The sequence below is a fragment of the Euleptes europaea genome, chromosome 4 (genome assembly GCF_029931775.1).
Source record: "Euleptes europaea isolate rEulEur1 chromosome 4, rEulEur1.hap1, whole genome shotgun sequence".
NCBI lineage: Eukaryota > Metazoa > Chordata > Lepidosauria > Squamata > Sphaerodactylidae > Euleptes > Euleptes europaea.
This window is the reverse complement of record NC_079315.1, coordinates 45,805,852-45,862,906: the sequence shown is the minus strand read 5'-3', so window position 1 is coordinate 45,862,906 and position 57,055 is coordinate 45,805,852. Positions and strand designations below refer to the sequence as shown.

At 43.2% G+C, this 57,055-nt stretch overlaps 2 protein-coding genes across 2 annotated transcripts; one reads left to right on the top strand and one right to left on the bottom strand.

The window, feature by feature from the left end:
* Positions 1-3,088: 3,088 nt before the first annotated feature.
* Positions 3,089-12,148, bottom strand: AK3 (adenylate kinase 3). Its single transcript, XM_056848563.1, has 5 exons — positions 11,992-12,148; positions 8,740-8,859; positions 4,915-5,087; positions 3,541-3,659; positions 3,089-3,221 (listed from the first exon to the last, which is right to left on the bottom strand). Exons 1-5 carry the CDS (start codon positions 12,140-12,142, stop codon positions 3,098-3,100), a joined length of 687 nt encoding a protein of 228 aa, XP_056704541.1. The 5' UTR covers positions 12,143-12,148; the 3' UTR covers positions 3,089-3,097.
* A 6,828-nt stretch (positions 12,149-18,976) lies between these two features.
* Positions 18,977-52,933, top strand: RCL1 (RNA terminal phosphate cyclase like 1). The gene is made up of 9 exons (XM_056848385.1): positions 18,977-19,112; positions 24,296-24,367; positions 29,150-29,325; positions 33,555-33,629; positions 36,518-36,642; positions 39,460-39,585; positions 42,645-42,801; positions 47,958-48,061; positions 52,720-52,933. The coding sequence occupies exons 1-9, from the start codon at positions 18,977-18,979 to the stop codon at positions 52,868-52,870; spliced, it is 1,122 nt and encodes a 373-aa protein (XP_056704363.1). The 3' UTR covers positions 52,871-52,933.
* Positions 52,934-57,055: the final 4,122 nt, after the last annotated feature.

The window sequence follows — 57,055 nt, the reverse complement described above, 5'->3', positions numbered from 1 at the left end:
GTTGCTAACAACATTGCTAATCTGGATGCCTGGGGGCGTGGGGTGGAAGCACTGGCCTTTTAACTCTGCTGCAAGGATGACATTTTTAATTTTCTGCTTTTGTCCAAAAGTTTTTTATTTTTTGATTTGACATTAATCTAACTTAATGTGCAAGTGGCAACAGTTGTCCACACCTGAATGTGAAAACAGCATTTTCTAGAGGTGTTGTTGCGGGAAAGCTAGCTTTCCTAGAACAAAGGAATGGTTTAACACACATCTGCCCATTCAGAAGAGAAATCAGGATTCGTTGGTTACTTTTGTACCCAAAGAATTATGATTGTGATGATTTTTTAAAGTTGAGTTTTTAAGGGAACTCAAGTGCCAAACCCAGACAAAATCTTTTCCTTTAATCAAATTGTATTGAGTGAGAAAATTAAGGCTTGTCTCAGCAGGGTCTTTAGTTGGCATTTAAAAATGAAAACATCTCCAGGACCCAAAGAATCAATTTGTCAGCTCCTGGTCCCACGATGTTTTCCATAAACACCAAGCTCTGTCATCTTTACATGAAAATCACTCTCGTGATTCCAACAGAAAGTTTTCACCACCTCCCAACCTTCTGCTCCTTGGGCAATCGCCCAGTTGTGCTGTAGCTTTCGCTGCCTCTGCTTCATCATCCTTGATGTAGAGGCAGGTTGAAAACATGAAAGGGCTGTTGCTATTTAGTGCCAGTGCATTTTAGCCCTTGCAGGGGCATGGGTGGAATCAAACCCAGAATCAGGGAGATATGCTTGTTTGCTTCTGTTCCTTACTTCATCAGGTAGAAATGGCAACCCAATGGGAAACCTGCCATCAGGTTTCAGAGGAGTTACATAAACACATGGGGTAGAACTGCATGTGCAACTGAGCCTTTATCTGTAGTCTTCCTGGTGCCAGGGAGTCAAGCTTAAAAAACTTGACAGTGGCTTGCCTGTTTAGCAGTAGGACCAGCTGTAGAAGAAGCTGTTACTGAGAATCAGGTTGTACATGATTTTCTCGGTATTTACATAATTACTTTATATTTTGGTCTATGTAGAAAATAGTCTTTTAGCATTCCAGCTAAACAAACAGAACCTAGTTGGTGGGGAGGCCATGACCTATAGCTTATAAGTAAAAGACAATGTTGCTAGATAAACTGGCCTTTCTTCTGTATTCTGAATATGTTAGGCTCCGCGTATGAAGCAAAATCCATGCCTTGGAATTTCAGTCCAGTCCACTTTCTAAAGATGTAGCAGTTTCTTTTGATGTCCCAAGAAGAGGAGATAAGACATTCACTTAGATGGGAAAACATTTTTGCTTCTAGGAATCAGACACTGAGGTGCTAAAATTTCCTTCTAGGAAGGTTCACCAGGCCTCCATGCTGGCTATCCAGGCTACTGCCTCAGCTGCCATCATAGTGAGGGCCTCTATAGTTTGGATCAGAACATTTTCTCAGTTGATGACCAGGGAAAATAGATGCCTTAACCTTTTCTGCCAGATCGGTAGCAGCCAATGCTGCCATTAGGAGGGCACTCTAAGAGCCTTGCCGTCCACTTTCAGGTCCAAGTCCATCCTCATGGCTTATCCACTAACCGACGGAAATCTCTTTGGGGACAAGTTGGATAGGATGCTGGCAGATAACAAAGATGAACACATGATGCCCACACACACCAAAAAGGAGGGCAAGGGCTACTCCTCACAGTCTTTTAGATCCTTCCATACAGTGCCATGCTTTAGACAAACAAGACTGGAGACGTCCTTCATGGAACTCCTCCAGGGGGTTCTTTCACAGATCGGGCAGATTCAATCATCCATCTCAGTCCTTTCTTCCCAACAAAGGCGACAAGCTCGGTAAGCAGTGACGCCAGGCCACTGGAGGTGGGAGAAAGACTCCAACACTTCTTTCCATAATGGACTCTATCCCAATTGGACACCTAGGTGCTAAGCATCATCCAGTCAGGATGTCACATCGAATTTCACTGCCTCCCTCCAGACAGGCTTGTACAATCTCCACCTTCCTTCAAGCTGGAAAAACATGCCAGGACACTAGAGGCCATCAATTATTTAGTGCACATTCGGGCCATAGAACCAGTGCCCAGATCCGAAAGGTCCACCAGAGTGTATTCGATATTCTTTACAATCCCCAAAAAGAATGGGGACTGGCAAGTAATACTAGACCTAAAACACATAAACCATCACGTCCAATCATTTTGCATGGAGAGGTTCATCATGGAGGCTCTGTGACCAGGTGCCCAAATGACCACCATAGACCTATCTCCATATGCCCATACTCCTGACGCATCGAAGGTTCCTGAGATTCGAGTACATGGGCAACCATTATCAGTTCATAGCCCTACCCTTCAGCCTGGAATCTGCACTGAGGGTTTTCTCAAAAGCCTTGGTGACCCTGGTGGCCTTCCTGAGGAAGGAAGGAAAACAGGTCTCTGAAAACCCGGGGAAATGCAGGGGGAGAGTGAGGAAACCTCTGAGGGTCAGAAACTGCATGCAAAATCAAAAAGATCCAAAGTTGTTGGAGGGGTGACCGCGAGGGAAACAGCCATGCATAAAGGGCCATTCTCTCAAGAGGATATTTTAGTCTTTCCTGCAAGCCACTGGAGCCAACAGCATATTGGAGTACATGAAAAAGGCTGCCTTAAAGTTCCTATTGTCCATCTCATTTGCAGCCACATATATTATATAAAACAATATCTTCAATACTGTATGGAACTGAAAGTCTGATTTCATACACATTTATATAAAATGTGCAACCTTTTCACACCAGCCTCCCTTTCTAGCAATGTCCAGATACATTTACTACCTACTATTTAATTTTAAAAATCAGTTTATTAAATTAGTTTTACAAAAATCAACAATACCTAATATGAAAGTACCACTTTAAAATTGATATCAGAAATACTAGACGATAGCACAGTTGAAATGTGGCATTTTTACAGATATAACTTTGCTATTGATTAGTGTGGCACATGACTTCATAATGCAATCCATCTAATCTCCATGATTTAAGCCCTCATGAGATTTGTTTTTCCCAGAAGCACAGCTATCTGTTAATACTTCCACTTAATGGTGCTGGGATAAGTCTGCTTCAGCTGGGTGTGGCATCTTCCTTCTGGCTGACATCAGGCAGCTTGGTTTGAAGAAAATGATGAACATGGGGCCAAATTTTGTTGGTCTCTGTTCCAGAGAATGATTCTAACACTCCTTTCCTTCTGTAAAAAAAAAAAAGAGAGAGAGATACATTAAAAGTTTGACTTACTCATGGTGTCTGTTCTTTCAGAATGTCTCCCTCCCCTATTATATCTAGAAACAAAACTGCCTGGGCTACTGTGAGGATTTCAGAAGCAGAGAACTTTGTACTCACACATGTCAATACCACTTTTCTCCCCGAAGTGGATTATATACATTTCCAAGGCAGCTGATTTAAACAATACCATTTAAATAAACAACCCCTTGCCCCCGCCTCCCACACGTTCATCCTGGATAGGTTCTGATTTTCCAGTTCCTTATCTAATAAAATAAGGATCTTACTTGTAATACTCCAAGACAGGTTTGGTTTCTGCCTCGTAAGATTTAAGTCTCTTCATAACAGTTTCTGGTTTGTCATCATCACGTTGAACAAGAGGCTCTCCGGTAATATCATCACTGCCCTAGTTATAATAAAGGACAAGCACAACCATAAAGCCATTTCACACAGGCTGGTTCTGGGAAAAGTATTGATCAATCTGACTTCTCACAGATACGAAGGACATCTTGATTTCAATACAGTTGAAAGTTTTTTCTGTCTGTCACGTTCCTTCTATGTGTCTTAGTAGCTGTCTTGTGTGTATATAAAGTGCCTTCAAGTCGCAGCCAACTTATGGCGACCCCTATTTGGGGTTTTCGTGGCAAGAGACTAACAGAGGTGGTTTGCCAGTGCCTTCCTCTGCACAGCAACCCTGGTATTCCTTGGTGGTCTCCCATCCAAATACTAACCAGGGCTGACCCTGCTTAGCTTCTGAGATCTGACGAGATCAGGCTAGCCTGGGCCATCTAGGTCAGGGCAGTAGCTGTCTTACGAGGCACTAATCTTGATGTGCACTTTGCCATGATTATATTTGTATAAACATTTTGCTTATCATCTCTCAGTATGCAAATAGGTTACAGGTAGAAAGATGGCAATACTAACCTTAGGCAGGAGTCATTTCTCTGTTTTGTTCTGTATTTTATTTTAAAAATATGTAATAATAAGCCATTCACTGACATGTTTTTAAAGGTGTAATCCTTCTCTCATGCCTGAACATTATACATTAGGCATTTGTTGCTGTCAGCTTTGATAGTGCCAATGAACCTTCTGGGAAGGGGAAATTGAATTTAGTCTCCCCACCCTCCTATTTGGCAACCAATACTGTCAAAGCACAGGTTTCCCTTGCTGGATCTGGATAAGGTATTTCTCCCTCAGATAAATACCCCTATAAGCACCTAGCACCACTAAGGTGGTACAGGGAGAAGATGTGTGTGTTTTTATTTACTGTAAACTTAGCGCCTAAGAGCATTAAACTAATGTAGAAGTAACATCTGGATTCTACACAGTCAGCAGCTTAGAGCAGTCACATAAAGGCACATACTCATAAAAACAATGTAGATGTCTAAAGCAAAGGTGTGATGCAGCCTTTTGTTTCCAAACAGTGCAAAGCACAAATAAGCTTAGCAGCTTTCCCACTACTAGCAAGGATGAGTCTGTTCCAGTTTTGATCAATACTAGCTATCAGCAGAACTCTAAACCTAAGATCTGCAATTGTGGCACAATTGCATTCATAACAATCAGCAGGAATTGTCAGTAGATACAGGGCAGTCCAAATGTTCAGTACATTGAGTAAAGGTGACATCTAAGTGCAGCCATGCAGAAAAATGCAGATCACTTACGGGCACTTTGGGAGGATTGAACTCCAGGTTGTAGACCCTGCCACTTGCAGGATGGATCCATCGTGCCGTCAGACGTTGCTGGATTGTCTCAAAAGGCACATCTAAGTCAATCACAGTATTGACTGAAAACATTTTTTCCAGAGCTTCAGCCTGTGGAACAGTCCTTGGAAAACCTTTGAAATGATAAATGTCACTGTAGAAGTCTAGTAGCCTAGAAGTGAGCTCTTGAAGAAATAAAGGCCTGATGCAAACCAGTAGGGTTGCAAACTAATGATAGAGATTAGTTCCCCTAGAGAAAATGGCTGCTTTGGAGGGTGGACTCTAGGCATTTTACCCTACTAAGCTCCCTTCTCTCCTCAAACGCTCCACCCCTAAAATCTTCCAAGAATTTCCCAACCTGGAGTTGGCAACCCTAAAAACCAGTCATACCGTTGCAGTTCTTTGTAGTACAAAGCATGGCTCATTTACTTGAGTCAGCTGGATATATCTGCATGCAGTGAGGATCACATGCATTTATTTCAAGGCCACTGATGGGACAATGTCCTGGCCTTGCCCCAGGATGGCAGTCTTGGCAATGTCCCCTCTCTGTAATTCTGCTACCTATTCCCAACCTACAAATTAAGGAAGACAACATACCAAGCTTAATAATAATCAATTATTCTTCAGGTAGACAACAAACAGACCCAATTTCAGAGACAACCTGGTCAGAAAATCCAGAGTAAACCTTCAGGATATATTAAAATGACATGTATGTGCTAAGGGAGATGTTCTGGATTATTTTCCTATGGCTACATCTCACTGAAGACAATACAGCGATCAAACTAACCTGGGTGCAAATAAAATAAGTTATTCATTTAATATAATTATGGAGCAACTGGAAAAGTATTTAACAGTTCTTAACTGCTACTGTGAAGAAGCATTTTTCTTTGTTCTTTTCTTTTTTCTTTGTCCTAGAAATGATGTTTTTATAGCTTGTTTATTCTCTTTTCTCAGTTTATTCTCTCCGATTCCCTAATGCAAATGGGGGAGGGGGCTTCTCAATGTTTTATACAAACATTTTAAAATGTTCCAAAGAAAGCTAGAGTCCCTTGGAAGCTTCTCAGAGGCTCCTCAGTAAAATAACAACCAACAACAAAAAAGCTTGCCCTCCACTCCTGATCTTCCCCAGAAATGCACAGCTGCAGAGGTTTTGGGATCCATTCCAGTTCACACAGTGGGACTGATAAGAGCCTCATGCTGGAAAGATTCCAGAATCTTTTGCAATGTGCAGGGTTTCTGTGCCAGATATGCTTAGGTTTTCTGGCAGAGTAGTTGGCATGAAAATGATCCCCTGAAGATAGAAAGTTTGAAGCTACTGTTTCAAACCGATGAGAAGGATGAGCACGCAGGAAAAAGGGGGTAGAGCAGAGGCACAGTGCAGGCACCACCTCCCCCTTCACACAATAGAAGCAAATGCATTCATTTACTATATGAGAAAAAGGCAGGACTGAGATTGGCCCGACAGCTTGTCACACAGAGACCCCAGTCTCAGGTTAGCTCCTCATTCTCTCTAATTGCCTTCTTTATCTCATCAAACCCTGTGAGGTCCTGAAGTTGTTTAATTTAAGCCTATCTTGGTATATTCACTGTGCCTTCCTATCCCTAAGGAGAAGAGCTAAAAGGTTTTCAAGTGCCTGAGCCTCCATACAAAAACTCTCACCATGAACTGTGGAATCATAGCTACAAGCTTAGACCAAGCATGTGTGTACTATTAGCCACACTTTATTAAAGAGGTTCAGGGAATCAGCAGATTAGGCCATGGAACCGTGATATCCATTCTGCCTGATACAGAACAGGTGGCGATATTAAAAACTGTGTCCTCAATCTCAGACTAAAAATCTCACATCAGTTCAGAAAATTGTTCAGGTTCATATTATCATTAACTTCCAGAAGGCACTCGAAAGCGAGGAGAAGTCTCACATAGGGTTGTGCAAAAAAAAAACATTTTCGGTAAATTTCAGGTTTGAGTTTATTGGGCCCGATTTTTTTCGGTAAACCCGGAATAAGCCAAATACCCATTCCAGTAAAGGGCTTTTCCAGCTTTATTTCCAGGTTTACTGAAAAAATTCGGCTCCATTCTAGTCTATGGGGATTTTTTTTGACACTCCTGTGGGAGCACTTTAGGAGGTAGAGTCACCAAATCTGCAGTGTAGCTGCAAGGGACTCTCCTTAAACGGACACTGAAGTTTGGTGAATGTTGGGACAGGGGGTCCAATTTTATAGGCCTGCAAAAGGGCCACCCCCATCCTCCAGGCATTTGCGAGCTGAGCTGTCCATCCGTTTTCAGGTTCAGAAATTCAACATTGCCAAGAACTGGTGGAAAGAGCTGATTGGCAGGCTGGCGCCTCAAAGTCTGGGGGCTCCCTCCATATCTGCAGTGCATAGTATGATGTCCATGCAAATGTCCAGCTTAAATCCAAGAAAAAACACGGGAAACATTTATGTTGGTGGCAAATGACATCCTGTGAACAGTCCTTTATTATAGTCATAGAATCATAGAATTGGAAGGGACCACCAGAGTCATCTAGTCCAACCCCCTGCACAATGCAGGAAATTCACAACTACCTCCCACACACACACCCAGTGACCCCTACTCCATGCCCAGAAGAAGGCCAAGATGCCCTCCCTCTCATGAACTGCCTAAGGTCATAGAGTCAGCATTGCTGACAGATGGCCATCTAGCCTCTGCTTAAAAACCTCCAGGGAAGGAGAACTTACCACCTCCCAAGAAAGCCTGTTCCACTGAGGAACCATTCTAACTGTTAGAAATTCTTCCTAATGTCTAGGCGAGACTCTTTTGATTTAATTTCAACCCGTTGGTTCTGGTCCGACCTTCTGGGGCAACAGAAAACAACTCGGCACCATCCTCTACATGACAGCCTTTCAAGTACTTGAAGATAGTTATCACATCCCCTCTCACTCTTCTCCTCTTCAGACTAAACATACCCATCTCCTTCAACCTTTCCTCATAGGACTTGGTCTCCAGACCCCTAACCATCTTTGTTGCCCTCCTCTGGACACATTCCAGCTTGTGTACATCCTTCTTAACTTGTGGTGGCCAAAACTGAACACAATACTCCAGGTGAGGTCTAACCAGAGCAGAGTGATACCATCACTTTGCATGATCTGGAGACTACTTCTGTTGATGCAGCCCAAGATCACATTTGCCTTTTTAGCTACCGCATCACACTGCTGACTCATGTTCAGTGTTTGGTCTACTAAGACCCCAAGATCCTTTTCGCACACACTACAGCTAAGACAAGTCTCCCCCATCCTATAATTATGCATTTGATTTTTTCTACCTAAATGCAGAACTTTACATTTATCTGTGTTGAAATGCAATTTATTGGTTTTAGCCCAATTCTCCAGCCTGTCAAGATCATCCTGTATCCTGGCTCTGTCTTCTACTGTATTTGCTACCCCTCCCAATTTAGTATCATCAGCAAAATTTGTCAACAAGAATATTATGGGGAACTTTATCAAAAGCCTTACTGAAATCTAGATGAACTATGTCTACAGCTTTTCCCTGATCTAGCAAGGTAGTAACTTTCTCAGAAAAGGAGATAAGTCTGACATGACTTGTTCTTGAGAAACCCGTGCTGGCTCTTTGTAATCAGATCCATCCTAAAAATAATCAAAAATCTGATTTTGGGTTTATTTTTGGTTCGGGTATATCGATATGCACAACCCTAGTCTCACAGAATGTTCCTCTGCGTGTCCCCAGTGCTTAATGTATTATCCAAGGGCAAATTTCAGTTTTTCAATGGGTTGTACCACGACTCTTACCATCTAGCAGCAAGTGGTGCTGCTCTACTGTTTTCAGCTCACTTAGCATCAGCTGGGTGATAATATCATCGGGAATAAGCCGTCCCTGATCAATGTAGGTCTTAGCAATGATACCAATTTCTGTGGAAACCAGAAAACAAACAAATGTCCTTAGAATCCAGCAGCTTGCCTGCCCCCATAATAGTTTTGAATTTTCTGCTTTTTATTCAATATTTCTGCCTTCCTGTGGTGAGAGACCAGGGACAAACTGTCTCTTCTTCGAGGATGTGGGAGTTTTGTTATGTGACTAGGCCAGATGCCCACTGTGGCTAATGTATGCTATGTTCTGCAGGGAATCAGTTGCCACGCAATGGAGTACAGGCCCCAAATAATATTTTCTTGCAAAACAAAAGCTGCATACGGTAATATTCCACAGGCAACTAATTCTTCTTTATATGGTCAGTCTTTAGGGAAAGATTTTATATTACATGTCAATAATTAAGTCTCGTTGGCATTTACAAACTGTTAACCCATACCTTAGCCAGAAGGTGGGGAAATTCTGAGCTCTCAATACGGGCATTGAGTGGAACACCCTCATCTAACACCCTTAAGCAAACTACACACTCCACAATAATAACTCTTCTCTTTTTTTCCCATTGTCTTACCTCCCTACTCCCTCCCTGGATATGATCCTCCTTTAATTTCAGTGGTAAATTTGAGGGCAGTTGCATTAATACAGGTTTATATCCACCAGCAGCAATGAAGCAGGCTCTCAACTCATGTCAATGTAAGTGAATGTTTAACTTGCATGAACTTGTGACTGCTGCATTGTATATTTAAACTAGCAAAACACCCCTGATTCTGTTTGAGAGGCAAACAAGGTAAAAGGGGAAGAAAAATGAAGGTAACAAAGATGACACTGCATCTTTTGGTGCAAGTTACAAAGTGACTGATATGGACATTGTATTTACTGATCTATACAGATACATCAAATATATATGTAACAGATAACAGAGTAGTAAAATTTCAGTACTACACACAAAGCACTTCAGATATTTTTTATTTGTGCATTTCATTCCCACACCAATCATTCTGTTAATTCCAGTAGGATAGCTATGTTAAGACTTTAAGATGCCAATGGACTTCTGCTTTGTTTTTCTACAAAAGGCTAACATTTATTCCAATATGAGCTTTTGTGAGTCAGAGCTCATTTCATTCTGTTACACTTGCAGATTCACCCATCCCAGGGTGAGAAAAAATAGCATCCACTACCATTAAAACATTCTCAATATTATTTTTGATGCTGCAGGGAATTAAAGAAGTGACAAGCTAGGGACCTGCAACGGAACACAATTAACAGGAAATCTTCACCCTCAAAATCTCCCCCTCCAGGATTCTCAGGGTTTATGGACTTAAGCAGGGTCATTTCTCCCTCTTCTTCCCACCTATGCTGTTTCCTTTAACCAAGCTCTGCTGCTTTCACTATTCTACCCATTTGGGAATACTTGCAAACCTCACCCAACTGTGTTTTATTTTCGCTGTTTTTTTTAAATAATTTTCTCTTTGGGTAATTTATACATCACATTTTTCTGCAAACAGGGAATCCCACTCCCCCAAGTATGCAACAACCCCTATTTTGTCTGTGATGTTATCCACAAGTGGCCTAGCCAGTTTACTTTCTGTGACATTCCCAGCAATGGGAACCAGGATATAAGCCAGTACAAAGGTCCCAGTGTCATTAGACAAACTTGTATTTCCAAGACAGATTATGAAGCTGCGTTCACTGCCTAAGACAGGTCTGTATTTCCCAGAGCACTGAGGCCAGGAAAGTGAGGCTCTGTAGGTTAAGCCTAATACTTTCTCTTGGAATTAGCCATTGGGTGTCAGATTCAAATCTCACAGCTTGCCATATTGAAGAGGCTCTGGGTTTTCTATAATTAAGAATGGATTGCTCTGCCAGTGTCTGCTGGCTATAAATGTGAAATGATCCTTAAGCAGCAGCTGTATTCTGATTGGCACATGCAGGGAACAACCACAGCTATTGTCTTCATGCCTTGCTGTGTGAAAGCTTCTACAGGATTGGTGGTTTGGTTGCTATTCGAAAGAGAAAGGAAAATGACCATTTATTTAACTGTCTATGCTATTATTCTGCCACCTGGCCCTCCAAGTAACTTGCAATAAATGTAATTGTTAACATATCTTTGAAACTGTTTAGATATATATACAACAATGCTAGCAAGAGCTTACCAGACAGATTCATTTTGATCAACAACAAGAAACAGTTGAACACACACGAAGCTGTCTTATACTGAATCACCATCACTCCATCAAGTTCAGTATTGACTACTCAGACTGGCAGCAGCTCTCCAGGGTCTCAAATAGAGGTCTTTCACATCATATTACCTGTTCCTTTTTAACTGGAGATGCCAGGGATTGAGACCGGGGCATTCTGCATCCAAAGCAGAGGCTTTTCACAGAGCCACACCCTGTCCCCAGTTATCAGAAGTGTCAGCAGAACTTAAAAACCTAAATGCCTCAAGGGTTTGACCAGCAGGGCACCTCTTTGATTATTGGCACACTTCCAAAGCTAGATGCACATGTCAAGTCAGTGTGAAAAGTCAAATCCTAGACTGTGAAAAGTCAAATCCAAAATGTTGGGTAATGCTGCTATATATGTCCATGCACACACTTCCCTCTCTAATCATTTTACTTCTACTCGACTTTCCTCGGCAAAGGACAGCATTTTGAAGCATGAGAATACACGACTGACTCTGTGTTCCAAAAACGCCACACCATTCCACATCTAGCACCACCATCCCGAGTTGGCCACCATCTGAGAGTGTGTTTCAGTCCGCCAAAAGAAAGCGGCAAATGTGCAACAGCCGTACAGCAGAGCTGGCAGACCATCAGGACCCCAAATCACAGAGTGGCGACCCATTTTCAGTTTCCCCAAAGGGTTCCCGCAAGGATGTGTTCTGGCATCACTGTGATGCTGTCAGCGAAAAACTGCTATCTGCTGGATTTCTGCTTCTTGCCTACCTGCTAAAGGCCCAAGAATGGTAGGGTGGGGTGGGGGAGGTTGAGGTGGCCAGCCTCGCTTCTGGGGGTGCCTTCCCAGGTGGCTCTTCCAGACTTCCCGCCTGCCCCGCCGCTGGCTCCAGATGTTCGCAGCTGCTGGAAGGTCGGGGTTGGCTGAGCAGCGCGACGCAGGTTCACCCCCGACCGCTCCCAGCAGCCCCCCCCCCGCCTGACCCCCAAGCTCTCTCCCCTTACCCGTCCTCTTGTTCATGTGCTCCCGGAGCAGATCGCCGCTGGACAGATGTTTCAGGGCAAAGTGTTTGACGGCGCGGGAGGAGACGGTGCCTTTCCCGGAGCCGGGGGCCCCCACGATGACGGCCCGCAGCAGCAGGGGCCGCACCCCCATGCTGGAAACGTTGGGCGGGGGCGGCGAGGCCCAAGAGACCGCCTCAGCAGCAGCTCGGACCACCCCGCAGAAAACGCAGCCAGCCGCAGCTCCCTTGAACAGATCGGACAGCCAACAAAGCCCGCAGCAGCGCAGGAAGCGGAGGCCGAGCGCCGACGCTCCTCCCCCGGCCTTTGCCCAGCCCAGCCGGCAGCTTTCCTTTGGGCTCTGGCCGCCCTTGGCCAGACTTGCCTTGACCCCGAAGGCTCTCGGCGGTCTTTCCCCCCCCCCCCCTTGCTGTTCTTTCTTTCCTAAAAGGGCTCGCCGACAAGCCTCTCGACTGCGGCTTCATCGGGAATGGAGATTCCCCGCCTGCGCCCCCAGGTCGTGCGCTCGGGACCCACGAATGACACCTGGGGACCCCCTCCACGTGGTCTGCCTGCCTATACATATTATCTGACAACTCCTCGTCTCTGTAGAGCTTTTCGCTTGGCTAGACTGAATGCTAACCCTTCTAGGGTAATGCAGGGCAGAATTCTGAATATACCATACTCAGACAGGATCTGCCCTTGCTCTTCTGGCTCTATTGACACATTAGCCCATGCCCTTTTGGAATGCCGCTTTTACGAGGAACTTCGATCGCACTATATTTCCCCCCTTTTAATATACAAATCCAATGCCTCTGTGACTGACATAATGCCTTTTTTACTAAGCGACAGGGACCCCAAGGCTACATTGTCAGTGGCAAGATTTGTTTCAGTCCTTATATCCCTCCAACACTAGATATATGCTGCTCAAGATCAATTGATCACGGAGCTTCTAAGGGATAAAAGGAAAGGAAAGGGCACCTGGGGACGCCAACCTTCGGGGCCTGGCGATCTCCGGAATGACAACCCAGCTCCGGAGAACAGAGATCAGTTCCCCTGGAGAAAATGGCAACCGCAGGCTTCAGGGCGTTATACCCTTCTGAAGTCCCTCCCTTCTCCAACCCCTGCCTTTCCCAGGCTCTACTCCCACACCTCCAAGAATTTCCCAACTTGTATCTGGCAACCCTTGGGATCAGGGCCGTAGGGGAGAGGGTTAGGTTTTTTTTTAAAGTCTTCCACCCCATATTAATAAATGTACACCTTAACCACACATACATATATTAATACAGCTTTAAAAAAACACATACACACCGTTACCTTTGTATCAATATGTTTCCCCAAGGAAAACAGCTGGGAAATTAGGGGGCTTATACCCCCTTCCCCACTTTCACTTCCTGATTTGCTTCACCCCTCCTACTGCAGAAGATCCTGAATCTCCTGGAGCCTAGTCCAGTTTGCACCAAGATCCTCTTCGCTCTTACTAAGTCAAATTCAAATTCAATACCTTTATTGTCATAATCATAACAAATTCTACTTAAAATTTACCAGTCAGAAGACCACGGACTCTTACTAAGTTTTAGTTTGATCTTTGAAGATGCCAGAGAGACCAGTCACAAACCTACCACCTCCACAGCATTGCCAGGTAGGACCACTCCAGGAAAGTGGTAGGTCTGGGCAAGGGGCAAACAAAACGAAAGGCTAATGTGTGAGTCCACACACATCAGGGTACTGCTGCCACCAGCCCCTTTGTCTACCAAGACAGCCAGAGACTGTAGGGACCAAGCCTCTAGCACTTCCTAGGCCTAAACCAGAAACCAAACCTATAAGGCTTCACACCCACAAGGAGAGTTCCAAAACAAGTGACTTTGGTAGCTGTAGCCAACTTGAGCTACAGCACTGGATTCAGACTGAAGCCTGCTGAATTCAAGAATACACTATAATTAAAGTGATTTATTAAAAGGATGTGCAGGAATATACAAACAGAACAGCAAAGATCAATTAAAACACGGATCCTTGAACATAGGTCCAGAATACGCGCAGGCATAACATCAGCCCCTGTAGTGGAACTTTTCCTTCAGTTTCGGCATAGTGAGAATGAAAAGTTATTAAGACAAAAAGAAGCTTATTTTATTCACCTGTTGAACTCTATGGCTCCTTTTGGATTAAACTTGGAACATGATTTATCATGCTTCCTTTAATACCGGACAGGTCCCTTTAAGATAACACGGAAGAATGTTTCTGAAACAGCTGACACATACTTGAGTTTTTCTTTCCTCCCTCCCTCCCACTCTTTCCTTTTTTTCACACACCAGTTTGCTATTTCGCAACTAGTAAATCATACTATTGTATTCCCACACTGAGCTTCTTTACCCTTCTTGGGACCGACACCTGAATGTTACCCGTGGTGGGACATATATCATAACCTACAATTTGAAAATGAAAGCTTGGTACAAAATTTTGCAAGATGCCTTCTGTAAGTAATTTTATTGGATTATTTATTGAAATATTTATTGGAATATTTATTGACAGATAATATGATTGTAATTTGAATTTTTAAACCATTTATATGAATAGAAGGACTGAAGAAGAATTGTTAAATTGCCAAGAATTTGAAACAGCCGTATCCTCCATTACTGTTGGCATTCATTGGACTACATGAGATTAGCTTGTGGAAGAAGAATGTGTACCTTGTTTGGGCATTTAAAAATATGAATATTTATGAATGACTTCTTGTAGGTCTTTTTGTGTATATAATGTCTCATAAGGTATGTAATTGCACGTAGCTATTTATAAATCTATTTGCACTTTGTTTATGTAGTGTTTCGCTCCTGTACTAGCTTCTAAATCCTTGGATAATTGTACAGTGGTGTCTATTTTCTCCTCCACCTGGAAGTTGGCAACCCTACTAGACTCCACCCTCAAATCTTCAGGAATTTCCCAACCCAGAGGTGGCAATCATCACTGTGGAGGCATAGGCCTAAGGGGACTGGTGTCAGGGCCTATGACAGAAGAATATTAATGTTCCTTAATCTCTGCTGAAGTTTCTCCATGGGCCTTAATTGCTAGGGATTGGTTTCCCAATGGCATAGTACTACAACGCGGGGTCATCTGCTGAAGCTGAAGGGTAAGAGATGCAAGACAGACAAAAGGAAGTGTTCCTTTACACAACACATAGTTAAATTGTGGAACTCCCTGCCCCAGTATGTGGTGATGGCCGCCAACTTGAAAGGCTTTCAGAGGGAAGCGGACATGTTCATGGAGCACAAGGCTATCCATGGCTACTAGTTAAAATGAATACTCGTCATGATGCATACCTATTCTCTCCAGTATCAGAGGAGCATGCCCATTATATTAGGAGTTGTGGAACACAGGCAGGATAATGCTGCTGCAGTCATCTTGTTTGTGGGCTTCCTAGAAGCACCTGGTTGGCCACTGTGTGAACAGACTGCTGGACTTGATGGGCCTTGGTCTGATCCAGCATGGCTTTTCTTATGTTCTTATGAGTATGGCTGAAGCACTTGGGGGTAAACAATCTCTGGCTCTTCTTCTTTTGCTTGCCCTGTCTCTCTGGGGATCTTATGTGAAGTAGCAGATTTGTTGCCCTGTAGAAACATTTCCTTTCCTCCACTTGTGCTTTACATGTGTATTTGTAAATAAACCAAATACTTTTAAAAAACACAGTAAGTCTCCAGTGCTCTCTTGTCCAAAACAAACCAGCCTGGGTAAGTGCTGCCCCTGGAACGTCTTGCTGCCTGGTTAAATGGGCTCCCAGAAGAGGTGCAGGGGAGCCTCCTTGGAGATCTTCAGGAGGTGCTGCAAGGCCAGCCTGTTTGCCAGGGCTTCTGAGGGGGTTTGAAAGACAGGCATCTTTTCAGATGGGAGAGAGGGAGAGATTTGGATTTGTTATTTTACTTATGGTTTTAACTGACATTTTAATGTTGTTTATTTGTTACGGCCAATGGCCAGCATAACATTACAAAACAATACAGGTGTGTACCGTGTGTGTGTGTGTATATATATAAAATCGGGGGACATTGTCAAAGGCTTCTTTAAGGTCTATAAAGGCCGCAAAAAGACTACCCTTCATCACACGCACATATTTTTCAATAAGGTAGTCCTGACATTTTAATAACTATTATAGAAAGCCACCTTGAACATCAAGGAAAGGCAGGGTATAACTGTTTTAATAAATAATAAAATGTATTAATAAATAATAAAAATAATAATCAATTTGCATGTATTAATGTAAATTAATACAAACATAAATGCAAATTTTGTCCTCTGTCTTCCTCTTTGTCCTTTTTTTAAAGTAATGTGTAGATGACTACCCTCATCACGAAGTAGATTGAGACCTACTTTATATTGTACACATATGGTACAGGTGCCATTGAAAAAAAATGTTTGCAGACGGTTCTAAAAGGTTTTAAGCAGGTGCCACAACATATGTAAGTGACTCAACACATGGACCAGCCTCTCACTGCATGGACATTTCTGTCTCTAAGATTTTGAAACGCATGTGTGAAGACTTGCCACACCATCCAAATGACCAGAGACTGTCCAAGATATTTTAAATGTCTTGTTTTGGTGCAAAATGTCCAATGCCAACCTCCATGATAGCAAATAAATAATTAAGTTTGTTGCCCTTTAATGGTGGTGTGGCAAGTATCTTGTGCCACCTTTCTTAATAGTATGGCTGGCCCTGCTGCTTACACAGTACTACTGCATTTGAATATTGCATCAGATGAAATTGTGGGTGCGGTGCTAGCCTGGTGATGTTTACACAATAACAGCTAGGTAAAGTCCCTGCCACATTGATGTGATTTTTAAAAAATTAATAACAGTGCCGTCTACTTAGTTCTCAGTTGTTGCTTCAGCAACAAGACTGTAAAAAAGAAGTGGGACAGTAGGAAATAGCAAAAAAAAAAAAAAAGATTACTGGGTCTGAAGGATAATGGACTCACAATTAGACCTGATCACATTTAGGGACAATGTCTTATGCCTCAAATTCTACTTTGCTAATGTTTCAACAACCTCCCCACCCTTAAGCTGGAAAAGGAGCCAAAGGAGATCCAGAATAGTCACTGAGTGCTGTTAGTGTACTGGGCCTTTGCCCATGGGTGGCTGCCAACAGGACATGGGTACATACAAACATGTGGGCAGGTTTAGTATTCCAAACTTCAAAGTGAAAGCTGCTGTTCTTTAATTGAACTATAGACATGAGGGAGCCATCCCAAATGAATGAGGTGAATTTATGTGGGGGCATATTTTTTGTTGATTGTGATTATGGTGTCTTAATGCCCCTGAGATCCAGTGTGCTGTAGTGACTGGAACAATGAACTTGGACTAACAACACCTGCTCAGGCCATGAAAGTCACTGGATGGACTTTGAGCAATAATTTTTCTTAGCCAACGCCACCCCCCCAAACTACACCATTCATAGCTGTCAAGTTCTGATATGCCACCAGGAAGGTCAGAGGTGTGCTTGCAAATTCCCCACTGGAAACTAAGTTCCCTTCCACATGGAACCTGATCTTGACTGTGACCAATGAGGAGAGGTATTTATGTCCCCTTCTCCATTTTCCTTACCTGAAACAACTGTGGAGGTGCTATTTGCCCCACCAGTACATGGGGAGCCCCAATGGGGCAAATGATTTTAAAGTGAATGCACGTTGGCTCTTTCCTAGAAACAAATGTACACATATTCATGCAGGATGCTTGTGTTCACTGTAACTTGTATACAGGGCTACTGAGTCAGTGGTCTATGAGGGTCAGTAGTGTCTACTCTGACTGGCAGCAGTTCTCCAGGGTCTCAGGTAGAGATCTTTCACATCACTTGCTCCTTTTAATTGCCAGGGATTGAAGCTGGGACCACCTGAATGCAAAGCAGTTGCTTTATCACATTCCATCCCTGAAAACGACTATCATTAACTTCATGTGCTGAAGTATGTTGTCTTAAACTGAGTCAGACTATTAGGTCTATCAAGATCCATTTTGTCTACCCTGACTGGTGGCGGCTTCCCAGAAGCCTTTTTTTATCATCTACTACAGCTCCATTTACAAGTTACAGTGAACGCACATACAATCTTTGCAGTAGTAGAAAAGGGCGAGAGTCCAGTAGCACCTTAGAGACTAACAAAAATATTTTCTGGCAGGGGATGAGCTTTCGTGAGTCACAGCTCACTTCTTCAGATACAGCTTAGAATGTGAATCCATCTGTCTTTAAGTCGAGGAGGGTGAATCCAGACAAGCAGTAGTATGTCAATGTTAACAGTATGTCAATGTGAATAGCAGGCGTGATGGGATTAGGGGTGGTCTGCAGAAGAGTCTGTGATGTCCAGGGGAGAGATGGGTGTGGGGAAATCAGCCATGATTGCAAGGTCTTTATTCAGCCCAGCTAAATGCATTGTCTTTAGTTCGAATATCAACTGTAATTCAGCAGTTTCTCTTTGCAGTGGTAGACTTTTTTTTTTTATATGAGCGCAGAGTAATTCCCATGCCATAGCTCAACACACGCACAGCTTGGACGTGTGACTGAATCCCCCACGTTTATCCAAGTACTGGTGCCCTGTTTCCTTTGCGAAGCGGTGGCGTGTTGGTGCTCTCTTACAAACAGATGAAGACACGGGCATTCCCTGCAACGTGCGGAGAGCTCGAGGGATCCTTTGAGCCGACGGCGTCAGGACTGAACCCGGGACCGTCCCCCAGATGCTCTGCCCCTGAGCCCTGCCGGCACCTCCCGTGCAGATCATTTCGCGTCCCTGTTAAGATCGTCCGCGTCCAGCCCCGCGCGCTGGGGCAAGCGGCCGCTCTCCCTCTCAAGCCCCGCCCCTCTCCCCTTTGACCCCGCCGATGTCTCGGGGTTCCATCTTCCGGTTCCAAACCACGTGGACGCGCGCTGGGCGCTGCGGGGCCACGGCGCTGCGATCATAACAACCAGGCGGTGCTCGTGGCCACCTCCGCCGCAGCTCCCCCACCCCACCCCCCCAGCATGGCGAGCCCGGCTCACTCCCTCAGCTACGTCGGGTGCAACTTTTTGCGGCAAAGGCTGGTGCTTTCCACGCTGAGCGGGCGGCCAGTGAAGATCCGCAAGATCCGGGCCAAGGAGGACAACCCCGGCCTCAGAGGTTGGCAAGCTTTGGGCTGGGGGGCACGTCCTGGGAGGGGGGGAGTGGCGGTGGAGACTGGCTGTCGGAGGCTTGCCTATTGAAAGGGATAATTCACCGTAAGTAGCCGTGTCCGTCTGTCTGCAGTGGTCAAAAAGGGCCAGAGTCCAGTAGCACCTTAAAGACTAACAAAAATATTTTCTGGTAGGGTAGGAGCTGCGGCTCACGAAAGCTCCTACCCTGCCAGAAAATATTCTTGTTAGTCTTTAAGGTGCTACTGGACTCTGGCCCTTTTCGACTATTGAAAGGGAGGGAGGGAGGGAGGCGGGTGGGACGGGTCCCCACGGAGCAGCAGCCAGCCTGGAATTGACGTCGAGAGGACCGAGCATTTGGGCGACTCGGTAGATCCGGGCTTGGATGCTTGTTTGTGTTAGGCGGGGCGAGAGCGTTGCTACGCAGCCTTCCCCTTGGGTCACGCAGGAAGCACCTTCTTTCGGCGAGGTAGCAATCCGTGGGATGGGATCTCAGCGTTTCCTTGCCGCTGCACAATGCCTGTTTACCCGTCGGTCTGATTGGATACCAACTGGCTCTTATTTCCTGTTTTTTAAAAGGTGGCTTTGCCGGTATTTTTCTGGTCGGTCGCTGTATCAGCAGGCCGTAGTTGGGTAGGCAACCCTGTCAGCGGATGCGTTTTAGATAAGCCTTTTCTGAGTCGGAGGAATGGATTCGTTACTTAAGGGAGGATGCAAAAAGTGAACAAAACAGACAAGGGATGTAAAATCCTCAGTGGGTAACCGTGTTAGTCTGTCTGCAGTAGTAGAAAAGGGCCAGAGTCCAGTAGCACCTTAAAGAGTAACAGGAATATTTTCTGGCAGGGTAGGAGCTTTCGTGAGCCACAGCTCCCTTCTTCAGAAGGGATATAAAAGTTATTTTTAAAAGTAACTGAGCCCCCCATAATGTTTCATATCAGGGTGTTGCCCTGTATAGAGTTACAACATAGAATTTAATGGGGCTTTTCCACAGCAAATGCAGTGTTGATTTTTCATGGTTTACAGCCCAATCCTTCATGTGTTTACTTGGAAGTTAGAGCCACTTAAATCAGTGGCACTTGCTCCCAGCTATGGTATTGCAACCCTAATAACATATTACAGTTGCTCCCCAATTTGTTTTGTTTAATGTAATGCTCAGCACCTTGACCCTGAGGCTTTATAAGCCTTGTTCTAAGGTGTTCTTCAGGATATTAACTACATAAGCATCTTCTTATATTACAGTATTTGCTGAAGAGTATTTTTTCACTGAGCTTCTTTCCAACTGTCTGACATGTGTCCTCCTCGGGCCAGAATTATAAGCTGATTCCACATGCACTTAGTTGGCTGAGCTGCAGTCCTGCTCACCAATGCAGAATGCTTTGTCATGACCTAGAGCAGGGGTGGGGAACCTTTTTTCTGCCAAGGGCCATTTGGATATTTATAACATCATTCACGGGCCATACGAAATTATCAACTTAAAAATTAGCCTGCTGTATTTGGTCAAACATTTAGCCAAGAGGCACGACCGGAGATGGCTCCGAGTGTTTGCCAAGTAGAGCAACTCACTCTTGAGCTCTGCCGTCCCCACCTGGGCCCAAGAGATTCAGGCAGGGCAGCAAACACAAGACAGAGTGAATGACAAGCCACTCGGGGCTTGTAGGCGAAGGAGCCCAGTCCAGTATCGCCCCGATCCAGCACTTTCCCGCCCTATGCGTCTTTTGCAGGACTAAGAGGGGAAACAACCAGAAGGGAGGGAGGGTACCGACCAAGCCCCAAGCAGGCAGCTGCCCAGATGACCCCCCACCCTGCACGGGCAAGTAGGCAGGCATCCAACCAGTGGTGCACTCGTCCACCTGGTGGTACAGGATGGTCTGTTGCACCAGCCGGGCATAGCCATCCAGCCGCACGCCGGCGTTGCTCCTGCTCCGCATGGTTGGGGCCGGATTCTACAGCCAGCTCCTGCTACCTCCGCCTGCAGGGATGAAATGAGGACACACTGGCTAAGAACTCACCCCCGCGCATTCTGCCCGTGCCCCCTTTAACTTCTCCATTGTCGCCACTTCCGCCCCCAGCTTTCTTGTAGTACAGAGGGAATACGTTTCTCCATGGCCCAGGTGGGAAAGGGTTAACACAGTTTATTGGGTGGTCCTAGCAGCTCCATAGTTAATGACTCTTCTGCAAGGGGAAAGGAAGGTTCCTTTTCTCGGCAAAACAAACTCACATCTGCCTTGATTAGAGGCTATTCCTGTCCGCCGGAGGGGGCAGATCGCCAGTCTTAGATCCTTCTGAGGTAGAGATCTGCCAGGACCCATGAAGGGGCAGACCAAATGATTTCACGGGCCTTATACGGCCCCCGGGCCTGACGTTCCCCACCCCTGACCTAGAGGGTAGGGTTGCCAGTAGCTGGCCTTAAGAGTTCCGTGGCAAAGAAGTATCTTCTCCAGGCATTACAGCACCAGGACCATAGAAGCTACACTGGTAACATTTCTACCTACCTCAGAGACAAGGTCTTGCCTGTCTCCGCTTGGGAGTGCGATCCTAAGCAGAGTTACGCCCTTCTAAGCCCGTGGTCTTCAGTTGACTTAGAAGGCTGTAACTGAACTTGGAGAAAAGCTGTGATATCAGCTTCATAAGTATATATTAATTGGCAATGCTACTGGTTAACTAATACTGGTTTTGGACTGGTAACTTACCTGTGAATGTATATGAAGTGCTTTACACAGAATCACTCCATTGGTCCATCTACCTCAGTACTATCTTCTATGACTGGTGGCAGCTCTCCAGGGTCATGAGCAGAGAAAAGTCTTTTCTAACAATGTAGGAATTGAAACTGGGACATTTTGTGTCTAAATCATGTGCTTGACTCCTGAGCCACAGCCCCTTTGAATTTTTGAATTTCAGAAAAACCTTTACAGACTTCAGTGGTCTCTAAGGATTTAGGAACATATACAATGGGGAGTTTGAGTTACCGAAAGGATTTATTGTTTCATGTCCAATCTCTGATCTCAGTACCAGTCCTTCATTCTGATTCCTGTGTACAGCCCTCCTCCCTGGGAGAGGGGTCAGGAAAGAGTTATTAGGTTGCTTCTACTAATACCTTATTCTTCATTCCTTTCATGTAAAGCATACTGCACATGGACTGCTTCTCTTTCATTGATTGGTAGTCCAGCAGCTGATTTGCAAAGTTACATGCTGGATCAACACCTTCTGACCTCCCACTTAATTGCTAGTTTAGCTGGAAGAAATCTGCTCCATATTGGATTCTACACATGCTGAAGAGTCCCGTGCTATATATATGTGAAATCTTTCCTCTTTTATTAGCAGCTTTTTTGGTGGTGGCCCCAGAGTTGTAGAATGGCCCGGCAAAGTACAATACTGAGGCGTTCTGGATGGGGCAGCAAGACATTATAGACATTAGAAGAACAGAGATCAGGACTGGTAATGTAGACTGAACCTGACTTACACTCTTCAAAGTCCATTTAAATCAATGGGCATGGAAGGGTGTATCTCTGTCTGGAATTGCAGTGTGGGTATGCACTTTTACTGCTCTTCAAAGCAATGTTACATAGTAATAGACCAAGGGTATAAATATTTTAAATAGCTATAGGGCACATATCCTTCTTTGCCTCTGGTCAACCTACAAAGCGAAGTGTGATTAAATGTATCCAAAAATATGCTAATAGAACATAGTAAATACTGGCTGAAAGTATTGCCCTTATTTGCATTGGGTATTCTGCATACAAGTATTAAGAAAGAACCCTGAGACACATATTTATTTAATTACTTCATTTCTATCTGACCTTTCTCTCCAATGGGGACCCAAAGTGGCTTACATCGTTCTCTCCTCCATCCTCACTTCAGCCATGTGTGGTAGTTTAGGCTGAGGGTATGTGACTGGCCCAAAGTCACACACCAAGCTTCCATAGCAGAGTAGGGATTTAACCCTGAGTCTCTCTGATCCTAATCCATCACTGTAACCCCACTGACTCTCACTACACACTGGTTAATCTGTTCAGCAAACATTCTTCTTTTCTGCTATGTCTCTTCTAACTGATGCCTAAGAAAACCTGGGATGTTTTATTTTTGCAATAGCAAGCCTTGGTATATATGGGGGGCAGCTTGGACAGAGAGAGTCACAAGGACTTGGTGAATGAGACAGATGGAGGTGAAGGCTAGGGCTGAAGAAGTGGGATGCTTTTGTTCCATAATGTATGCAGAAATTCCAGTTCAACAATTATACACTCTCTCTCTCTCTTTTTGGCAGCTCATCAGCACTCATACCTTTGAGGTGTTCAGCATCATTGATCATGGTTATTTGGTGGAGTCTTACTATCTTCTGCATATACCAAATTATGAACCTGGTGATGGAAATATCTTCCTCATGAGCAGTGGTTTGGAGTGGTGGACTCTGATCTGGAGAACCGGGTTTGATTCCCCACTCCTTCACATGAGCGGTGGAGGCTAATCTCGTGAACTGGATTTGTTTCCCCACTCTTACATACGAAGCCAGCTGGGTAACCTTGGGTCCGTCACACTCTCTCAGCCACACCCACATCACAGGGTGTCTATTGTGGGGAGGGGAAGGGAAGGTGATTGTAAGCCGGTTTGAGACTCCCTTAAGTGGTAGAGAAAGTCAGCATATAAAAATCAACTCTTCTTCTTCTGCTACTGCTTTCATTAGCTGAAGGACATGTTGATTCAACCTATTATTCATAGTTGCCTGAAAATTCAGTGGGCTTCAGCCATTCAAGATAGCCTCTTTTTTCTTTTTGGTAAAACATGCAGATCTGAACCCAGTCAAAGGCAGCATATTGGGCTGGAAGTTTCACTGAGCATCTGATGGTCTGTAATCCCTCAAAATTCAAGAGATGTTGGAGACATTGTTGGATCGAAAGGAGCCAGCGTGGTGTAGTGGTTAAAAGCGGTGGTTTGGAGCTGTGGATTCTGATCTGGAGAACCGGGTTTGATTCCCCACTCTTCCACATGAGCGTCGGAGGCTAATCTGGTGAACTGGATTTGTTCCCCCACTCCTACACATGAAGCCAGCTGGGTGACCTTTGGCTAGTCACATCTCTCTTAGAGCTCTCTCAGCATGGTATATGTTTTTGGTTTTATAAAGGTTGCCATGATTCTTGGAATGTTAAGAATCTAATACGCTTGATGTTTCTTTGACAGATTTCGAAGCGAACTTTATAAGGCTGATTGACAAAATAACCAATGGCTCTAGGATTGAAATAAACCAAACTGGTAATTACATATGTCTTTATTGTTCTATATGTTATAAAATCTCTACTTATTTTTATGTAGTACTTCATCTGTAATATAGTAAAGATCCGTTGGCTGAAATTATTCAGATGTGACAAGTAGTATCAATATTTCTTTGATTTGTATATAATCTCACAGTCACTTTCTCAGTAATTGGAAGATAATACCAACACGCTAGGGGAAAAGCGTAATTGGTGGTGGAACGTGCTGTCAAGTTGCAGCCAACCTATGGTGGCTCTGTAGGGTTTTCAAGGCAAGAGACGTTCAGAGGTGGTTTGCCATTGCTTGCCTCTGCTTAGTGACCCTGGACTTCCTTGGTGGTCTCCTGTCCAAATACTAATTAGGGCCCACCTTCCTTAACTTTTGAGATCTGGTGAGTCTGGGCTGAGGCCTGGTCAGGGCAAAGATGTAGTTAGTGTACACAAAAGAAGAACAGATAGAATGAAAGGCCAAGTGGCTTTGGCTGGGATTCAAAATCAGATATTTACAAGTGTCCCCAAAGAACATTCAGAAAAGCTCACTTTTTTTCTTTCTTAGCTTCTAATGTTGGCACTTGTGTGCTGATGACGTATGGCACCCTGCAAACTGTAATTTAGTTTTGTTTGCCATGTACCCATTCTGTTGCACAAGCCATGGTAGTAGCTGCCCAGAAGATCAATCCCCTCCCAAACATAATGAAGAGCTCGAGAGAGTTTTAGATTTGGGTAGGAGATGACAATCACCTCGAACAATCACCAGAAACCATCAAGATAATTAATTTATCCAAATAGTGGAGAAATTCATAAGTTAAAAATAGTCAGGTTGACAAATTATATTGTTCCACTGAAATTAATGGGGTAATATTAAAGAATTCTGTGCATGCACTGATAAAGCAACATTCTGAACCAGAGAAGATTTTTTTCAGGAAAGGGCATTCAATTAAATATTAAGAGCTCGACCATTTTGTGTACTGAACCGGCTAGTTATGAATTTTAGTACTGTCTTTTGTTAGAAATGAAGATACTGTCCTCCACCTGTTGAAGTAAATTAAATAAACTGGTGGTGGTTTTGATGGGGCTAAACAGCATCCACAATTATTTCATGTTGATTTATATAGTTCTTCTTTGTTTAGCGTTTGGTAGAAACTATGGCATATTGTTTTTACCAGATGCCCATTCCAAACTCAGTAAAGTGTAAACTATTATTGTAGCTTATGCAGCTAGTGGAAGAACCATTTAAATTGGAAGAAGGCTTCAAACTTTACTGAGCTGAATAAGATACACGCCTGTGTGTTTTGACTCACCCCAGTGTGCTTGAAGGTGATCTAGAAAGTAAGAATTGTGTTGTAACAAGTAACCCCTCCCCCCACCATTTCTGATCATTTATGGAAGTTGTTCAATTGGAAGTTGGAATTTTACGTCATGCAGTCGGTTTAGTTGCTATTCATGTATAAATTTGTTAGAATGTTGAGAACACGGGATGCTGACATACAAGTGAACATGGTTCTTGATGTATGTTTTGGGTTTCTAGAATATCTTTTGCTACTGAAAATAATCCCCAGCAGAAAGCGCCCAGGTGCAGGAACACCAAACTGTAACTTCTATTGCAGTGTTTTAAAACTGTATTAAGCAGCCCTAATAATGGGTGGACGAAGTGAATTTCTGCAATAAAGATCAAGTTGATGTCTGATATCACAGACTGGTTGGTAGTGAATGTCTGTCAACATGAACTGCCACTAGAAATGTGAAGACCCCCAGGTGTTGCCAGGATAACAACAACTGGACAGCCTTTCAAAGTTGTTATAATCTACTTTCTGCTTGAGGATTCCTTTTCTGTCGTTTATGACCATTAATGAAGCAAACTGTTTTTAGGAGCCAAGTTTTGCTGTTTGAATTCACTTTCCAACAAGTGCAGTAACTGCCTTTTAAAATAAACCTGAATTTTGAGATCTGCCTGGCTTTGATGGGGTGAGGTTTTTTTTTCCCTCCAAGTTTGTTTTATTCATGTGTGTGAGAAGGCTGGCATGGGCTTGTGTAGAAAGGAACATTTAATTTGATCTCACTATGTTTATTAGGAAGTAAACCTCATATCAGTGGCACTTGCTTAATTTAAGGTTGAGTGGTTAGCTCTGTATCCTGACAAGAGCTGACCCTCTCCAACCAGTCAGTCTGTCTGCCTTTTGCCTTAGGGCATGGGTGGGGAACCTTTTTTCCAGCAAGGGCCATTTGGACATTTATAACATTTTTCGTGGGCCATACAAAATTATCAACTTAAAAATTAGCCAACCAAGCCCCAAGCAGGCAGCTGCCCCAGATGACCCCCCCCCCGGCACGGGCAAGCAGGCAGGCATCCAACTAGTGGCGCACTCACCCACCTGGTAGCACAGGATGGTCTGTTGCACCAGCCGGGTGTAGCTGTCCAGCGGCACGCCGGAGTTGCTCCTGCTCCACATCGTCAGGGCTGGATTCTACAGCCGGCTCCTGCTACCTCTGCCTGCAGGGATAAAATGAGGACACATTGGCTAAGAACCTGCGCATTCTGGCCCTGCCCCCTTTAACCTCTCCATTGTCGCCACTTCCTCCCCCAGCCCTCTTGTAGTACAAAGGGAATACGTTTCTCCATGGCCCGGGTGGGAAAGGGATAACACAGTTTCTTGGGCCGTCCCAGCAGCTCCATAGCTAATGACTCTTCTGCAAGGGGGGAAAAGGTTCCTTTTCTTGGCAAAACAAACTCACATCCACCTTGAATAGAGGCTATTATTGTCTGCAGGAGGGGGCGGAGCACCAGTCTTAGATCCTTCTGAGCTAGAGATCTGCCAGGACCCACAAAGGGCCAGACCAAATAATTTCACAGGCCTTATACGGCCCCCGGGCCTGACGTTCCCCACCCCTGCCTTAGGGCCTAAACAATCCTAAACAGAATGTCACTGTTCTAAATGCATTGATGTCAGTGGGTTTAGACTTGATTTTATTTACTTCATTTATACCTGAGCTTTCTCTCCAGTGGGGACCCAAAGTGACTTAGAAGTTTCTCCCTTCCATTTTATCGTCACGTTTTATCGTCTGTGAGGCTGAGAGCATGTGACTGGCCCAAGGTTACCCAGCAAAGTTCCATGGTAGAGTGAGGATTTGAACCTGGGTCTTCCAGATCCTAACGTGAAATGCTAGCTCACAGAAAGGTGTCTGTGTTTAGGATTAGGACTGTTCTCTCAAGTGCCTGACCTTCAGCAAACTCACTATGACCTAAATTAGGAATTTCAAAAAGCAGTCCATGTAAATGGTTAAACAAACTTTGAATGGCCCAGGCTAGTTAGATCTCAAAAGCTAAGCAGGGGTGGCCCTGGTCAGTATTTGGAAGGGAGACCACCAAGGAAGTTCAAGGTTTCTACACAGAGGCAGGCAATGGCAAACCACCTCTAACGTCTCTTGCCTTGAAAACATACGGAGTCAGCATAAGTCATCTCCAACTTGATAGCAAAAAAAAAAAAAAGTAAGGAACATTGGAGGTTTTCTTGATGCAAGCTTTTACTATGTCTTTGGTGATGATTTTTATTCAAATTGCATTTTTTAATGTAAGGAACACTTTTAATTGTGTACAGTTCACCTTTCTTAAAGTATTCTAGTTTTAAATGCATGGTACAAAGTCAATATGCCATTATAAAAGGAATGGCAGTATTTAAGCATTACATTTGGCTTCAGGGTAGATTTTTAGTTATCAGACCCAAAGTAGGTAGCTGTGTTAGTTAATTAGAATGAAAATCAAATGAAGCGAACAACACTTTTCTTAGGACCGACACAGAACTCTTCCTCAGGCTTAGGGTTGCTTCTTGTTTGTTTTTAAATAACTGACATTGCTTCTACTCCAGCAGCCGGACACCCTATCAGACTGTACTTCTCTTGCCATGAAGATAAGTGGCAGACAAATGAGATCTCTGTCTCAAGCTGCTGGTGCAAGGCCAATGAACATATGGCAACTCAACCCTGCCCTAACTCCTCCAAGCCAATCCCTGCTGCAGATTGTGCTAGTTATTGTTATACAGTTCTGTTGCAGAGCATCTTAATTTATTGTTGAACTAAAGTACTTGTAGGGGAAACGGGTCTGAGTGAATATTTAATATGATGCCACAAAACTAGGTGACAAAGATGTATTGAATTTGCTTTGAATTATACCTCACTTTTCAATCCAGAAGGATCTCCAAGGTGACTCCCACACAACAATCAGGTATGGTTAAATTGGAGATAGAAAGCTGCGCATTCATAGCAACTCTGTAGAGTGGATTCCAAACCCCAATTTTCATTAGACCCTTGCAGTGGTTCCTAGCAGCTTTCATCGAGTCTTAGTGTCCTAACTGCTGACAATTGGATGGTAATTTGCTAGGCTGTGTGCTCCTTATTTCCCCTTCCTTCCAGACTGCTTGAAAAGTGTGTTTTGCAGGGCAATCCTTACACCCTTTTAAGCCCCTTCATTTCAGTGAGCTTAGAAAGGTAACTCTATTCTACTGCCTCCAATTTGCTTTTCATTGCCCAAGATGTGGCAATGTTGATGGGCAGTTAAAATATGTCCTTGTCTAAGTTGACAAAAAAAATACCTGCAACCAACCCTGTTCTGAACCGGCAGTGTTAACAGCTTCATTGACTTTGAAGGGGCACAGAGAACTGCTGTATGTTCTCATGTAGGAATCCTCAGTACATCATGGACAATCCAGTGCTGGGCAAGCCTTGACCTTTTATGCATCTGGCTTGACCAAGAACTAATGCTGGTAATTTCCCTTTTTCTCCTTAAAAGGCACTACTTTATATTACCAGCCTGGCCTGCTCTGTGGAGGGTCACTAGAACATGACTGTAGTCCCAATCGAAGTATTGGTTATTACTTGGAAAGTCTTCTCTGCTTGGCACCATTCATGAAACACTCTTTAAGAATTGTTTTCAGAGGTATAACAAATGATCAAGTAGATCCTTCGGTAAGTAGCAAAGCTTCAACAACCAACGTGTCCTTTCCCTCAACTCTTCCTGTCCCAGGGTAAAGTGCCAAAAATGCAACAAAAAGGGGGAAGGTGAAGACGGGTGCAGGGCAAGAAGGGGAGGAGTGGGGTGGGGAGGAGCTAGGTGGGGGCAGCAAGAGGGGGATGGCTGCAGCAAAATCAAGGAGGACCAGGAGGTCAAGGGCAGCTGAGCTGCTAATGGGAGTCTCATTTGCATTGGGTCCTGGAAACAACATGGAATTCCCCACCTCCCCTGGTTGGTTTCCATAATTGCAGATCCTTCTTATTTGTCTGCAAAGTCAATAGCGTTGTACTAATCCTGTTTACTTGTGTGGAGAAGGGTCTGCAGTTAAGAATATCATGGGGGCAGGATATCATATTCTGTGATAGCACCTGCAGTCCCATACAAAGGCCAACTTGAGAACACCTATAAAGAAACTGGGGAAAAATTAGGCTTGCAGATCCTACATCATTATGGAAATAGGCTGGATCCAAGCTATTTGTGATACTATTCTGATCTTCACAAATATAAGCACAATTCCCATCCCAAATACTCCATCAAGATTCTTTTTGTGTAGCATAAGGATTTGGGTCTTGATTGTTGAGAAGAGGTTAGCTATTGTGATTTATAACTTATACCTTTACTAAACAGGATGGTCAGAAAATGCAACCCAAGGTCTGCCAGCATCTAAAGCGTTTCCAGCATTTAAGATAAATTCCAGCCCTTGGGCCATCAGAATTTAGTCTGTGTTTCCTCCCCTCTTATATTTCAGTTTTTTTGGTTGAGCTCCTTTGTCTTCGCTGTTGACCTGCCAGGACTTTAAAAAAAAAAGACACAAAGAAAAGTGGAATGAAGGGAGAGAACTAAGCAGAAACAAATGTATTTCTGCTCTAGATCATTTCAGTTCCATCCTTTTCCTCTTGCTCAGTTTATGAACATGGATGGAGACCAGCTAAGCGCCCCCCTCTCCTAGTCATCTAGATGAATTATGCATGCAGATAGTGTGTGTACACACACACACACACACTACGAAGTCTGCCATGTGGACGTGGAATATTCAGGCAGGTTTAAGAAAGTTGCTCTTAGATGTTACCCCCCCCCCCACATCAGCAGCGTTTAGCTACAGTGTTGTGTGTGAGCCCAAGAAGTTCTTTACATAAATAAGCTTTTACTTCAGGCTTGTTAGCAAAATGTTGCTAAAACAGCATATACAGAATTGATGAGAAACACCATCTCAAATGCCTTCCCAGCCTTCTTTAAAACCTATGGAGAAGAGGATCTTCCTGGGGAGTTTATGATTGACAAAATGAAATGAAAAAAGGTATAGCCTGAAGAGAAGCTCCCCACCCCTGTCTAGATCTGTTTAGTTTTGGCCCAGCAGTACTGCCAAATTAAAGTGCTGGTTTGGTGTGTGTTTTGTCGAAGTAACACAAGCTCTCCTTGTCAAAGAGGGTGGCAGCTGTGCCTAAGAGCTTGTTAACATTTCTAGCAAGTAAATGGATTGTCCTGACCTGCTGGAAACTGACATTGATTTTTAAACAAACAAAACAAAAAAGACTGAGATGGCTTCATTTGAGGCACTAATATTCTAAACCACAAATTCTGGGAATTGCAGCTGAAACGCCTGTCAGCTGCATGCCAGAATAAAAACAAGCCCTCCACTGGATAGCAATTCAAAATAAGCCCTCTGTTTTACTTCTGCATTGCTTGTAAACCCTTTTAAAAAGTTTAAAAACTGGTGTGTTTCCCTACTGACTTTTCTCTTCTGTTTGTTAAAAGCTGCCATTTTGCTGGAGCCAACGTTGCTCTTGGCCAGTAGGTTAAGACTGTGTTAGACAGGGATAAGGTAAGGGATGTGGCTCAGTTGTGGGGGGGGGTTATACCCGCTTCAATTGAAAGAACATTTTTTTGTAAATAACAAAGCTAAGGGTGTATGTGTGTGATTGTAAGCAGTTGTCTCAGAACTGCACAATTTTTGAATTGGTTATTCATGAGCTGTGTTCTTCAGAGGATCTTGAGCTTGTACTATAGAGTAGGGAGCACTTGATGTGTGCTGTGATTCTCTGAAAAAGGAAAACAAGTACAGAACATGCTAGAAGAGACAGAATCAGCTTCCTGAGAATCTAAGCTTTAGTAGATTCTAATGAAGACCACCTCCTCCTGTACTACCCACCCTACCAGTTAACATCCTATTTTCAAGTCCGGCTTTCCCCAACCCTGTAGAGGTGAACAAGTGGTGTCCAGAGACAGGGCTTTTTCAGTGGTGGCACCTAGAGGTGCCAGCTCCGGATTGGGAAATACATGGAAATTTTGGGGGTGGAGCCTGAGAAAGGAGGGGTTTGGGAAGATACTTCAGTGGGCTATAATGTTGCCTAGAGATCTCCATCCTACCTGGAGGTTGGCAACCCTAGCGGCACCTCACCTTTCAGTTGCCTTCCCCTGTGAGGCTTGCCTGGTACCTATATTACTTTCATTTAGATGCCAAGCTAAATCATTTCTTTCTTTCTTTTTTACCCAGACTTTTAATTAAGCATTTTAATCATTTTAAGTTGCTGTATGGACAGTTTGTGTCTCAGGACTGTTTTATTAATATCACTTATAGGTTGTTTTATGCCCTGGCTTGTTTTTGGTGGCTTGCGATTATGGCTATTTGTTATTAATGTTTTTCTGCTGTTGTTTTTATGATTTTATTGTATTTTACATTGTGAGCCACTTTAAGCAGGCCTCAGGAGAAGCAACATATATATTTTCTAAGTTCCAAAGCTTTAATTAAAAAAGCACATTTCTGCTCCTATGACTCCAAAGGCATGGATAATGCGGAGATCTCAGAAGCCACCTAGACAGCTGAACTTCTAATAGTTGGGGTTTAGGACTTCATTGCTTGTGCCTATTCCATGTCTAGAAAAACCAAAACAAAATATGCCAAATAAGAGAATGTTTGTAATCTGTATAGGGCACAGAATTCAGCATTTTTAGCACAGAATTTGAATTGCATGGGCATAGAATTTTGTTGTTATTTGTTGTTACTCTTATTATTTCAGTGAACTCTGCCCTAGCTATAAGTATGCTGCAGCAACATTACCAGTGTCGGTAGTCATTTTTGTACAGTTGATGAGAAATATAAATAAGTCTCAAAATGGATCAATGTCTTGGGTTCATTATATTACATTTTTGTGGGAGAATGTAATCAGGACCAGATAAGTAGAAAATATCTGGAAAAATAAACTTCAGTATCATCTCAGTTCAGACAGTATTCCTAATTGGAAAACTAGAAATTGTTCTTCTTTGTTGTATGCAGCTTCTTTTTCAATAAATTTATAAAATAACAAATCAGAGTTTGCCATTATGCCTGAATTGCCAAAGTCTAACACTGGCAGACCAGAGTTGGAAACTGCCTACAAACCAAGAGCTTGTGTTCCTGCTGGCTGAGAGATGCGTGCAAACTGGTTTCCAAATCTGATCTGCAAAATAAGCCCTAACTATAATTTACCATTTTGGCCATCGCAGCAATAAACACAAAGTTGGAAAGGAAGCTACACAGGAGAGGAGCGAGTGTACAAGCCCAATCCTCCAAAATTTGGTTTGGAAGATCATGCTTATTTTTTTAAAAAATGATATCCTGCTTTTCATTCTGATTGGGACCCAGAGTGACTTTTCATGTTGTTATCCCCTCCTCCACCTTATTCTTACCACAACTAACTTGTCAGGTGAGTTAGCCTGAGAGACTGTGACTGGTCCAGGGTCACTCGGCAAGTTTCCATGGCAGAACAGGGATTCGAACCCAGTCATCCCAGGCCCTAGCCTGATACTCAAACTACTACACCATGTTAGTTGTCGTCTTAGTAAGACATTTGTGAAATATTATCCAAAACTAGTTTGCTTGTGCATGCACAGGTGCAACTATAACATCTTTACACATACATTCTGTAGATGAATAACAGAGGGAATCTTGTGTTAGCTGGTCAGTTCATACACATTCCATTTTTGTCTTCCTTCTCTTGTTTTCCCCCTCTTTTACTTTATATAATCAGTAAATAATTAATGTCATCAGCATTTATTGATGCACCTTGCTGTTATTACTTTATGAATGTTTGTTTCATTTAACTGTAAGACAAAATATAAATGAAAATGAGCTTTTAATTTATTGGTATGCAAATATTGTTTGTCATCTTTTGGTGAAGAGGCTCTCTTGTTAACTGTCTTTCAGGTAGATGTTCTTAAGGCAACTGCACTGCCCTTATTGAAAAGATTTGGAATTGATGGCGAAGAGTTAGAATTGAAGGTAAGCAGGGTGGATTTGATTTAAACCAAATCAATTTAAATCACTGGTCAGCAAGACTTGATTTAAATCATGATTTTCTACATAAAGACTCATTCTTGCTGGTATTATCTTAATATTTACAACCAGTTGAAGGTTTTATTCTGGAATAATAGCTTTTCAGATTAGTTTTACAGTTATATAAAAAATTACTGATTTGGTTATACCACTAGAAATACTGTACATAGTTCACCTTAAAATACTTTCATAATTATATTATCTATCTCCAGTTTCATTCGGGCTACTAGGCCTTGCATTTCTTTGCTGCATTGTTTGCATTTTGCAAGCATACCTGCCTTACTCATCGGTAGAGGAATTTTATTAAAATATTCCCAAATTGGTTCTTTTTTATGAATTGCTACCATTATAGATTCTCTCCTCCAGGGAGATTAATATGATACACCTCAGGCTATACCCTAGTGTACCCAGGTGACTTGGAATAGCAGGCAATCTGCTGGCTGACGGCAAGGGTCGTGTGCAGCTGTGAGCAACGCGATCCTGTCACTTCCACTTTACTTCCAGAAAGCTGCAACATGATAGGACGATTTACCACTCAAAAGGGGGTTTGAGTGGTAAATCGTCCCGTTGTGCTGCGGTGCTTCTGGAAGTAAACCAGAAGTGATGGGATCGCATTGTTCACTGCTGCGCGTGTGCGATCCCCGACCCCCAAAATCTCCCACCGGAGGAGAGGGGGAACCTGGAGAGCTTACTGTACACACAAATATCCCAAGATTTGTGGAGTATTCTGTTCAAAAAGTTTCACTTTCATTTTCATGGTTTGCCCCTCGCTCCTCACACTTAGCTCCTTGTGCAGATCTATTCCACTCCAAACAATCTTCTATTCATTGAATTTCTTGAAACTTAGCACTTAAGAGGTAAGGGGCTGGTTTTGTGTACATAGATTTGCAAAGGAACAGTGGGATTAAGGTCTTTTTCTCAACTCTGTGTTTATTTTATAACATTTTTAACATGTTCTTCATAGTATCCCTGCAGGAACAAATTCACAGTTTTGAGAACTGCAAAATCAAGCATCTGTGATAATATCTTCTAGACAAAAATTGCCCAAAATAATCTTAAAGAAATCCCTGGAAGAGCATGGCATTGTGGTTTAATGAAATTCGTTTACCAAAAAAAAGTATACATTGCACGAATAAACAGTGTTATGCTACATATTTAAAAACTAATCCTTATTTCATGATGAATAACCTTTGGACTATAATGTATTGAACAGAAAACTATTTAAACTATCTTTAGATAGAGTTTTCCTCAAAAAACATTTTATTTTAAAAAATCTGATTTACATTTTTAAAAATCTGATTTTTAAAAAATCTGTTTTTTTTTAAATTATTGATTTTTATCCATCCTGAAGGTAAGTACATCATGATGCCTCCTTCTTCTCATTCACATGCTCTTACAAATCTGTTCTCTTTTCTAAAGACCAAGGGAATGCTCAATAACACTAGGAGGAAGCAGACTTGAAAAATTTTTTGCATTCAGGCTGTGGTAGTTGAAAAAGGGAAGAGAGAAGTTAAAAACAACAATATCACAGTGTTTGTCTGCTGCTGCTGGGTGTTCTGCTTTTAGGTGTTTTTTTAAAGATTGCATTGTTTTGTGACTTCATAAGTCTTATTGACTCACGAGAGGCGAGGTTAAAATCTTTTAAATAAAGAAATGGCATAGCATGTGGTGAACACTAATAATAAGTAATTGAACAACTAAACCCTTTCTGCAGGTAGAATTGGAGAGGCACAGGGTTTGGTTCAGGGTGGCAGGGTGTTGGAATGGAAAAACAGTAGTTAAGAGGTGTGTCATAAAAGAAAGGGCTGCTGTGCTTCTCTAACTCAAGCAATAGTTGTTATTCAGCTGTTTAGAAAATGCATTTCTATGTTCAAAGTCAAGGGAATGACCCAGAATGAAGGAGGGTCCTGAGTGCTAGAGATGAGAACCAGATGTTGGAGAATTTATTCTCTGTGTTCTTCTGTTCCTTGGGGAAAGTTTATTCTAGATCCAAATGTCTGGGTGTTGAGAGAGAGAAAAACCTCCCCCTCCACCCCATTGTTTCTGGCTGCGAGGAGAGCTGTTGTGTACTTGCAACTTAATTATCCCAAACACAAACTTCAGTATCTGTTGAGACATCTCATTGTTCCTCCCCTATTTAGGAGGGGCCTTTAAGTCTGACTTTTTGTTTAGCTGCTCCTGTTTTGTTCTTCATTGGAGAAGAATAAAAGCTTTTAAAATAGCGGCTGAAAGGACTCCAGTCAGTGTGCGGTCCCATGTATGCACAGGCACTCAGTAATGAGTAAGGGCCCCGGGCATTTTGTAGTCTGCAAGTGGCCATACCAGTATATATAATCTGTGTTGAATGGTGGTTGTGGGGATTAACACACATGCTAGTCCACACTCAAATATAAGAATATATGGGTAGTAACCTGGCAATTCCACCGATCCCCCTTCTTGCTGCAGACTCCCCCCCTCGCATGTCAACCCTCAGGGTCCCCTGTCCCCCAGGACAGGGAGATCAGTGGGCTGAAGTGGGAGGGGGGAGGCAGGAAAGTTCTCCTGATGGAAATTTTAGTCTGATGGAAAATTTAGTCTGGATCTAACCCACTGTGTTTTAACATGGACATGCCCTGCCATAATGATCCTACTAGACAGAAATAGTATAGCATAGTTTATGCAACATGAAGCACACTTGTAATCATAGGCAGTTATTCAATAATTAATTATGAAGAAAATTGTTATTTTAGATGTTTTATCTTCTCTTTTGACAAGCATTAACTTGTCAAAATCTGCTAACTCTCTGTATGTTTGTGTAAGGTTTCATAACTTAAACTGTGGTTTATTATTTTCAGATCACCAGGAGGGGTATGCCACCCAAAGGAGGTGGTGAAGTGGTATTTGTTTGTCCTGTTAAGAAAGCAGTGAAGCCTGTTCAGTTTACTGACCCTGGCAAGATTAAGCGTATCAGAGGCGTGGCGTATCCTTTAAAAGGGTAGTCTCCTGAGAAAGCTGGTGTTCTGTTATGATGCTTATTGAAAAGCTTATTAGATATGCAGTAGATCTGTGGGTATGCTGCTGTTTGTGTAACAAACCCTGTGCTGTGCCAGAATATGGTGGAATTGTGACAGAGTAGTCATGACATTTGACCAGAGAGTTCCAAAGATTTGCTTGTACAACATTCATTTTAATGTGTGCTGGTCAGATGAAGGCTCCCTAGGTGGCTTTTACCAGATTTGGAAAAAAGTCTATAAGCATTTTGACTAGATTACTGGTCTGTACATAAACGGGGCAAAAAAATAATAATCAGAATTTATTATGACAAAGCTTCCTTGGCTAGCTGCCTGGAGGCAGTTCTTAATCATCCTAGGCAACTCATTGTTTACAAGCCTGGTATTCCCTGGGGTGGTTTGGACAGGAGGATCCATGTGGATAGGAGTGGGGGGAGCAGAAGTGCACTTTACCTTCCTGTCCACCTGGCATGCCTGCTCCACTGCTGGCACATCTTTGGCCATCAACAACAAGATATACCGTATATACCCATGTGTAAGCCGACCCGCGTATAAGCCGAGGTGCCTAATTTCTCCCCAAAAATGGGGAAAAATTAGGCACCCGCGTATAAGCCGAGGGTCGGCTTATAACCCCTCCCCCCCCCGCAGGCTTACCTTACAGGGCTCTCCAGCGACGAGGGTCCGGCGGCGGCGGTGCGGCCCGGGGGGAGGGCGGGGCAGCCTTCCTGCAGCTGCAGGAGGCTGCCCTAGGCCACTCCCGGCGGCAGGAAGCGGCTGCGCGGCCCGGGGGGCCCCGGGGCAGCCTCTCTGCAGCTGCAGGAGGCGGCCCAAGGCCGCTCCCGGCGGGGAGAAGCGGTGGCGCCGCCCGGGGGCCCCCGGGGCAGCCTCTCTGCAGCTGCAGGAGGCGGCCCCAGGCCGCTCCCGGCGGGAAGAAGCGGCGCCGCCGCCCGGGGGCGGGGGCCGGGGCAGCCTTCCTGCAGCTGCAGGAGGCTGCCCCAGGCCGCTCCCGGCTGGGAGAATCGGCGGCGAGGCGCGGGGGGCCCCGGGGAAGCCTCTCTGCAGTTGCAGGAGGCGGCCCCAGGCCGTTCCCGGCGGCAGGAAGCGGCACGGCGGCGGCGGTAAGTTCCCCCCCTTCCTCCCTCCTCTTTCCTCCCTCCCCCCGTATTGACCCGCGTATAAGCCGAGGCCGGCTTTTTCAGCCCATTTTTTGGGCTGAAAAACTCGGCTTATACGCGAGTATATACGGTAATGTTCAGATGGGAACGAATCTTACATGCACAAATGCACATGGCACAGTTGATCTTCCAGGTAAAACTTGAGAATTAACTGCATGATATAAACCTGTGCACCTTGGATTTGGCCCTGCTCAAATGTTATATATATGGTGTCAAAGGCTTAGCATGGAGTTAAGATGTACTCTTGTTTCTCCACCCTGTATGCACAGGGTGAGAATTGTCTGAACTGGTATGCATGCTTTCCCATTGAATAGCGACCTAAATAACAAACTTCTAACTTCTGCCCACCCTCCATTTTTTGTTACATGACTCCTGCATGTCTTTTTGTTGCTTTCAAGTTAAACCCAGAATCACACGGGAATGTCTGAATTTCGGTTGTGTTTTGTGCAGTTTATATATAAAGTTGACGTTATACTAGTGAAACTGTTCTGATCAGATGATACAAAATAAGCTATCAATTCACAGAAGCAAGCAGTTCAGCCAAGTATGAATTAAGATGCCTTACTCTTAGGGAGTAATCCTAAACATATTTACTTGGAAGTAAACCCCATTTTATTCAGTGGGGCTTATTTCCAGGTCAGTGTTCTTAGGTCTGCAGCCCTGGTACATTTACAAATATTTTGGATCAGACTTTGGTCTGTTCTTCATTCTCCGAATGTCATCTCTTATTCATGGGACTGCAAGATTTAATTTGAAGTCCTAACATTGTCTTTCAGGAAATGGCATGTGACTTGTGCTTCCTTTGCAAAGCAGAGGGTGGCTCAATTCTCTGCTCATTCTGTCCACCTCAGCATTCCATTATATCAATAAGAAACAAACACATTTCTTGCTGGAGACAGTGACTGACAGTACAGTCATCTCTTTCAGATAGTTGTGCTCTAATATTTTAAATTCCAGTTGTAAGATAGAAATTACTGTATTGCTAAAACAAGCTATCTGCACTCTCTGAAAGATTAAGCCATTCTTTGATGTAGGAGGGTCTCATAGCTTATTCCAGGGGTTGATGGGTATAGCTGTTGTAATGTTGATTGGGCCCATGGGGTGTACAGAGCTGTTAAGGAAAGTGTGTGTGTGTGCCGTCAAGTCACAGGTGACTTATGGTGACCCTGTAGAGTGTTTAAGGCAAGAGACCTTTGGAGGTGGTTAGCATTGCTTGCCTTTGAGTGGGCTGATAGAGTTCTGAGAGAACTGTGACTGGCCCAAGGTCACCCAGCGGGCTTCATGTGGAGCAGTGGGGCATCGAACCCAGATTAGAGTCCACTGCTCTTAACCACTATACCACACCAGTTCTCAAAGTATGTGTGGGGCTCCTTAAAATGGTGTAACTTTCTACAGCCTAGTAGGCCCCCCACATTCATTGTGACCTTTTGTCCTCTGGAATCCAAAATGGAGATGTAAGTACTGCTTGCAAAACCACAGGCTGTAAATTGTATGTTTCTGTGTTCAATGTATGGAAAGCAAAAATAGGAAATGTGTCAGAAATATTTCTCTGCTATAGTCCACTCATTTTAAAGGTCTTTTAATGAAAAAGTCCTTAACTTAATGAATTAGCTATTCTGTGAGAGTATCACCCCAGATAGCAAATCGAATTGTGGATTCTGCAAGGAGCATCCTGAATAAATTCCTGCCAGATATTTACATTTATACAGATCACATGAAGGGAACTAGCTCTGGGAAGTAAGTAATCCAACTTTAAAAAAAAAAGACTTTGCATTTCAAGTTTCTAGACCACCTGCATTGTGTAATGTCGATGAACCCTGTAGACTATGCAAATATCTTTGTCCTCATATTGCTGACAAGAGACTGGTGCTACTGAGGGAACAGTGGCATGCCAAGAGCCAAAGTAGTGTTGAGGCTAGAATGAGATTTGACCCATGGACTCCCCAGCAAATGTTCTCAGCTGTGCTGTTGCACTCACTCTAATCTCATCCTCGAGGCAACAGTAGCCCTGTTCACGTTATGGTGAACACATGTACATCTTGCCTGTACATGCATACATCTGTTTGTAAGAAAGAGCAAACATGCGTTCACTTTACAAATGAAACCGGGGAGCAGTACCTGGATAAATGTGGGGTTTTAACAATCACACATTCAACTGTACATATGTTGACTGTTATGTGAGAATTACTCAGTGTACATACAAAGAGCAGTCAAGTGTACATGGATGGTACATGTGTTCACTGTAACTTGTGTACAAGATGAGTAAATCCACTCAAACTAAATTTGTGTGCAAAGGGAAGCCCTGCCTGCACGGTGCAGGAACATACCCTCAGGGTTTCTTGCATCACTTGAGCAAGTCATTTGCATGCTGCTGGAAAGTGTTCCTCTTACCTTTTGCCTTCTGGTGGGTTTGGGAGGCCCATAAAATCAAAGTGAAATAGTCTCCTCCCCTCTCCTGTCCAGGGAGGCTTTGCATATTAAGGATCTGTAGTTCTATGTGGAGAAGCAGCCTTTACCTTGTTGTAGAATCCTGCTCATTCTGACCCACTTGAACTTCAGTAGCTGCCATTGCCTCCTCCCACTTGGTTTCTCTAGGCCAGGGATGGAGAACCTTTTTTCTGCCAAGGGCCATTTGGATATTTAGAACATCATTCGCAGGCCATACAAAATTATCAACTTAAAAAGTAGCCTGCTATATTTGGTCAAACATTTAGCCAAGAGGCACAACCGGAAATGGCTCTGTCTGCCACATAGAGCGACTTGCTTTTGAGCTCTGCTGTCCCCAGCTTGGCCCAAGAGATTCAGGCAGGGCAGCATCCTACTGAGCTAGAGATCTGCCAGGACCCATGAAGGCCCATACCAAATGATTTCAAGGGCCTTATACGGCCCCCGGGCCTGACGTTCCCCACCCCTGCTCTAGGCAGAGTGAGCCTTTTGGGAAGGGAGCCTTTTGGGAAGGGAGATGTCCTTGCGCAAGACAAGATCTTCCCAGTCTCTCCTCTGCATCTTTGTTCTTCCTTCTCCCAACCCACTCTGCCTCTGTGCATGTTTAGTACTATGAGAAATCAACTGGGTACTTTAAGGGATTTTCCTTGATTGCAATAAGTCCGGTTAAGCAGGTTATCATAATACAGTGCAAGGGGAAGAAAGGGTTCAGGAAGGAAAGCAAAATTCATACTATTTCCAGTGAAAATCTAGGTTGGTTCCTAGTTTAATGGTATACAAATCCCATAAGGGAGAATCTGCCCTCCAGGTAAAATGATGGTTTTTCTGGGGGGAAATTGTTCTTTTTCATCGTTCAGACTTAGAAAAAGAGCATGTTCAATCACCTTCTAAAATATAGATGTCTTGCTTTAGAACCCAGTGTGAGAAGATTTTTCTCATGGGTGAGGTGATGGTCTCAGGATGGAATTTATGTAATCTGAGGGAAGGCCCTAAAGTTGTTGGTAGGTGTTGGCCTCATCTAGACATGCAGCAGAAGGAGGTGTTAACAAGGCCTCAGAGTGCTGAGGTGGTAAAATGGACTGCATCACTACAGGTTGCCAGTTGAAAGATTAATTTTTCAGAGTTCCGCTACATTAATCTTTCTCTTTAAGTAGAAAACTAGCATTGTGTGTGAATGGCTAGTCTAGAACCTTACCCTTTGATTGTTAGCAGAGTTTTTACATGGGGAGAATACTAAATGTGATTCTTTACCTGCATCTGAAGAGGTATGGCCCATTCTATCACCTCATTTTGCTGCATGCACAGAACAGGCCATTGCATCATCTGAGGCAGCTTATCTTTGCAAATTACCTTGTCCGGCACCAAGTGCTTGGCTTCCCTATGGTTCAGGAGGGAACTTCAGCTGCTCATCATTTGGCACAGAGTGCCTTGCAAATATGGATAGCTAACTTACTAGCACATGCATTGTGAGTGTATGATGTGAGTCATGGTTTATGGTGTAAAAAGGAGATGTTAAAAGTCAGCCAGCAAATGAATAACAATTGTTGAATAAAAGAATATAAATTATATTCACTTTTTGAAACGCATGCCCTTTAGGGCCCTTATTACCCCTTCATTGGCATAGCCAGATATACCAGCAGTCTCTTGGCTATTCGCAGGGGTCCCTTCATTCCCTGAAAGTAAGAAAGTACCAAACTGGCCAGGTTACCAAACTGACACTACAGTTGTATGCAGCACAGTTACACCTTTCAAAGTCTTTTTAAGTTAATGGCATAGAAGGGTATAACTTTGCTTAGAATTGCAGTCCCTTCCTCTGGCTTCTCAGAGCCAGTCTCAGATTAAAAGCTACTTGCTTTTCCCTGCTGGCCTCCCATTCTTCTTTTCTTACAATGAAGAATTCTCTATGGCTTCCACAGCCTATCTGTAGAATAAGAATATTGTCTAAACAGGCTGACATATATTTTTGGTGCAATTTAAAATACAAACTAAAGCTAACCTGTATGGATATGTACCATTTATCTGTGTTCTTTTCATGAGGAGGAGACTGTGAGGTACACACACCACTTTGTTATGACCCAGGGCTGGTTTGTTAGTTGGTTTGTTTTGTGGGGAAAGGGAAAATTGGAGAACTTTCTTGCCAGGCTGTGTCATGCTGCAAGTCAGGCCTGTGAAATGAATGTGGACTGCTTGGAAAGGCATATCTTCAGGTCCACTGCAAAAGGGTAAGGAGTGGAGCAAATGCTTGGGCCAAGCAATTTTATACACAAATACAAAACTTACTGTTAAGCATACATCACTTATGACAACTGTGAACATTTTTACCATTTATTCTCCTGTCTGCTCTTTTTCAGGTCTCCAGGTTTTGGGTTGTCCCTTGTGGCAGAGACTGCTAATGGTGCTTTCCTTAGTGCTGAGCTGGCCTCTAACCCCCAGGGAGAGGGTGTTGCTGTACTCCCAGAAGACGTTGGCACAAACTGCGCAAAGTTACTACTTGAAGAGATTTACAGGGTATGTGACTAGTTTACAGTCTCTTTAGAATACAAGGTGAAGGTGCTGTCCGACAGATCTCCTTACATTCATTTTTTCGTGTGTGTGTGTGGGGTGTTATTTAATGCTGCCAACGTTGTTTTGCTGTTTGTCATTTTCATTTTATAGAAGGTAAAAGTGAATGCTGCACTCTATAATGAAATTTATCTTAACGGAGGGAAGTAATCTTTGTCAGAAATACAGCTTTTCTTTTAGCAGGCAATTGGAACAAGGTTGTTATTCAGAAGCCACACCAGCTTGATTAGCAGATCATTATGGAAGATGGAGATGCTGAAGCATCATTTTGTGCCTGTTGCCAGTTCACTCAGCAGTAAATGGGATTCTTGATCTTGGTCAGATCAAGTCATCTGATATTGCTCTGGTTATATTGCTTCCTAATTGAAGCCAAAGAAACAGATGGGCCTTATCCTGGCTTGCCTAATGGGCTGTAAGGCTGCAGATGGAGTTGGAGAAACCAGGGTATGCTTTGTAGGATTGTATTTGAGGACAAGAAAGCGCATGTATTTTCAGTGACCCCAGCCAATATGACCCATGACCTCTGTCTCCCCCCCCCCTTAGCATGTGATATAGCTTCTTCACTTGAGCCATTTTTTCCTAACTACTTTCTTGTCCCACAGATTCCTATGATACGCAAATGTAGCTTGCTTGGGTTGAGCCATGTAACAGTAGGTGAATGAAAAAAGTGAGCTGAGGCTAAGGAACTGAGCTGAATGGTTTACCCAATAGGAAAACTAGTTTTTAACTTATAGCAGGTGCTGTGCACAAACCCCTGGCCCAAATTAAAAACAAGTCTAGCAAACCTGACCATCGGTTCTTTCTGCCATCTCCAGTTAAGACAGTAGATAGGCCTAAGTATTAACAACAGAACTTGCACAGAAGGACATCTGGTCTGAAGTATTTAGTGGCTGCCGCTATTGAACAGTACTACATATGTGAGAAAGTTAGAAGTATGAATAATTCTGCAGCTGACCTTCTCTGGTGAAAGTAATTTCATTTTCGTGTGTGTTTCTCTTTCTCTCTCCAAGAGGTGTTCCACTTTTGAGGACTTGAATGTGTTTGTGTGCTTCTTGAAAGAATTGGCTATAATTCTGTATATTCCTAGTGGGTATCCAAAAAGGGTATATTGAGTGCATGTTGACCTTTACTGAGTTTTGTGAATCTTATCCAAATGACTCTTTATTCTGAAGGTGCTACAGTTTTGCTTTTAAAACATTCACCAGAAATTAGATTGTCCTTTTGTTTTCAAGTGATTTAACAGGGAGAACTAGAGAAGTCACAGCTATTGAGGTGCATAGCATGAAGTTGCTCCATCAGACTGCTTCAAGGAATAAACCCAATTAGGGGAAAAAGTGTTCTCTCATTCAAGAAAGCATTTACATCAACAGATCTGTAGAGGGCAAGATATACAAAGATGGTGAGGCCTGTGAATGAAGGAAGAACAATGGGCTGATGAACAAGAGGCACTAGATCAGTCCTCAGAGCACTTGTCGATGCAGCCTTTGTTGAATTGATGAAATTGATAAATCTCATATTTTTGATCAGGAGAGCTCTACTGTGACGTGAGTGCTTTTGTACTCACAAGTCATTTCTAATGGAGAAATAGGCTTCTGTAATTCTGTACATCCCTACCCAATAACTCTTAGTTCAAAAACAGCTGCTGGTGTTGCAGTTAAGAGTAAGTAGCAATTGTTGGCTGTAACAAGCCCTGAGCCTGGCTTGTGCTAGGAAAGGGCGGGGTAGAAATCAAATCAAATAAACTGATAGTTGTTAACAGCTATCTGATAGCAAACATTCCATTTTTGGGCAAAGCATTAAAGCAAACAGCAGCCTTGCAACTTCAGTCTTTCTTGGAATAAGAGAGTGCAGCCCTGTTAATTTCCCCAAACCTCTTTGTGGCTTTTAAAATACTACTGAAGTTAGTCTCCTTCTGGACCAGCTACATGAGGTGGGCATTTGGCTTTCCATAGTCCTCTCTAGGCCACCTCTAGGCCAGCAGAAGGTGATGCTGGGGGACTGTTGTTGGACTCAGTGGCACATAATGTTGTTGAACTCAGTGGCAAATTACGTAAATGGTGCATACTTACAGCATCAGACAAAATGTACTATAGACAGTCATATTTCTTTACCAAATTATCTTTCTAAACTACTTCAAAAGCCCTATTGCACGAGTAAAAATAAATATTATTTGATTTCCTGGGAAGAAATATATTCAAGAGCGCAGACCTGTTTTGTAGATTCTGCAGGGATTTCTAGAAATCATCTACGGTGGTGATAACAGTCTCCTGCCTCACTGCAACTGTGCGAGTATCTCTCTTTGAAATGCATGGAGACCGCTTCACTTTTCTTGTTGATTTTCCGTCATCAACTCTTCCATTTCCTGTAGCAGGGGCTGAGTTTAATTTTGCCAGTTCTTTTTTAGTTCTATTAATTAAATCCTGAAATGATTTTTGAAGATTTAGCAATAGTTCCTCCCAGTCTTCTGGCAGTATTTGCAATATTTGCTCCCATTTCATGGCCACTGGTCATGTTTTCACTATTGTTTGATAGGAGTGGATGAATAATTTTGTCAACAAAAACTCTTGTAACAGAGATTTCAAACAGTGAGAGGAATATACGCATTTTTAGTAGCATCTTAGGAATAGTAGGTTGGGAGAATAAAAGGAGCAATTTCACCTCTGGCAGCATATTCACAAGTCGTTCCACTTTAATTACATCAACAAGGCGTGGCTCAGTTCTCAAAAGCTGACTGTTGGAATTTATAAAAAGGTAAAGGTCATTCCTGACCCATGGGGTGACGTCACATCCCAACATTTACTAGGCAGACTTTGTTTATGGGGTGGTTTGCCAGTTCCTTCCCCAGTCATCTTCCCTTTACCCCCAGCAAGCTGGGTACTCATTTTACCAACCTCAGAAGGATGGAAGGCTGAGTCAACCTTGAGCCAGCTACCTGAAACCAACTTTTGTTGGGATCAAACTCTGGTCGTGAGCAGAGCTTGGACTGCAGTACTACAGCTTATCACTCTTCGCCATGGGGCTCTTGTTGGAATTTATAACTACGTTTATTTTGCCAACGGCCATAGTTCAAATCATTCTCAGCTACATATAACACTCTCTGGATCCTTTGCAATTGGCATGCCATTCCATAAGTAAATTCCAACTCAGCACCTCCCTCATCAGCTGGCTGAACCACAGACTGCAACCTCTGAGTTACATTCTTTCCCAAGTTGCTTGAAGTTTTTGTTTTTAAGTCGTTTATAACATTTGAGGGGGCAAAATTCATAGCCTCCTCTGTAAAGGCTCTGAGGTCATGACTAAATTGTTTGAACTGAGCAGAAATGTGATTTAATTGCTGAAAAATCTCAATAACTGTTTTTGAAGTAAGTAAACAATTATCTCCAACAAACTTTAGTTAAAGACCTTCCAAGTGATCTATATTAATGTCACATCTGCATTTTATACTGTCGCAAGGTCGAGTTGGCTCATCTACTCCAAATAAATTAGGAGAGTTGGAGAAATCCCATGAGCGGTTATCTAGCAGAGATTGGGATTGTAAAATAAACCCCTCCTAAATACTTCTTTATAATTTGCAAAAAGCCAGGAGAGTGGGAGACTTCCTGACTTCCTCAGGCAAGCCATTCCATAAGGTGGGGGCCACAATGGAGAATGCACATGTATGGGCAGTTGTTGACATTGTCCATTTGCAGGGTGACATCTGCAGAAGGCCCTGCTCAGCAAGTGATGCTGTCACGGTGGAGCATTGGGAGACCATGAAGGGCTTTGTATGTGATAGCCAGTATCTTGAATTGAGCCTGGTAACTGCAGACTAATATGCATGCTCTGTCTAGCTCCTGATAATAACTGATCTGTGGCTCTGATCATATCTAGGCTTGATAACTTCAATGTGCACTACACGGGGCTACTTTTGTTCAGAGACTCTTCTGCAAGGCTTCCAGCTCATACATCTGCACAGGAACATACTTCTCCAGTTCTCTAAAGGCTTTACCATCTACTGATCCATTCCCAAGCAGATTAAAAATGCTAATGCTTACTTTTAAAGCCCTGAATAGATTGGGACCTCGGGATATATTAAGAACCACTTTCTTATCTGAGCATTAAGATCTGTATCAGAGTTCTTTCTTTTTATGCCCCCATCCGCTGAGGTGAGGCAGGTAGCTGTGAGGGACAGGTCCCCAGGCCAAAATTCACCCACATAACCTTTGGAATTTGATGCCTCAAGCCCTCCCCACACACCCCCCCCAGTCCTACCACCTGGCTTAGGCATTAGGTTAAAATTTCCCTGTTCACGGAGGTAATTGCTATGTAATTTGGCATGTTAGCCACTGACTATTTGTGTGCTAGCCACTATCTTTGATTTAATTGTACTGGTTTGATTATTTTTATCAGCTGCCAACGTTTCTGTATTACCTAGTTTTATTTATTGCTAAAGTGTGCATATTACCTATTTTTGTGCCATGTTTTATGAAACTTTGCCCTGTTTTTATTGTTATGTTGTTCTGTTTGTCCTGATTATTACTAGGGTTTTTGTTTTTTGTTTTTACTAGCCTTTTTAGCAGTGTTCACTATAAGTGTGTATATTTATTTTGAAAGTCTTCATTGTGAGGGCAAATAAAAATAAAGCTGCAATGTAGGCATGTTGTTGCTGTTTTGCTGTCAAGTCGCAGTTGGCTTGTGGTGACCCCATAGGGTTTTTCAAGACAAGAGACGTTTGGTTTGCCATTGTTATCTCCGTGTCACAACCCTGGTATTCCGTGGAGGTCTCCCATCCAGATACTAGCCAGGGTCAGGGCTGAGAGTGTGTGACTGGCCCAAGGTCACCCAGCAAGCTTCCACAGGTGCTAGTCTGACACTTTAACCACTACACCACACTGGCTCTCATAGGCATATTAGCAATTTTCCCCCCTGCCAGATTCGAAGTGTGTTATTTACTGGGGAATGTATGAAGTTTTTCAGAGGAGCTCTTCTACTTACACAGCAGGAGCAAGAATGTTAACTCCTGCTGCCCTTTGACATCTTTGTGTGGGCAGGAGAGTTGGTTCTTTCTGTCTCTATTTTCTGGTTAGCATAAAGCTTAATTATTAAAATGTTTGTCTTTGCAGGGAGGCTGTGTGGATTCAACAAACCAAAGCTTAGTCGTCCTCCTCATGACCCTTGGACAGCAGGATGTTTCCAAAGTCCTATTAGGAACACTCTCTCCATACACGTAAGTTCTTCTTTTTTTCTCCACATCCCCCCCCACCACCAAAAGTGAAATTAACAAGCCTTACCCCATTTGCTAATTGGATTATATAACAGTTGGGGGGGTTGGATGCTTTGAAATGCTTGATTTGTAACTGTGAAAGGAACTTCTTGAACTCCTTGTTAAAGAACTCAACAACGTCGTATGTTGCCAGGTGTCTGTTTTTGTGCATTACATTGGATGACTTTCTTACTTTTCAATACTGCATAATCCCAGAGCAGTAACGGGCTGAAATTTGTTCACACATCAGCCAGGTGTCGCCTACCTGGAGATATGCTCTTGACCCATATTCCTAGCATCTAACGTTTTGTACTATTAAAGGTAAAGCTTCTACTCTATTTTTTTCCATGGATATTTAGAAGAAATTTCCAGAAACCATTTGGAAGAATTTGTGTGTGTTTTGTTCAATTAGTCTTTAAGAAGGAAAATGCCTTCTTTCCATGAATAGATGGACACAAGTCATCCCATCTTTGTAACCAGCTCAACAAACAGCCTTGGAAAAACATCTCAGCTTTGTTTTCAAGTTTTTTTCAGATTGTGTGTCCCTGAACATGCTCATGGAAATCATGGCTAAACAACTAGATTATGAACTGTCCTTTTTCGGTTATCATGGTACCGGTGCTGTATACACAAAAGGTACAGTACTGTGATAACTGAAGAATGATGGTGCCATCACAGTGAAAACTGAAATCCATAAATGAATTTTGGCATCTGACCTTGGAATCCAAGAGGGTTGGTTTCTGGGTTGTATGGAGGGTGGTCCTGTGTTGATCAATGACATCCCAGTGATTCTCCAGTGCGTCAGTTGGCAGGGGAACAAGCAGTTGTGCATGGCTCGGTAATAAAGTACTTAACAAGTAATCTTTAATAATCTGATGATCACCCTCTGAAGAGTAAATGCTTAGGGATTTCCAGGCTATGGGTCATGAAACAGCATGAGGAGAAGAGGCATGAAGGCATCAGGTGTAGATGTGTGACATAGTACATGGGAGGGAAAGGTGGAGGAATTGGATTGGAGAGTATATTAACATAAGAACATAAGAAAGGCCATGCAAGATCAGACCAAGGTCCATCAAGTCCAGCAGTCTGTTCACACAGGGGCCAACCAGGTGCCTCTAGGAAGCCCACAAGCAAGACAACTGCAGCAGCATTTATCCTGCTTGTGTTCCACGGCACCCGAGATAACAGGCATGCTCCTCTGATTCATTGTGGATTCTAGCACAGCTTTATAAAAATCTGGGAAAGAGTACATTGAAATCCCTCAGAAGGTGAGTGAGGATACAGATTAAGATTTTACAGCTGATTTATGGCAACCCAGTAGGGTTTTCAAAGCAAGATACTAACAGAGGTGGTTTGCCATTGCCTTCCTCTGCATAACAGATAGTGTAGCAAGACTCATGTTATTCAAAAGGTTAACGTGCTAGAATACCTGGTGTTCACATGTTGCATGTAGCCAAAATCAAGAAAAATGTGCTTTTTATTTATTGGATTATATAACATGCTATTTGAATATTTATACCCTGCTTTTCTCCCCAGCTATGGAGAATCATAGCAACTAGCTCTGGTTATCACAGATAACTGGAGTTCATTTTTTATCACTCTCCACGTGAAGCAGGAGGAGCAAGACATACCCAGACAATTAGAAGAACTGTCCCATTTTAAAAACAAAATCGCAGGTCGCCAGGATTTCACATTGTATTGTCATAGCCATGTTTGTGTCTGCCCACCCCCACCTTGGGACAGAATAAATGACATTGCAAGAGTTCTCAAAATAAGCTGTTTTGCATTATGAAACATTAAAACTGGCTCTCCCCCTTTTTTGTTTTTAATTTTGGGAGAAATCAGCTACGGTCTGATCTGTGTATTCTCCACTGTCGTCTACTATCGGCTGAGAGGTTCCCATCAGTTCTGCTGTTTCAGCTTATTAGCACTTTCTTGTATTCCAGTCTCCTAACACTGCTGTAGTTGAAGATTCTGTTTTTCCTAGACAGGTTAGTCAGGGGAAGCTGACAACAGTAAATGCATCAGTAATAGCCTCTCTTTCTTCCAACATCATTGTTTCTCAGCTGTGGGCAAGATCTTTGTTTAGTTTGGCTTCTCCCCATCTCTGCTGTTTCTTGGCCCAGAACAAGCAGAGAGTGATTTGAGAGTGTTTGCTCTGGGGATACAACAAGGTGCCTGGCTTTTTTCAGATCTATGTAGTTCAGCCAGCTGTTTCCTTCAGCGGCTAACCAGATGCCCTGGAATTCACACAGCAGCGGCATATAGGCCTCCGTGCAGCTATTTTTTTAGACTGTTTAACTGTTTGAAGGGTGCAAGAGGTAAATGGGCATTCTGGCCCATACTTGTATGGGGCAAAATAAAGTGTGAAATGGAATGCATCCTCCTCTTGAGGCTTCCCACAACCTTGATCTGCCCTGCATGTCTGGATTTCCCTCCTGCACTTCTCTTTGAATACTTTTAGTTGCTGGTATTTACAGAATTGTTATTACCACAATAGTTATCTATCTCAATGCCAGGCCAGCCATTTCCATATCATGTGTGTATTTCATTTTGTTTTCCTCCCACAAAAATAGTTTGTGTATTTATTTAAAAAATGTATATCCCACCTTTCTGCCCCTGCTGAAGCCACCAAGGTGGCTAACAATTTAAACATACATGATAAAATTACATTATAAAACCATTAAAATGAACCCCCCTCCAAAACATACATCATTAAAACAACTTTTAAAAGACTTAAAAAAAACAGAGTTAAAATACATACAGAATATAAAAACATTGGTTAGGAAGGAAGGATCATTGAAGGAAGCCCCCCCCCCCCCAAGTCTTCACCCACTGGCAGAAGACAGCAACAGAAGGGACAGATTAATCTCCCTGGGGGATACTTCCAGAGCCAGTGTGGTGTAGTGGTTAGGAGTGGTGGACTCTAATCTGGGGAACAGGGTTTGATTCCCCACTCCTCCACATGAGCGTCGGACTCTAATCTGGTGAACCGGATTGGTTTCTCCACTCCTACACATGAAACCAGCTGGGTGACCTTAGGCTAGTCACAGTTCTCTGAACTCTCTCAGCCCCACCTACTTCACAAAGTATCTGTTGTGGGGAGAGGAAGGGAAGGAGATTGTAAACCAGTTTGCGAAGGCAGATTTCAGAAAATCCCTCTGACAGGCTTTGCCCTTGTGGCAACAATTGTATTGAAACAGTTGCTCATGTCTTGTTTTATTGTAGCTTCTACACAGAATTTCGTAATGAACTTTTATGCCCCCTGTTGGTTAATAGACGGAATGTCTCGGATTCTTTTAATGTTTCCTATTTATTGAACAATCGTTCGCCCCGTATATTGGAGACGGTGGCACAGTTTTTAAAGTTTGTTTTAAAAGCCCGCCAAACAGTTAATTAGATGGCAGTATCAACAAACAGTGCTATTCGATGTAACTGTCTTTTAACTATTCTATAAAGGGCACTTTTTAATATCTCCATTCTTTTTGTACCCTTCTGCATTATGTTTTTATGCCAATAAAGGAATGATGATGATGAAGTAAGCCAGTTTGATTCTCCTTAAAAAAGGTAGAGAAAGTCGGCATATAAAAACCTACCAGTACTCTTTTCCTCCTCCTCCAAGAAGGCCTTTTCCCGGGTTGCCACATGCCTAATCTCAGGAGCTGGGGGCAACCGAAGCAGGGCCTCTGAAGATGACCGTTATGGTTGGGCATGTTCATCAGAATTAGGCAGTCCTTCAGGTATGCTGGTCTCAAATTATATAGGGCTTTGAAGGTTGAGACCAGCACCTTGAATTGTTCACAGAAACAAATTGGAAGCCAGTGTAGGGGGGCCAAAACTAGAGTGATAAGGTCCCTATGACCCACTCCAGTCAACATCCCGGTTGCAGCATTCTATACCAATTGAAGTTTCCAAACATTTTTCAAAGGCAGCACCACATAGAGGGCATTGCAGTAATCTAATCCAAATATAACTAGGGCATGCACCTCAGTGACCACATCTTTTCTGCCCAGGAAAGGGTGCAGCTGGCTAACCAGTCAAAGTTGGTAAAAGGTACTCTTGACCACAGCTGCCACCTGCTTATCCAGCAGTAGTCTGGGTCCAAGAGCACCCCCAGACTATAGACCTGTTCCTTCAAGGGAAGTGCAACCCCACCCAGAATGGATGACTCCTCAATCCCGGGTCAGTACTTCTCACTCTGAGGGCATCTTCAGAGTGGGTGATTTCCTTCACTTGCTCAGGGAGGCACGAACAAGGTCTTCAACTTCCTGTCCCTTGAGGGAATCGACCCCCCTTCTCAGTTTGTTTCCTGCCTCGCAAAGAGAAAGCAGCTCTCTGCTAGCTTAGGTCTTTCTGAGGAAACTTACCACGTGTTTTCTCAGCTTTCCTTATTCTACCTTTGATCTAAACATTTTTTAATCGTTACCTTTTGTGGGGAGGGGGCATTTCCCATATGTCAATTTGGCGAAGCAGCAGATTAAATTTTCATATATTATCAGGTTGATTTTTTTTTTCAGTGAATGGTGGCTCCTACTAGAACCCAGCTTTGGTCCAAACTAACTATCGGTACCAATTGAGATGTTTATACCTATACTTATTTTGCCTTATTTTTTTTCTTTTAGAATTGAGTTTCTGCGACATTTAAGAAGCTATTTCCAGGTTATGTTTAAAATTGAAATGAAACCATCTGATGAAGAGCACAAAGGTGGTGAAAAAGTCCTAATGACCTGTGTTGGCATTGGGTTTTCCAATCTGAGCAAGACAGTAAAATGACAAAGAGCCTGAAGATTTTAATGAAACATGAACTCATGTTTGTACATTAAAAATGAATTAACCTTATCTGTTACGCAGATGGTATTGTTCTGTTATGAAACATTCATGCAATTTTAGTTTGCACAGAAAAAACATGCAAATTGTTTTTGGTAGTGTGTGTGTGCTTTGTATATCTCGGTTTTGCAAAGCAATAGTTGCTGTGGTCTGTCTAAATAACCCTTAAAAGATTGTGTAAAATCATTATAGTTGAGTTGAAGAACTCTGATGCAGACATTTGGCCAAATGACCTTGGTAGAACCTACTGACAAGTTGTTATGCTTAGCTGTAAAACTTGTGCAAACCAAGCATAGAACATAACCATTAATCTAGCGATCTGCTGCTGTTTTCCTTGTGTAAGCAGCTTGTGATAAAATCTTCAGGGAAGGTTGCAGTCCTGGACCTGCTTGTTTGGAAGACATGTTATTAGTACTACACTGGAGAATAAAACTTTAATCAGCTGTTTTTCCCTGCAAGCAAGAGCTTGAGCATTTGGTATCCTCAAATGGCCATCTGTCACTGTACTAATTTTAAGCGTAAGGTACTTTTCTCTTAAGGTCAGCACTGCCCATTAATCTGCTGTAGAAGGAATTCTGAAAAATTCTTGTGGACCACAATCTGCAGGACCAATCAATTGTAGCCAGTTGTGGCAACTTAAGAATTGCTATACCGCTCTCTCTCTCTCATTCCTATATAATGCCCATTGGAATACAAGTAATAATTTTTCTGCATGTGTGCACTTATGCTTCTTGACAGGTCTTATCATTGGTGTCCCATATCATTGGGGTTGCTGGTGAACAAAGTGATTTGTTTTGTTACATACACTGCCAGTGACAAGTCCATCCACTTAGTAAAATAATATATATATCCATGACCATAGTAAAATAATATTATATATATCCATGACCATACAAGAACAACATCTTGGGAGTTTTCATCAATGAGAACATCCCTTTGTCCTTTTTTCTCTGTAGAAGTACAGATTGAGTCTGCTTCTCGATGGAGATACTGGAACGGATTAATGTGTGTACATTCATCTATACTCAATCAAGAAATCTTCAAAAATGGCTGGATATGAATGTTATTATGTTAACTTTTGAACAGGTCTCTTCACTTTTGATTTGAAGAGATGCCAATCAAGCCTTTTGAATGCCCTTTATTCTTGTACTCGTCCTGTACACCTTTAGATTGCAAGTGCAAAACAAGAATGACTTCCTGCAGCTCCAAACATATTTTACCTTTGCTGGTATTTAAGCTCACAAATTACTGTTCCCTTTTCTCATAATAATATAGCTGTGTTTTGATTTCTGAGTCATGCACTTCATTACTTAACGTTACATCACTACTATAATAAATTGATAAGGCTCTGGAGTATTATATACATGTCTAAACAAGTTCTAAGTGTACTGAAAGTGCTCTTTCTCTTGACCCCTCTCTCATGAAATATTTATTAACTGTGTTCAGAAACATTTTTTAAACATATTTTATGAATTTTATAAAACAAACAAAACAATAACAAACATACACATTCACAGAGGTCTTCAACCATGTCCATTTTTTTCCAGATTTCTTTTGAATAAAAAAATGTGTCATGTGAACACACTTTAAATTGCATTTCTTCTAAGAGGATGCCCTCTGGCCTTTCCAGATAATTGATTTACAAAACAATACAGAGCTAACTTAATTCTTATTTATTATGAATGGGCTGGGATGTGAAATGGTATAGTATAGCCCAATCTCTTCAGATCTTGGAAGCTAAGCAGGGTCAGTACTTGGATGTACCAAAGGAATACTTCACAGAGGAAGGCTATTGCAAGTCACCTCTGCTTAATCACTTGCCTTGAAAACTGACGGGTTACTGTAAGTTGGCTGTGACATGATGGCACTTTACACACACACATGAATGAGCCACACATCTTTCCTGAATGCAGTGCTTCTGGTGTGAAGAAAATGCATTTGCCTATTAAACATATGACTGTGTTTTCACTGGGAAAAATTGATTCTCCATGTCAGCTTTTGCAATGCTGTGTTAAATGTGGGTTGTGTGAGGATCATAGGGACCTATTGTATGGTATCCTCCAGGCCATTTTTTGAGTTTTAAAAACTTAACTTAAAAAAAAAAACTTTAGAGGATGGGTAGTCCTTCACTGTACATCCAAGCTGTCATTCAGATTAATTTTACAAATCATGATTTTAAAAAAAAACTTTTTTTTTGTACCCAGTGCTGAACTGCATATTTTCCCTGACTTTCAAAAATCAGGAAATATAAACCCTCTGTGTCAGGATCTCCTCTCTACTTATACACCCAGGGAACCACCTTAAAATCCTTGCTACCTCTGTGCCATCCATTTTGTTCCCCTAGGTCAGGGGTGGGGAACATCAGTCCCAGGGGCCGTTTAAGGCCCACAAAATCATTTGGTCTGGCCCTTCGTGGGTCCTGGCAGATCTCTAGCTCAGAAGGATCTAAGACTGGCGATCCACCCCCTCCCGCAGACAGGAATAGCCTCTATTCAAGGCAGGTGTGTTTGTTTTGCCGAGAAAAGGAAACTTTTTCCCCTCTTGCAGAAGAGTCCTTAGCTTTGGAGCTGCTAGGACCGTCCAAGAAACTGTTAACCCTTTCCCACCCAGGCCATGGAGAAATGTATCCCTCTGTACTACAAGAGGGCTGGGGGCGGAAGTAGCGACAATGGAGGGGTTAAAGGAGGCAGGGCCAGAATGTGTGTGTGGGGGGAGCAAGTTCTTAGCCAGCGTGTCCTCGTTTCATACTTGCAGGCGGAGGTAGCAGGAGCTGATTGTAGAATCCGGCCATAACCATGCGGAGCAGGAGCAACTCTGGCGTGCGGCTGGATGGCTACGCCCGGCTGGTGCAACAGACCATCCTGTGCCACCAGGTGCACAAGTGCGCCACTGGTTGGATGCCTGCCTGCTTACCCACACCGGGGCAGGGTCATCTGGGGCAGATGCCTGCTTGGGGCTTGGTTGGCTAATTTTTAAGTTGATAATTTTGTATGGCCCATGAATTATGTCATAAATATCCAAATGGCCCTTGGCAGAGCAGGCCTGAGCAGTGTCAGGAGACTTCAGACAACCCAACCAGAAGACTACATGGCCGGGCTGTCAAGAGCCAGAAGATGCTGTCAAGGGTGTGTGTGTGAAAGGAGCTGGTGAGCTGATGGGGGAGGGCAGAGATGACAGGCACCCGGGAAGCCGTGCATGGCTGGAGGAGCAGAGAAACAGCTGGGTACGGTGAAGCAGCCCTTGGCCACAGTATGTGGGACTGGAGGTGGCAGCTGCAGGAAAAGCCTTGGGAATTTCAAGGGGAAACTACACTAGCCGTTGAGAGTGACAGAGTGCACCAAGAGAAGGTGAGGCAGGCACAGGCGATGGCTCTGGGTACTGAGGTCTAAGAGGCAGCATGGGTGAGAAGGTCCTGTGAGGGGAGCACAGTATCATGGGAAAGCCATGGAGGACTCCTTGGGAAGTTCAGCCCAGTTGTAAAGGGTCAGCACCAGGTCTAAGGCCACAGCACATCAATAGAGTTGCCAGGTTGGGAAACTCCTGGAGTAAGGTTGTGCAAAAAAAAAAAACACGGTAAATTTCGGGTTCGGGTTGATTGGGCCCAATTTTTTTCGGTAAACCCAGAATAAGCCGATTATCCATACTGGTAAGGGGGTATTTCGGCTTTATTTCTGGGTTTACCAAAAAAATCGGGTCCATTAGAGTCTATGGGTTTTTTTTTTCAAAGCTCCTGTGGGGGCATTTTTGGAGATCGAGTTCCCAAATTTCCAGAGTAGCTTCAAGGGATTCTCATTGCATGAACCCCAATGTTTGGTAAAGATTGCGTTAGGAGGTCCAATTTTATGGGGTCCCGAAGCAGTCGTTCCCTCCTCCATAGAGGAGCAAATGCCCCCATAAAATCAGACCCCCTGTCCCAAACTTTACCAAACTTTGGGGTTCATGCAAGGAGAGACCTTTGAACCTACACTGTGAATTTGGTGACTACCTCTAAAAATGCCCCCCTGGGAGAATTTTAAATTTACTTACTTTTCAGTCTGTAATGGTCGCCTGCTTCCTCACCCAAGAATCATGGGAACTTGAGTTTTCCCATGACTCTTGGGTACACTTGTTCTCTATGGAAACTGAAAGCCC

Excerpts from the sequence above, each read along its gene's own strand:
- AK3 (XM_056848563.1), bottom strand. The coding sequence starts at position 12,142 with ATGGGGGTGCGGCCCCTGCTGCTGCGGGCCGTCATCGTGGGGGCCCCC. Across the intron at positions 5,088-8,739 it reads GCACCACTTGCTGCTAGATG|GTTTTCCAAGGACTGTTCCA; the intron begins GTAAGAGTCGTG and ends ATCATTTCAAAG. Across the intron at positions 3,660-4,914 it reads TCAATCCTCCCAAAGTGCCC|GGCAGTGATGATATTACCGG; the intron begins GTAAGTGATCTG and ends TATTATAACTAG.
- RCL1 (XM_056848385.1), top strand. The coding sequence starts at position 18,977 with ATGGCGAGCCCGGCTCACTCCCTCAGCTACGTCGGGTGCAACTTTTTG. Across the intron at positions 29,326-33,554 it reads ATGATCAAGTAGATCCTTCG|GTAGATGTTCTTAAGGCAAC; the intron begins GTAAGTAGCAAA and ends ACTGTCTTTCAG. Across the intron at positions 42,802-47,957 it reads TACTTGAAGAGATTTACAGG|GGAGGCTGTGTGGATTCAAC; the intron begins GTATGTGACTAG and ends TTGTCTTTGCAG.